This window comes from Maylandia zebra, linkage group LG10 (genome assembly GCF_041146795.1).
Source record: "Maylandia zebra isolate NMK-2024a linkage group LG10, Mzebra_GT3a, whole genome shotgun sequence".
Taxonomy (NCBI): domain Eukaryota; kingdom Metazoa; phylum Chordata; class Actinopteri; order Cichliformes; family Cichlidae; genus Maylandia; species Maylandia zebra.
The window spans coordinates 3,861,219-3,933,146 of record NC_135176.1 but is presented as its reverse complement, the minus strand read 5'-3'; the positions used below and the strand labels follow the sequence as shown (position 1 = coordinate 3,933,146).

At 41.6% G+C, this 71,928-nt stretch overlaps 3 protein-coding genes across 4 annotated transcripts; 2 read left to right on the top strand and 1 right to left on the bottom strand.

The window, feature by feature from the left end:
* Nucleotides 1-591: 591 nt before the first annotated feature.
* crx (cone-rod homeobox) lies at nucleotides 592-4,141 on the bottom strand. Its single transcript, XM_004561580.5, has 3 exons — nucleotides 3,616-4,141; nucleotides 2,576-2,727; nucleotides 592-2,374 (listed from the first exon to the last, which is right to left on the bottom strand). Exons 1-3 carry the CDS (start codon nucleotides 3,710-3,712, stop codon nucleotides 1,736-1,738), a joined length of 888 nt encoding a protein of 295 aa, XP_004561637.3. The 5' UTR covers nucleotides 3,713-4,141; the 3' UTR covers nucleotides 592-1,735.
* A 13,213-nt stretch (nucleotides 4,142-17,354) lies between these two features.
* kptn (kaptin (actin binding protein)) lies at nucleotides 17,355-31,318 on the top strand. Its single transcript, XM_004561581.6, has 12 exons — nucleotides 17,355-17,884; nucleotides 23,507-23,589; nucleotides 23,666-23,750; nucleotides 23,826-23,880; nucleotides 25,270-25,348; nucleotides 26,269-26,342; nucleotides 28,025-28,131; nucleotides 29,215-29,298; nucleotides 29,389-29,452; nucleotides 29,545-29,680; nucleotides 30,350-30,523; nucleotides 30,912-31,318. Exons 1-12 carry the CDS (start codon nucleotides 17,683-17,685, stop codon nucleotides 31,074-31,076), a joined length of 1,308 nt encoding a protein of 435 aa, XP_004561638.1. The 5' UTR covers nucleotides 17,355-17,682; the 3' UTR covers nucleotides 31,077-31,318.
* Nucleotides 31,319-38,990: 7,672 nt separating this feature from the next.
* Nucleotides 38,991-66,696, top strand: nova1 (NOVA alternative splicing regulator 1). Of its 2 annotated transcripts, none has more exons than XM_004561582.5 (4): nucleotides 38,991-39,710; nucleotides 46,522-46,665; nucleotides 58,276-58,442; nucleotides 58,815-66,696. In XM_004561582.5, exons 1-4 carry the CDS (start codon nucleotides 39,530-39,532, stop codon nucleotides 59,832-59,834), a joined length of 1,512 nt encoding a protein of 503 aa, XP_004561639.1. In that variant the 5' UTR covers nucleotides 38,991-39,529; the 3' UTR covers nucleotides 59,835-66,696. The 2 variants fall into 2 exon arrangements, with proteins under 2 accessions (XP_004561639.1, XP_004561640.1); XM_004561583.4 differs by lacking the exon at nucleotides 38,991-39,710 and adding an exon at nucleotides 43,536-44,129.
* Nucleotides 66,697-71,928: the final 5,232 nt, after the last annotated feature.

Below are 71,928 nucleotides of genomic sequence, written 5' to 3'. Positions count from 1 at the left end.
CAAATGTCTGTCTGAAACACTCTGTGCTGAGGGGGGAGATTACAAGTGCACTGCTCCATCCAAGAGAGGTTAACCAATCAGGGCATACAGATGCAGGGATTAACCAATTGCACCACAGAGAGGGAGGGCAGAGGGATTAAGCAGAGCACAGAGTGGGATTAGGTCAGTGTCGAGTGCAGAAAAATGCTTTGAAATGTCCATTGCTACCCGCTCACTACTCTCGCTGCGCTACATTTTCATAGTCAAGGGCTGTGATCAGACCATTTGCATGGCAACAAAAACTGGTATTACTTATTACTGTAAATATCAGAATGGCATCAGAAATGTGTCATCAAACCTTTTATGCTAGTGTGGCTGACATGAACAGTTTTTGTGATACTCAGCTTAAATGGCAAACTGTTCCATTTTTGGGTAAAAACGTGGAATTTATTTAAAACATTTGACCAAACCTACTGCAACACACAAACTGCTCCTATGTGATGTCAGCAGTAAGTTGGTGTTGCAGTAATCATGTTGGGACTGTCAGAGGAGCGGTGAAATAAGTGGAACCGCTCAGCTGATAGTGAGCTAACACAATTAATGAAACAACTGTAAGCAAAAAGCACTTTATTAAACTGCACTGTGGTCAGTGAGACAGCTGTTTTTGGGAGATGTGCATGACAACAGAGATGCAGCTAAACTGAAAAGGCTTTAAGAGCCAGAGGTGGAGGAAAAAGTAATACTGCAAAGCTGATGGGAGAGAATAGACAGAAAAGATGGAGGGAAACAGGAGAAAGAGGGGAATGGAAGTGGAAGAAGAGGCTGAGGTAGGTGACAGACAGAGGGAGGTAGGGCAATAATCCTAACTAATTCACTTAGGGCATTGCTGAAGGGATTCTAAGAGGATTGGAACACTCCCAGAATCAGATAAGCTAAAATAACCAAGATGGAACAGTGAGAGCCATGCAGGCCTTATGACAAACATGGCGGCTCCAGAGCCCACTGCTACAACATGGCCACTTTACATCCAACGTCCACTTCACACTGACCCCTAACTGTGACTTCCAAATCCGCTAAAGCTACACTTTCAAACTGGAACTCATCCCAAAGATCATCAGTGTGCAAACATGTAAAGAATAGATCACTTTAATGTGTCACATTTAAAACAGAAAATCTATTTTTTTCTCCATCAAACAGATCAGGATGATGACACTAAAGGTGAACACTGTAATACTTAACACGAAAGCTAAAAAAGATCTAAATGCAGTCAAATTAGATATTCAAATGGAACTTCAAATAATAATATTAATAACAATAAATAGCTCAAAATAACGTAACCCTGAAGGAGGACCTACAGGAGCTCCTCCAGGACAAAAAGCTCTCCTTTCACTCTATGCAAATGGAACACAAAGTGTGTGTGTGTGTGTGTGTGTGTGTGTGTGTGTGTGTGTGTGTGTGTGTGTGTGAGAAAGAGATAGCTTGTGTTGTTTCTCCAGTCTTTTCCTTCAAACTGTTTAAAGGCGTTTGTTCTCTTATTTAAGATAACACGAAGAAGAAAACAGACATGATTTGCAGTCAGGCAGCATCGATGACACTCATTCATTTGTTCATCTCCAAACCTTTTAAATCAAATGCATTTCCTACAGAAAATCTTACAAATGACAAACTGAGAAATCAATGTTAAGTCCTCTGGGAGAACTGCTTTGCCCTATCTTACATGGGATTCACTGATGCACGTGGCATGTTGACACCCTTTCTAGAGAACCTGGAACTTCCAGGAGTTTTGGTCCTTGTGATCCAGGCAATCCATTGTGGTGAAGCCCAGCTTCCAGGCCTGCTGGTCCTTGTAGTCCAGGCAGTCGACAGAGGTGAAGCCCAGGGAAGAGGCAGTGCTGTAGCCCTGTGAAGACAGAGATGCTGGGGACTGGCTTAAGGAGCCCCCCATAGAGGGCACAGCAATGGGGCTGAGAGCACCTCCGGTGCCTGACAACTGTGAATGCATGGGGGACAGATAGGCGCTGCAGTCCAGGCCAGTGAAGTAGGAGGTTGTGCTAGCATAGCCCTGGGTGTAGGCTGACGGCTGGCCATAGCTCATAGGGTAAGGTGAGGGCCGCTGCATGCAGGGCGCCGAGGAGGAGGCCAAGGGGTCTGGCAGGGGTGAGATGGCTGGGCTCCAAATGGACACGGCAGTGTTTCCGGTGCTGGAGCTCGGGGCCAGGCTGGGGCCAGAATGGGCTGAGGAGGGGCTGAATGAGCCAGATGGGTTAGGAACGGGATCAGGAGCGCTAGGCTCCTGCGCTGGCGAGGCCTTCTTTTTGGGAGGCCGGGGCTTGGACTGGCCACTGCTCTGCTGCTGCTGCTGGCGGCACTTGGCACGGCGGTTTTTAAACCAAACCTGAGGTCACCAAAACAAAATAGATTCAACATGTTACCAGTCATGCAGACATGTCATAACGTATTAATAATCAGAGGTTTGGGTTACAGAGGCATAGACATAGACTTCTATGCAGAAGTTCATAACACAGCACACTATGAGGAACGCACAAGGCCTGAACACAGTGGCCTCCATCTTGGCAGTAGCCTACTTCTCCAGTACCTGGACACGTGACTCAGGCAGGTTGATCTTGAGGGCCACCTCCTCCCTCATGAAGATGTCTGGGTAGCGGGTCTTTGAGAAGAGCGCCTCCAGGATGTCCAGCTGTGTGCGGGTGAAGGTGGTGCGCTCCCTGCGCTGCTTCCTGGGAGTGGCTGAAAGAAATGACATAGAGAGGGGATTATCGTGCTAACATCAACAGAGGGGCGGCATGAATTATGAGTTTTTATGTGAGTGATTTGAATCATCTTTGTAGAAAAAGAACACAACAAGCGCTCAAGTGATTCTTTGGACAGTTTTATTTTCCAGCTATGTGCGTGGATGACAACAAATACTAAAAAGTATTAATAGAAATATCTCAGTATTATGCCATGCCAGTTGTTAATATGTTTTCCCCACGAAAAAGACAAAAAATAAATAGAATAAGTCTCAAAATGAAGTATCATAGTCAGAGGTTGTTAGAGGAGTTCCCTTTACTTTGAAAAGCAGAAACGGCGACTTTTTATTTCATAAAATAGGATTTCCATTAAAAGTACTGTGAGTCTACCCTTCATGGTGCATAGAGCCAACTGCCTTGTTGTATTTGCAGAAGAACAAGAATTATTACAAATATTTTATATATTAGAATTTCTAATATATAAAATACCAATCTGAGCGTTAATGAAGCCGCTAAGAAAAGTTAACAAAACGGTAACAACAACAATCTATGTTCATCTGAATTCAGAACTAATAGTTTTCCATTTAATTAAAAAATAAATCTCACGTATAAATTTATCCACAGAGCCGCAAAATGTGGAAGTTTAAAGACCGACGGACAAAATATCTCTTACTACAGAGTTCTTCCGAAATATTCAATTTTATTCAGTCCAGCGTAATAATTAGAGACTATATTCAGCATCGGTCACTAACAGAAAAGAATGTTTTCGTTTGCTAAAGCATCGAAACCTGCGCGTTTTACGCACCATTCTGACAAACGTGATTCTAGAAACTGTGAGGACAGAAATGCGTATTTTTTGTTTTTTCCTATAAAAGTTCAAACTTACGTGGATAAGCGACGGTTGTATGAAGCACATCCATTCCAGGGGCAGGCACGTTTAACCCGTTCATGGTGTAATGGGGTTGCTTTATGTAGGACATCATCCTTACAGCAGCCTTTTAAGTCCTCTCGCTGACTTGTAGGTCGGACACGCAACGCAGCAGCCGTGGCCCCCTCAGAGCTCAGCCGGGGCAACAAGTCGGTGCGTCCGAGGCCAGGCGCTGAACGGATAAGCGGGGCGCGCAGGAGTTCACAAGACAAGCGTCAAAGTGCTTTTTTCTTCTTTCTCTTTCCTTTTTTCTTAAACTGCTCTTTCAGCTGTAACCGACTGTCAGCTAAGCTGGGCAGCACACCGCAGAGCAGCGAGCATCCGGACCGCCTCTCTGTCCAACTTCACACAGTCAAAGTCACACAGGTGAAGTGGCCTTCGGATGCCTTTGCGCCTTGGTGAGGTCGCTCTACTGAGTTTCTTTACCGGCGCAGACTGCTAATTAGAGGGAGCAAGTGTCTCCAACAAACCCCTCCCACACACACACACACGCACGCACAGAGGCAGGCACGCGCAATACTTTGCCTGAACAATTTATTCTAACCTGAATACATACAAAGAAAGTCCTCCAAGTATAAATAATATAGATATCTCCCCCAAACTTCTAATCTACCATATTAAATATATAATTTTCAGTCTGATTGTATATTTTAAACATACAGTCCACAATCCTAACCTGTGTAGTTTATCAAAATAAAAAATAATTTCTAGAATAAAAACTATGATGCCTACAAGAAGTTAGTTCCCACAGATCATGCTCAGTCATTTTCCCTCCCTGATCAGTGAACCTGGGGCACATCTGCAACACTTCATGGATTCACAGATTATATCTATCTGCAAAGCAGCTGTATTAACACACACACACACACACACACACACGCACACGCACACACACAAACACCCAGATGCACAAAAGCGATAAAGCTCATTTGATTTATCATAATATGCTTTATCTCAAAAGTAAGTATCTTATCTCCAGATAAAGAGAGGAAAGACAGAGCAATCCGTTCAGTGGCGGTGCGGGATGGAACAACAGCAGCAGCACTGCAGGGGTGTGAATTGGATGGGTCAGCAGGTAAACTTAACCAAAAAAGGTAAGAGAAGAAGATGCACTGGAAGGAGAGGAGAGAGCGCACAACAGAGAACTCAGAGCTGCTGCACCTGAAGGAGGCACCTTGGGTTTACATGGGAATGGATTAAAAACACACAGTTGGGGTCGCGTTAGTCCCAAACTGTTCTTGTGGAGCAGGTTGTTGCCAGTGATGAAAGAATCATCCTCAGGAGTGAGTGTATCATACTGTACATGTGTGACTGACAGGCACCTTTACAGGCTTATAGGGTTCTGGCCTCGACGAGCTTTGTTGTTGTTTTATTAGATTGTTAAATCATGACTTATTAAAGAGTAATGTTTTACTTTTAGCTATGTAATCGTTCTGTTTTCTTTTCTTTTAGGGTGTTGGTGTTGTTGAATAGTGATGTTCTTTTTATTAAACACTGCTAATCTTTTCGGACTGATTTATGTTTGTTTAAAATAGAAGTGGTGTTCAAACACTGCCCGCTTGATGATTGCAATGTGCTCTCTGTTCATCAGTGGGACAGCTCTTCCTACGGCTGCAACAACAAATAGGGAAATAGGGAAGAGGACTGAGCTGGTTTAATCCCTACCCTTCCCCCCAAGACAGGACTTACAGAGACATTTTCAGAGTGAATCAAGTGAGCCAACGTCTATATATGAAACTGAACATTTTCTGATTTGTGTGCTGAACGAGGCCTTAAAGCTCAGAAAGATGGTAAAGAAGACAGAGACCAGGTATCCAGGTGGATGGAAGGCGGGGAGAAAAGACCCACATACAGATGGATGGGTGGATGGAGGGGAAGTGAGAGGAAAAGCAGGTGAAGGGGCAGGGGGTGGGGGAGGCTCCGGTCCTCGTCCCAACTGACACACTGCTGCAGTTAATCCAGATTAGAGTGTCTAAAACAGGTCGGCTAAATCTGCAGGCCAGCCAGCAATACAGAGACTGCTGTCAGGACCAATCACTCACCCTGCACACACACACACACACACACACACACACACACACACACACACACACACACACACACACACACACACACACACACACACATTTTAGTAATCTCCTCTGTGCAAACCAGGTGCCACCAGCAGCTCCACACAGAACGCCATTAAACAGCCCACCAGCCCCCGCCCCCAACTACCAGCCAAGTTGGGACTCACACCCGTTGGAGCACTGTACTGTCAGAGACATTTGTCTCACCCAGTTCTTTCGTGGTTGCACATTAATTTAATTCTGTTTAATTTTAATTATATATTGCAACTATGAAAGTAAATATCTAAAGATAAGATGAGACCTTGCAGCAAGAAAAAAATATTACACATAAAAACCCAATGATAGAGATTTTAATCCTGATAATAGGGGATTACACTTATCTAAGAGTTGGAAGTTAGAAATCATCATCCTGACATGGGATGTGTTTTAAACTCAACAAGAACAGGTGACTCAAAAATGCAGAATGACGAGATTAAGGTCAATTTCCCCTGATTTTATTAATAAGAGATGTGTCCCTATAGGATGTGGTGACACGACGCAACAGACAGTCAGAGATGGTAGTTTACAAAGATGGGGTTTTTAGGCAAGGCTACTTGTGCCCAAGAGGAAGGGGAGGCACAAGTGAGTACTGGGAATGACTACAAGTGAGTGAATTTGAATGTCCTACCATGAATATAGTTTAACTGATTTGTGCCATCTGGCTTCAGTATAACTCATCTGCATACCAGGGGAAATGTCTTCTGTGTGTTCTAGTTATAAAACGTTCTACTAACTGCCTAAGAGAAACATGTACAGTAAGAAAGATGTTGGTCCCAGCACAGAACCCTGTGGAACTCCATGACTCACTGCTAAGACTAATTAATTAAAATTTGAATTTAAATAAATAAATAAATACTAAAGGTAAAGGTGTGAGCTTTAACCTTTTTAATTTATATTAAAAACACTATCCCTTATCTCATCATATCATATCTTAACTGTGTTAATAATTGAACAAAAAAATCCTTCTGTCATTATTAGATGTTGTCACCTATATTATAATTTCTTGGCACTATCCCATAGATGTTGAAGAAAATGGATTTATGTTCTTTACAGGGAGAATTTGGCTCTTGACTTCCAGCTGTTTTCCTCTTTTGTCTGTTAGTCTTTTTCATATCAACTTTGATTTTTTTTTTTTTTACTTGAGCCACAGTGTTTGCTGTTTTTTATTTTTTCTATTTATTTTTAATCACTCTGACTTTGGAAAGCTGTGCCTCTTATTGCGTCTTCTGACGACCTCAGAACTTATTATTTAATTTTCTGCAGTCACACTTTGTTGCCTTAAACGTTCAGGCCTGTCTCTTACAACATGGTTACCTGAATGTAAACATGCTAGCATATAGGGGGATATTAGATTATATGGAAACTGCAGAAAGACTGTTGGTTCCAAATGATTCTGATTTATTGATATATGCTATTTTGGGGTTTAAAACAATGATGAGATGCTTTGGTATAACCTAAAATAGTCCAACAGACCATTCATGTGCAAAAAGTGTCCAGTTTAGCTGAATCAAATCAGTACTGTAAATTCCAAAAGATGGTACAATGGGCTGTGAGGTTAGGTCCTTGATCAATAACATGCAAATTGTCATAACCACTGATCAACAACCACTGATCAAGGTAAACTGATCATTGATTAATGGCCATGAGTCCCATTCACAGAGAGTTGGGGAATGGCTGCAATCACAGCATTGTCAGATGGTGATAGATGTACCCTTAGGCCCCCTCCTCGATTCAGAGATGGTCTTTCCCTTTTCACGTAAATGGCCTCCTTGACTCAAACCAGCGTTCCTCCCTGTCCAGGATGTGTACATCCTCATCATTGAAAGAGTGTCATGTGGCCTGTAGGTGTACATAAACTGCGGAGTCCTGGCCTGACGAGGTAGCTCTTTTGTGTTGTGCCATCCGCTTCACCAGAGATTGTTTGGTTTCCCCAATGTATAAATCCTGGCAATCCTTCTGGCACTTAACAGCGTACACTATGTTACTATGTTTGTGTCGGGGGACCCGATCCTTGGGGTGGAGCCCCAAGTGTAAGTGTCACAGAAATGGCTTATGTATAAAGAAGTTTAAGAGATGGTTCCAGCAGTTAAAATGTTCTTGCTTGTACGTTTCTGTGGCCAATATTGTAAGGGTGTGTTTATCTTGTCAGAAAGAACAAGTTTTGTTACACCGCTATTATCGCGAGGTTTGGGCATGATAGTATAGGCTGTGAGCCCACGTTTAATAATCACGCTAAGGAGTCCAGCGAGCTATCTGCAAAGGCCTGGTTAGTCTACCAGCGGTACAAGGTATTTGTCATTTGCCATAACTGTATTGTGATATTGTAAAAATTTGTAATGTATGGTGTTCTAATTATTTTATGTTTTAATTTAGAATGCACAAGACTGTAAAGTTATTCTTCTAGGACCTCCGAAGTGGCAGGCGGCCACGAGGTAATTTTCGTTGTTAAAGCACAAGTGTTAATTTTGATAGACTGAAGCGCTTAAAGTCTTTGTGTTTTATGTTTGTAGTTTTCACGGCGTTCAATAAATGCAGCGAAGCGCCCGTCTTGAAGAAGCCGTGCCTGTGTTGTCATTTCGGAGTTACACCAAGGATTTGGGGTTTAAAAGCCACGGAGATGCGGTGTTTAGAAAAAAATGTGTCTCAACTGTTCCAATATTCCTGACACGTACAGGTTCACTACTAGTTTTCGCAGCGGTTGTCCTTCTCCCCTGGATCGGCTGGAGCTTTCTTTAGGCACCTTCCCAGCTTTGACAAATGTCCAGCTGGGATAACCACATTTACTCAGGGCCTTCTTGATGTGATGTTCTTCTGGTGTTCGCTCTGTGTTGTAGCGTCCTGATGACACCCAGTTTATGCTCCAGTGGATGATGAGAGTCAAACCTTAAATACTGATCCGTATGCGTAGGTTTACGGTACACATCAATTTTTAAATGTCCCCAATTTCTGCTTCTATGGAAGCCAACCTGCCACTTTTCATATCCTCCCTGGTGAATTTGAGGTGTTGGTCCACTGAGCTGAGCTGGTTTCAGTCATGTAAATGTCCTGTTTATATGATTGGGGAAACCTGCAGTTAGCTGAGACTGAAGAAGTCGAAACGTTTCTCCCACTGAAAACACTACGGCCAGATGAACACAATCAACCTTTTGGGATTTACTTACCTGGATGATTGAGCACGTATCAAGACAAAGCAATACTGTAAAGAATTATTTTAGTTCGTTTTATTATTTCTGTCTAGTATTAAAATTTATTTGAAAATCTGAATCATGTAAGTGTGACAAATATGCAAGAAAACAAAGAAAGAAATCAGAAAGGGTTTTTTTCACAACGCAGTATATGCAGGATTGAAACATTGACTTCATTTGCTGATTTGCTATCTGTGTATAGATTATATTCAAAGTAGAAAGAATCAAGCTTGAGTCAGTAGTTAGCTACACAAGCTGTTTTATTTTATTTGTACACAGTCACAGTTTGTCCAATTTGGCAACACTATCAAAGTTAAGTGTGTTTAACTCACAAAACACAGCTGACATGCAGTCCCATGCTTCTGCAGAAAATTGTGTTGTATGTCATCCTGTCAAGCTGAAGTTTGCATCCACATTTCTATAGATTAATATATTTACTGAAGACTCTGAAGGAATTTATGTAGATGTTATCAGTTTATTTTTGTTGTTTTTGAGGCCTCTGACTATCAACACTGACATCTAATCTGTTCAAATCTGGGATGAGGTTATGATTCAAGTCAGATTTGTAGAAATTCACTTATAGGACTGAAATGATAAAAAACAGACAAAGAGAAATCTAGCATATTCATATATCAGTGAGAGCGCTGTCCTTACATACAGTTACAACAGCTTAAATTTTAGTCGCTGTCTCTTTCTCCTTTTCTACACCTAAACTGAGGAATACTCACCCTCTGAAACAAGAAACTGCAGTGCAAGGTCATTTAACCAGCTAAAATTTCCAATGAAATAATGAACAAATACTTCAAATGGAGTAAAATGTCATGTTTCGGCTGTGTACAGGCAGGAGAAGGACCCAAACGCAAAACTCACGACAACGAAATTAAACTCAAAAAGCTGCTTTATTGCAGAATGGCATGGGGAAAACTAAACTGGGACATGGCTAACTGACACACAGGGAAACACAGCCATGAGGGAGACTACAACACTGACAAAGAGAAACACCGGGCTCAAATACACAGAGGGATAACGAGGGAACAAGACACAGAAGGAGAGCACAGCTGGGAGTAATCAGGCTGGACGAGACAAGGGAAGCAAAACTAGAAACACTGACATGAGACACGGACCTTCAAAGTAAAACAGGAAACACACTGACTGAACTCTAGACATGTAAACTTAACAGCAACTGGGGAGACAGAACATAGGAACCTGAAACATGGTACAAAAACGTCACAGTAGACACAACATGGAACACAGGGAAGCCATATTACAAAGCCAAAGAACTAAACCTATGATAACCATAACTGAGACCTAGGGAAACAAGAAACAGTACAACAAAGGACTCAAAACATAATCCATAATATAAAAACACGAGATCTCTTCAAAATAAAATTGGAAACATAATGAGAAGCAGACATGACAACCAGAACTTGACAACGTAAGACACAGACATGAAACACACGAAGGGCAAGGGAGACTTAACATGGGTTGGAAACACAAGGGGGAACTAATAAGCAAATGAACATAGGAGACCTAATGAGCTTAAACATACTATAAACATCAAAATGAACTAAAACTCAAAACACTGGGTCATAAGACCCAGGATCGTGACATAAAATCCCAGCCTGAAGAATCGAGCACAGTGAAGTCAGCATATATCATACTGGACAAAGCTGTGGTAGGAACAAAACTCAAAAATACACCTCGGACAAAAGGTTTCTGACTGTACATCATGTTACTGGACTAATTAGTTATTATCATATGTGTTATGTTTCATATTATTCACTGCACACTTGGTTTAAGGTAAGACAGGTAACATGATAACCAGGTGTTGGCATAATGATAAGATTGGCAATATAATTAGTAATCTTAATGATGCGATCACTAAATATCAAACTCTATTCTAAAAGATTTTCTTTTGCAGTCTCAGCCCATTCATCATTTAGTAAAGTTTCCATCCCACTAATATACATTTTGTTTCCTCAAATCCCACCAAAGACCTTTTAAGGGGATTGACATCTAGAGACTGAAACAACCCATCAAACTGTTCCTGGATTGGAACACATATTCTATATCATACTGTAGTATATAATTATATACAGTGGGGCAAAAAAGTATTTAGTCAGCCACCGATTGTGCAAGTTCCCCCACTTAAAATGATGACAGAGGTCAGTAATTTGCACCAGAGGTACACTTCAACTGTGAGAGACAGAATGTGAAAAAAAAAATCCATGAATCCACATGGTAGGATTTGTAAAGAATTTATTTGTAAATCAGGGTGGAAAATAAGTATTTGGTCACCTCAAACAAGGAAAATCTCTGGCTCTCACAGACCTGTAACGTCTTCTGTAAGAAGCTTTTCTGTCCCCCACTCGTTACCTGTATGAATGGCACCTGTTTGAACTCATCATCTGTATAAAAGACACCTGTCCACAGCCTCAAACAGTCAGACTCCAAACTCCGCCATGGCCAAGACCAAAGAGCTTTCGAAGGACACCAGGAAAAGTATTGTAGACCTGCACCAGACTGGGAAGAGTGAATCTACAATAGGCAAGCAGCTTGGTGTGAAAAAATCAACTGTGGGAGCAATCATCAGAAAATGGAAGACATACAAGACCACTGATAATCTCCCTCGATCTGGGGCTCCACGCAAGATCTCATCCCGTGGGGTCAAAATGATCATGAGAACGGTGAGCAAAGATCCCAGAACCACACGGGGGGACCTGGCGAATGACCTGCAGAGAGCTGGGACCAAAGTAACAAAGGTCACCATCAGTAACACACTACAACGGCAGGGAATCAAATCCCGCAGTGCCAGACGTGTTCCGCTGCTGAAGCCAGTGCATGTCCAGGCCCGTCTGAAGTTTGCCAGAGAGCACATGGATGATACAGCAGAGGATTGGGAGAATGTCATGTGGTCAGATGAAACCAAAGTAGAACTTTTTGGTATAAACTCAACTCGTCGTGTTTGGAGAAAGAAGAATACTGAGTTGCATCCCAAGAACACCATACCTACTGTGAAGCATGGGGGTGGAAACATCATGCTATGGGGCTGTTTTTCTGCCAAGGGGACAGGACGACTGATCCGTGTTAAGGACAGAATGAATGGGGCCATGTATCGTGAGATTTTGAGCCAAAACCTCCTTCCATCAGTGAGAACTTTGAAGATGAAACGAGGCTGGGTCTTCCAACATGACAATGATCCAAAACACACCGCCCGGGCAACAAAGGAGTGGCTCCGTAAGAAGCATTTGAAAGTCCTGGAGTGGCCTAGCCAGTCTCCAGACCTCAACCCCATAGAAAATCTGTGGCGGGAGTTGAGAGGCCGTGTTGCTCGGCGACAGCCCCAAAACATCACTGCTCTCGAGAAGATCTGCATGGAGGAATGGGCCAAAATACCAGCTACTGTGTGTGCAAACCTGGTAAAGACCTATAGTAAACGTTTGACCTCTGTTATTGCCAACAAAGGTTATGTTACAAAGTATTGAGTTGTATTTTTGTTATTGACCAAATACTTATTTTCCACCCTGATTTACCAATAAATTCTTTACAAATCCTACCATGTGGATTCATGGATTTTTTTTTTCACATTCTGTCTCTCACAGTTGAAGTGTACCTCTGGTGCAAATTACTGACCTCTGTCATCATTTTAGGTGGGGGAACTTGCACAATCGGTGGCTGACTAAATACTTTTTTGCCCCACTGTAATAAGCTCAAGTTATTCATGTCCAGTTGTTTACAAATCCACACCTACTATCCATCGCCTGCTCTGATCACTCTGTTTACATGACTTTGGTCATTTAGTTTAAGCTCAGTCAGTACATTGCTGTGCTAATATGGCACAAAGCAATTTAACATTCATTGTACATTTTCAGTTTTTTAATTTAAAATTTCCATTTTTTTATTTAAAGTGACTTGTTGTTTTTAATGTTTTGCACAGTCAAGGAGCAGATTTCACTGTGTGTTGTATGACTATGCATGTGACAAGTAAAGAATCTTGGAATCCCACATAATGTTGGTGGGTCAAAGTAACATCTGTCACGCTAATCTTATCTGATTTTTACTGCACTAAAACTTCTTAAATTATGTTTAAAAAGATCAAAGTAAACAAAATGAAAACACGATACTGTCCCCTTAAAAGTACATACAGTACTGCCCATAGAGTGAGCTGCCTTGGAGAGGTTTGTGCTCTCAGAGTGCTTCTTGTTCCTTCATGTTTTTATTGTTAATCTCTTCTGGTTTTTGCTTTGTCTGTATATCTAACACAAATGGTTTGTTAATTTATATTTATATTGGCGATGCTTATTAATAGTTTGTCCAGGTACTGTGCATGAAAGTCACTATTATAACCAAATCCAATAAGTGATAAATCACACAGTGATGGTAAACCTGATTAACACGTTTTACATTCCATATAAAACTACAGCCATAAGAAACATCCTAAGCAAGGTACACGTCTCCCTCTGTGTGTGTGTGTGTGTGTGTGTGTGTGTGTGTGTGTGTGTGTGTGTGTGTGTGTGTGTGTGTGTGTGTGTGTGTTTTTAATGACTCAGGAGTTGCACTGTGAGGTGAGGTGTGTCACAGTGAAGGATGAGTGATTACAGTGGACAGTAATCCTGCAGGTGGATTAGCAGGTGGCATTAGGAGAAGTGGGGGTGTAGCACATTGCCACCTCTGAACCATCACAACATAGAGCAGCAGCATGAGGGACCTCACCTCCATCTGCTTCACCTCAACACAACATGCACAGGACACTGTAGCACACACTGTCCAAGGATCTGACAACAAAGACAAAGGTCACTGAGGATTCTTTTTTCTGGGTTTCTCCATTTAGATTGAAATCAAACTGAGCAACCAAACTTAGAACTGAAACAAAACCAATATAAGTCAGTAAGGCATTCATCTATAGATGCAGTGATTCTACTCTCCCATATGACACTTTAACAGTGTATTGATGTCAGTTACCCACAGATATACTTCTGTTGTGAACTATTACTTTCCAAGCATTTCTAAGTCCTACAGTAAGTGCTTGTGATCCATATTAGAAAGTTTAAAGTTGTCCACAGCTTGGAAACGACACATTTCTCTGCATGTTGTACTCTGTATGATTGTGTATGTAACCAATAAAGCTTGTTTCTTCTTCTTCCTTGTCTTCTTCTTAAAGATTGTTCATCGTTGTAATGATATGAAGACTTTCAAAGGAATTTTAGATGTTACAACAAAGCGTCCTCAGGTAACCCTTTGTATTTGTTCTAGCCAGTGAGGTAAAGTTGGTGAGCGCAACAAAGCATTTCATAAAATGTTGAATTTGCAGTGTAATACCTTTTCTGAACTTTCCGTTTCTCCTCAAATAATGATTTAAGGAGAAACAAATAAATAAAAATAATACTGAAACTCATGAAAGGGATCATTGCTAAGCACCAAACAACAAAATGAACAAATTCACTGTGAAAAAAGCTAATGCCAAACTGAACTGAAATCTAAACTTAAAAACAAAATAAAGATTCAAACTAATTAAATATGAAGCTTTAATAAAGTGGGTTTGTGCAAAGCAGTTTGTTATTGATGCTGCTGCACAGACGCAGCTTATAACCTCTGGATAGTCTGCTTTCTTATGGATAAGGTGAAAAATCGCCCGAGAAGTCAGTGCCTTAAAACAGACGGTCTGATGTTTTGGTTGGTCTAATCGAATATTTCAAGAAATAATTGAAGAAATAGTTTTCAGTTGAATCAGTGACTTCTCATCCTTCAGTCGCTCAAACAAATGTGATTACAGATCAGGCAAGAACAAACTAATCTGCGCTTCATCTTCATCTAAGCTAACTGATTAAAAGTAATAATTAATAAATGAATTATTGATTAATAATTCTCATGTGTGTCTACTATATACACAGCCTTCTTCTTCCACTCAATTCTCAGTGAAATGCTTTGACCTACCTGGGTTGGTTTCTTAAAATTTCTACATTAGAAAAGCACAATGCTGGTTGGAGGACTTTATATGGTTTGAACAAATAACAATTTTGCTTTAAATAACATAAACTCAGGAGACTTTCACCTGCCGTTTAGTCTTCTCTACATTCTTCAGGAGTAAATCAGATTGGGAGGAGGACGATAGATAGATACCCCATTGTTCTTGTTTTTTTAAATAAATACATTTTTATTTATATAGCACCTTTCAAGACAGAATCACAAAGTGCTGCACATAAGATTACAAGTCATAAAAAGATTTAAAAAGAGAAAATAAAACAGGCAAAAAATTAACCAAAAGCAGTTTTAAAAAGGTGAGTTTTGAGTTGTTTTTTAAAAACAGCTACTGAGTCCACAGTTCTTAATGTTTGGGGGAGAGAGTTCCACAGTCTAGGGGCCACAGTGGCAAAAGCTCTGTCACCCTCAGTCCTCCTCTTAGTATTTTTTATAGCAAGTAAGCCCTGATCAGATGACCTCAAAGACCTGCTAGGGACATCGGGCTGTAGCAGATCAAAGATGTAGGCAGTCCGTGCACAGCTCTGTAGGTCAAGACCAGGATCTTAAAATCGACTCTAAATTTAACAGGAAGCCAGTGTAACTGAGATAATAACGGTGTCACATGTGAGTACTTGGAGGATTTTGTCAAAAGTCGAGCTGCAGCGTTTTGCACAACCTGCAGACGATCCAGAGAACCTTTGCTTAGACACATAAACAGCGAATTACAATAATCCAAGCGTGGCGAAATAAATCTCGAGTTCAGAGCGAGATAGAACCGGGCTTAGCCTAGCCACATTTCTCAAATGATAAAAACAACGCCGAACCAGAGATTTCACATGCCCATCCAATGTGAGACTCGAGTCAAAGGTGACACCTAAATTCCTGATAGAGAATTTAACATAAAGTGAGAGAGGACCAAGAGCTTTCACTATCTGCGATAGAAACCTCAGGGGCGCATACGAGGACTTCGGTTTTCCCCTCGTTGAGTTGGAGGAAATTTGCAGCCATCCAACGTTTGATCAAATCTAAGCAATCATTCAGACGCTGAAGCTTAGATAAATCCTCGGGCATAAAAGAAACGTTAAATCATTGTGCTAACCTTTACTGAACACATAACCTGATCTGCAGCAGGTTCCGAGTTAGGATTTAAAGTCTGCTGGAAGTCCCCTTTTCACTTATTCTGTTATTTACAGCATGTTTTAGGTGCATTATTGAGTCTCTGATGGGGAATACGAGTTATATGCACGAATTGTATAGCTTTCTAATGTCTAACTTGACTGGGTGAAGTGCGGAAATGTGCATGCATAAAATATCGGCATGATTCTAATCTGCTGTTGAGTATATTTTAGACTGCTTGAACAGCAGCTCACAGCGCACAGGTCACACTAAAAATACATGTTCTGTCCATCAATCAAATCATTTTCACTTTGATCTGCAGGTAAACTAAGGCGGTTCCCTCATCTCATTTATTATGCTGTGAGACAATATCCTTAAATGTTTAGAGCTCTAATGTTCACCCTCCGCCGTAGAAATGATCAGAAAGCCTGTTTTAGCAGAGCAAGTTGTTCCATCGTTGTGTGACCCTTGGGACAGACCCAAGCCGCACGCCTGGATAACACACAGACAACCATTCACGCCTAGAGCCAATTCAGAATCACAAGTTAACCTAAACCCACGCGTGTTTTTGGACTGTAGGAGGAAGCAGAACCCACTGCCTGGACTTGAGCAGAGGTCAGTGCTAATCACCGCACTACGCGTCTCTGGAATTTCTTCATCTGCATGAGTGGGTTAGCTCTGACCTCTGGTGGTTGAGCATCAATGTATTCATGCAACTAATTGTTTTGTTGCAGCAAATATTAATTAAACACACATGCATATAATAATACTGAATCAGGAATTGTCAAAGGTGTACGTGGAAAAAGACATTTTTAGAACTGAAATAAATGCAACCAGAAAATTAAAATCCCAGACAAAAAAACTTCAGCACATGCTTTCTTGTTTAAAAAGGAGGGATTTAGTGCCACTAGATGGCAGCACGATACAAGCGATGCACTGAATCTGTCACCCGTTTACTACACGAAGAAAAAAAGCCACGCGCTGCCTTTCATGGCGTAGTAAAGTGGAGGAATTAAACCAAACTGGGAGAAGGCTTATATTAAATTACAACCAATTTAAGCGTTTTTGTACCTCAAAAAGAATGGCTGATTTTACTCTGTAAAGGATGTGTGACATTTTAAATGCACGTAAAATGTCAGCTGGCAGCTGTGTTTTGACCACAGAATGAAGAAATTTCACGGGAACAACGACAAATCTACCTTAAAATTACTTTCTAAAATATAGCAATATTTTCAATTATTCCGATAGCGGTTTTGTCCACAGTGGCCCGGGTTTTCTCTCCCCTGAGTCCCTTATAGATATTAAAACCCATATTTCCAATGAAAGTGAACGCAGCTCGGGTCAAACCCGGATATTTTTCTTCATGCGTACTGTCTATGGCTATTCAAGTTGTTTATTATATCTTAGAGACACTCGTTAGAGGATATGTGATATCAGAATAAAATAATATTAACTGAGTTATTTTAGCGTCGATATGCAATTTGTGGAGAGTGTTAGCTGAATTTCAAAATGAACGAGCGGGAACATTTTTAATCCAACTCATTGTTGTGGAGTTTGAGGGCTCTGCAGCCACTACACAAGCACGAACGGGGAAAAGTCTAAATGTTTAATACAAATCTTAATATAAACCAGTGATTGTGCTTGTATCCTGCAAGATGCTCCGAGAATCGTATCCCTTCGTGGAGGACAGTTTCAGCCGCTTCCCGTCACAGAGCAACATTTACGGGCTGTGTCAGGCCGGGGAGCAGGAGCTGTTAGCGGCCACTCTCAAGGGGAAGGTGGTGTGTTTCAGATACCAAGAGCTGCAGCAGAAGATCCGACCGGTGGCCAAGGAGGTTCAGTTCACTTACATCCCAGGTACGCAGGGGAAAGACGGGTCAAGTGCTCAAGAACTCAAGTTTCAGTACTGAAGAAATTATGTTTATTTCTACTATTTCCTACACATTAAACATTAGACCTAGACCTCCTTTCCTGTTTCCTGGATCTTCTATCAAATAAAATAAAAATTAAAAAAAAAAAATAAATCTTAAAAGCAATTATAGAAGACAGCATCCGTCAAAGTAGATTTTTGGATCAGAACAACTTATACCTTCTCCTGTCGTCTATAAACTCCTTACATTTGTGTGACTCTTTGAAGAGACCTGACTGTATATTAACATCTCTGTGTTAACAGTCTTTTTCTTATGGACTGACCCCTGGGTTTGGAAAATAGACTGTACATAACAGATAGGATGTAACTGCTGTCACCCATTGGTTCTGAACTGTAAGACACAATCCAGGCAATACTGTGCAGTAAACAGCAGACCTGTTCAAAGTACAGAAGTCTGCTGCAGTTAAGTCAGGGCTCCAGCATGTGATGAGATGGTCCTTGTGGAGTAAGAGTGAATGGAAGTAAGTGGCTAAAAAGTAATTTGCATGACAAAAAAGCCACATAGAAACAGACAGGTTCAATGATTGGGGCCCCTGGTTTTTGAGGTCTGACAGACTTTATCCCCTCCCCCCCTTAACAACCAATAGACGACTTAAAATGAAGCTATAGGGGCCCCAGTGAGTGGGGACTGGAAAGAACTCTTGTTTTACTCCTTTGTTGTGCAAGTACTCAGATATGTGCACATAGATGTTGCTACAGAGCTTGTCCTTAAGGTAAGGAAGCTACACAACACAATAGAAAGACTGTGTTTCAACGTAAACTGCATGCACTGAATATTTTACTCACGTAAAATTACAGAAGTTTAACACTTCAAGCAACAACTAAACAATTGTACAGATTGTATATTTCAGAATGACCTATAGGAATGCACAAATATGGTCTGATATTAGTCTTTTTGACTCATGTCATGTTTATTACTCATGTCATGACTCATGTCATGTTTATTATTTCAGCTCACCCGTGGTTTTCTGTTGAGATTAGATGTCACAGATAGTAGGATGAAGACTTGAAACAGTTATTGTAATGAAGATTTTTTGTTTCCTTCGCCCAATCAGTGCATCCCTTCTATATTATTATAAAATGATAAGGTTGTTGATTTATGCTGAAGACTGGAATTTATTGTGTCACAGAAGCCAAAACTTTAAAACCAGCCTTCAACAAAACAGATTAAATAAAGGAGAATATACATATTCTCCTGCTGTATGCGGTTTGAGACAACATACAGCAGCGGTCCCCAACCCCTGGGCCACGCACCAGTACAAGTCCGGTCCGGTCCGTGGTCGTTTGGTACCAGGCTGCGAGAGTTGAGGCCCGGGTGTAAAATTGATGGTTTTCAGGGTTTTTATCGGTTTTTATCATTATTTTTTTAACGTTATTATCGTAAACTTGGTTTCCCTGGGTCTTTTCCAGTGTGTTATTAATAAATCTTTTCTTTTGGTTTTATTTTGTTGTATTTTTCCGCGACACCTTAAATGCCATCCATCCATCCATCCATCCATCCATCCATCTTCATCCGCTTTGTCCGGGGCCGGGTCGCGGGGGCAGCAGCCTAAGCAAAGAGGCCCAGACCTCCCTCTCCCCAGCCACCTCCTCCAGCTTATCCGGGGGAATACCAAGGCGTTCCCAGGCCAGCCGAGAGATATAATCTCTCCAGCGTGTCCTGGGTCTGCCCCGGGGCCTCCTCCCGGTGGGACATGCCTGGAACACCTCACCCAGGAGGCGCCCAGGGGGCATCCTTGTCAGATGCCCGAACCACCTCAGCTGGCTCCTTTCGATGTGGAGCAGCAGCTGCTCTACTCTGAGCCCCTCCCGGATGGCCGAACTTCTCACCCTATCTCTAAGGGAGAGGCCAGCCACCCTTCGGAGGAAGCTCATTTCTGCCGCTTGTATCCGCGATCTCGTTCTTTCGGTCACTACCCACAGCTCGTGGCCATAGGTGAGGGTAGGGACGTAGATCGACCGGTAAATTGAGAGCTTCGCTTTTACACTCAGCTCCCTCTTCACCACGACGGACCGGTGCAGCGTCCGCATTACTGCAGCTGCAGCCCCAATCCGTCTGTCGATCTCCGGCTCCCTTCTCCCATCACTCGCGAACAAGACCCCGAGATACTTGAACTCCTCCACTTGGGGCAGGAACTCATCCCCGACCCGGAGTGGGCACTCCACCCTTTTCCGGCTGAGAACCATGGCCTCAGATTTGGAGGTGCTGATCCTCATTCCTGCTGCTTCACACTCGGCTGCGAACCGCTCCAGTGCGAGCTGGAGGCCCTCACCCGATGAAGCCAACAGAACCACATCGTCTGCAAAAATCAGAGATGAGATTCTGAGGCCACCAAAGCGAAAGCCCTCCGCCACTTGGCTGCGCCTAGAAATCCTGTCCATAAAAATGATGAACAGAACCGGAGACAAAGGGCAGCCCTGGCGGAGCCCATCACCCACCGGGAACGAGTCCGACTTATTGCCGGCAATGCGAACCAAGCTCTTGCAACGGTTGTATAGGGATCGAATGGCCCGTAGCAATGGGCCAGACACCCCATATTCCCGCAACACCTCCCACAGGACACCCCGAGGGACACGGTCGAATGCCTTCTCCAAGTCCACAAAACACATGTAGACTGGTTGGGCAAACTCCCATGCACCCTCAAGTATCCTGGAAAGGATAAAGAGCTGGTCCAGTGTTCCGCGACCAGGACGAAAACCGCATTGTTCCTCCTGTATCCGAGGTTCGACTAACGGACGAACTCTCCTTTCCAGCACCCTGGCATAGACTTTCCCAGGGAGGCTGAGGAGTGTGATCCCCCTGTAGTTGGAACACACCCTCCGGTCCCCTTTCTTGAAGATGGGGACCACCACCCCGGTCTGCCAGTCCACAGGTACTGCCCCTGATCTCCACGCAACATTGCAGAGGCGTGTCAACCAGGACAGCCCTACAACGTCCAGAGCCTTCAGGAACTCGGGGCGGACCTCATCAACACCAGGGGCTCTGCCACCAAGGAGTTGTTTAACTGCCTCAGTGACCTCGCCCCCGGAAATTGGCGGGTCATTCCCCTCATCCCCAGACTCTGCTTCCTCCTCGGAAGACGTGTCAGTGGGATTAAGGAGGTCCTCGAAGTATTCCTTCCACCGCCTGACAATTTTCTCAGTCGACGTCAGCAGCGCTCCGCCAGCACTATACACAGTGCAGGTAGAGCACCGCTTTCCCCTCCTGAGACGACGGTTTGCCAGAATCTCTTCGAGGCAGTCCGAAAGTCTTTTTCCATGGCCTCTCCGAACTCCTCCCACACCCGAGTTTTTGCTTCAGCCACTGCCCGAGCCGCATTCTGCTTGGCCTGTCGATACCTGTCGGCTGCCTCCGGAGTCCCACAGGCTAACCAAGCCCGATAGGACTCCTTCTTCAGCCTGGTGGCTCCCTTCACCTCTGGTGTCCACCATTAGGTTCGGGGATTACCACCACGGCAGGCACCAACCACCTTGCGGCCGCAGCTCAATGCAGCAGCTTCGGCAATGGAGACGCTGAACATGGTCCATTCGGACTCAATGTCCCCAGTCTCCCTCGGAATGCTGTTGAAGCTCTGCCGGAGGTGTGCGTTGAAGATCTCGCGGACTGGGGCCTCTGCTAGACGTTCCCAGCACACCCTCACTACGCGTTTAGGTGCACCAGGTCTGTCCAGCGTCTTACCCCGCCACCTGATCCAACTCACCACCAGGTGGTGATCAGTTGACAGCTCAGCCCCTCTCTTTACCTGAGTGTCCAGAACATATGGTCGCAGGTCTGCTGATACGATTACAAAATCGATCATCGACCTACGGCCTAGAGCATCCTGGTGCCACGTGCACTTATGGACACTCTTATGTTCGAACAGGGTGTTCGTTATGGCCAAACTGTGATTAGCACAGAAGTCGAATAACAGAGCACCGCTCGGGTTCAGATCAGGGAGGCCGTTCCTACCAATCACGCCCCTCCAGGTCTCGCTGTCGTTACCCACGTGAGCATTGAAGTCTCCCAGCAGGACAACAGAGTCTTCAGGTGGAGCACCCTCCAGCACCCCCCCCCCCCCCCCCCCCCCCCCCCCAGGGACTCTAAGAAGGCTGGGTACTCTGAACTGCCACTCGGCGCATAAGCGCAGATGACTGTCAGGACCCGTTCCCCGACCCTAAGGCGCAGGGAACAAACCCTCTCGTCCACCGGGAAAAACCCCAACGTACCGGCAGCAAGCCGAGGGGATATTAGGATACCCACCCCAGCCCGCCGCCTCTCACCAGGGGCAACTCCAGACTGAGACAGAGTCCAGCCCCTCTCCAGGAGACTGGTTCCAGAGCCCAAGCCATGTGTAGAGGTGAGCCCGACTATATCTAGCCGGTACCTCTCAACCTCACGCACTAACTCAGGCTCCTTCCCCACCAGAGAGGTGACCCTTATGAAAAGGACATCGAGGGAACAGTTTACCCTGCCCGGGATAGGGTTACCGGGGCCCCGCCCTGGAGCCAGGCCCGGGGAGGGTGCCCGAGGGCGAGCGTCTGGTGGCCGGGCCTTAGTCCATGGGGCCCGGCCGGGCACAGCCCGAAGAGGAGACATGGGCCCATCCTCCCGCAGGCCCACCACCCGCAGGAGGCGCCATAGGGGTCGGGTGCATTGTGTGCCGGGTGGCGGCCAGGAGCGGAGGCCCTGGCGGACTGACCCCCGGCTGCCAAGACTGGCAATAGGGACCTTAAATGCCGGTCCGTGAAAATATTGTCGGACATAAACCGGTCTGTGATGCAAAAAAGGCTGGGGACCGCTGGGATACAGTATGAATAAATACAATGTAACAGCACTAAAAAGATACAAATGACAGAAAATCAAACAAAACAGAAAAAAGCAAAATAAAAACAATAATCAGTGGCCATAGTGATCAAACTTAAATACAGTGGTACAGGGAGCTTAATAAGTGAATCGGGTAATAAATGAAGGCATTGTGATATGATCAATGAAATACTTTCACAACAGAAGAGAAAGTGTTGCTGCGTTTCATATAAATGGTGTGAAGGGTGGTGAAGAACTATTCAGAACTGATACATGAATGTGTTCTTTATTTTAATGGTGATGTTGAATATTTACTGCTTTAATATACATTTTATATTTCTTCTTCTAGTCTGTAGAGTTTGCGTAGGGCATACATTTTTGTTTTCGTTTTAAATGACATCACAGTGTATCTGCTGAATATATTTTGTATTCTAAAAAAAGTTTTCAAATAAACATAAAGGGTCTGAGCAATATACTGTAGATGATATTGGTGGAGGTTAACAATATAGATCTCACTTCATGAAGGAGAGCATCTCTCTCTCATTAGCGCAGAGCAACAAAACAGATTTTCTGCCTTATAATGAAACATTTTCTCTGAATATTTATCCTGTTATTTCAGAAAAAACAAACAAGATAAATCATTCTGTAAGTCTGAAATGAATGATGAAGCTGTCGGTGTACGGTCGTATGTTAATTCTGTTATGATGCACGTTGTTGTTTGTAGTCGCTCAGTGCTGAAAAGGTTTGACTCTGTTTTCTTATCTAGTTGATGCAGAGATCGTATCAATCGATGCTTTCATCAAGTCTCCACCCAAGAGAGGTCTGGTGGTGGGCATCACCTTCATTAAGGTATTGTAACTTTAAAATCAGAGTATGAACTGTGCCATGGTAGAAGCATACTGATTCATGGCTGATCTCCTCGCAGGACTCTGGGGACAAAGCCACTCCATTCCTAAATATCTACTGTGACTATGAACCTGGCTCAGAGTTCAACCTGGACTCTATTGCACGTGAGCGATGCATTGTCTGCGTATGTGTTGTGCTCTCGCTGACATGTCCTGATCATGTCGTGTTTCTCTGAACAGAGAGCTGCCTGAATCTGGAGCTGCAGTTCACGCCCTTCCAGCTTTACCACACAGAGTAAGTTTGCTGCTGTACAAAGATAGTTCTTGCTGACTATAGTCACCATGGTAACTAACCTTGCAGATTTTGCCACATAGTTTTAACCAAGAATTAAAAGAGAAAACCGAGCTCTTCCTGATCTCCTGCTGCAGGTTATGACGATCTCCTTTGGGCTGTAGCGTCAATCAGAAATTACTAAGAAACAAACAGGCACAATACAGGTGGTGGCTGTAAGGGCTTCACACTGAAGCTGGATATGCAAAATGTGATTTTTGGCAGTTTAACGTGAAAGATGACTCATGTAAAAGATATTCGTGACGTCTTTGCTCATGCTGTTTTTGCTTACATAGTGAAAGAGTTCAGAGTTCTAATGGCCAAAACTCTGACAGTGTCTGAGTGTACGCGCTGCTGCAGCGTACTCCTACTAATCAAGCAGCATGAAATGACACGCTGATCAATATGATGCTGGCACCTGTGTTTGGGATTCCAGCAAGGAAGAAAATCCACTTCAGTTGAGGGAGCAGAAGCTTGTTTGTGTGCTTCCCCTGCTGTTATCATAGAAACAGACAGCAGAGGAATAACACACATACATCCTGGCTCACATTCAGGAGGTGAGCTGATGTCCTGCCCAAGTCTATTAGATTCATGTTGGACAGTTTAGCTTAAAAATAGCTCAGAAAATTGCTAAAAAATCACACATTTTGTAGACATTTTAAAACAAGAATACATGGAAAACAATTAAAAGTAAATAAAAAATACATGCACAATAATCATTCTGCAGAACTGTGGACCGTTTATATGATTATCAATCATTACAAAATACAGAAACACAACTCCAGGCTGGTAGCATTACAACTTTAGCTACTTGACAACTGAGATTTCAGTGCTGTTAAATATTTAATGTTTTTCTCAAGTACTGATAAATCTATTGTTACCACATTTTATATCCTATTGCTGTGCTGAATCATCGTGTTTCTGCAGGCTGACTCAGTTTCTCAGCTGGAGTCCATCATTTTTCATGAGCTGGTACAGGAATATTCATGAATGGGCTTTAGTGTCTTTATGGCTGTGCTCAGTCACTGAGCAGTTTAAGTACAGACTGTGTGTGTGTGTGTCTGGATAGTAAATGTAATGTTTTTCTCAGGTAGAGCAGGTCGTCTACCAGTCAGGGTGTCGGTAGCTTGACTCCTGGCTCCTTCTGTCTGTGTTAAAGTACCAGTACAAATAAAATGCTTAGGTATAGATAGAAGCTGTATGAATGTGTGATTGGGTGAGTGAGACTCGAAGTAGAAAGCATTTAGTGCTCAAATTAAGTAGAAATATATCGAAGTAGCAGTATAATGTATATAAGTACCAGTCCATTTACCATTTATCATGTGAGTGAGCTTGTCTCCCTCTGTCTGTCAGAGTGCAGTGTGCTGAAGGAGGGAGTGAGACGGTGTTTCTGCTAAGCGGTCATGACCAGAGGATCCACCTTTACAAGGAGGTCAGAGACAATACCAGATCAGTGCATTCTAATGACAACTTAAAATATTTGTCTCCTTCTCATCTGTGTATCAATGTATTCTCTAGTAAGTCCCTTTATCCATTATGTGGAGTCACGGTAGCAGCAGACTAAGTAGGGGATTGCAGACATTAGAGTTGGGAATCACCTCTCATGTCTAACCATCAGAAAGTAAACGGTTGGATGGCTTCTCTTTGTGTTCCCAGTGGAAGCTGTGGGGAAAAAATCTTCAAACATCTTTCTTTAAAAATATTGTTGAACATAAAGTAAAATCTGGCTTCAGCCTTTCAGAAGAGCCAAAAATAAAAATGTCTTCCACAGTGAGAGCCTGTTTACTGTGAAACCCACTCTATGTGTTGTCTAAGCTCCACTGCAGCTCAGCAGGGACACCATCCCTGGAAATTCCAGAGGGAGTGTTGGACCAAACAGCCATTGGATTTGTCTCAGTCATACTTCTGAAGCCTCATACTAGCAGAAAACAAGAACTGTGCTTTGTTCTTCCTCGTCACCTCCACTGGAAGCACATAATAAAGGGATTTTGTTATGGCTAGCATGAACAGGAGGAAAGATCACAGCAAGTAAACCCTGCTTTAGTGTTCACTTAGGAACCTGAATATAATCAGACAGGAAAAATCATTAAAAAAATTCTTTTTAAAAGAATTTTATGAAAAAAAGTCAGAATTCTGATTTTTGTTCCAAAACTGTGAAAAAAAAAAAATCCTAATCGTCTTCCAAAATTTAAAATGAAACCATATAGATGCATGCAACAGAACTAATACTACAGGAAGCATTGGAGATAAAATATGATTGTAATCTGTTGTAACTTTGTATATCTGAAGATGTTTACTTTGATCATGCAAACATCAGCGTTGCATTCAGCCTGACTCTCTTGTGTCTAACAGAACGCCTCCTTGCATCAGTTTGAAGAGCAGCCAGTGGAGAGACTCTTCCCCGAGCTGCAGCAGCTTCCCAGCAAGTGAGTCCCTTCAGCTCTCATCTCTCTGGATGTGGCCGCTGGGCTGATTGGGTTTGATGAGGGATGAGCATTATGTGTTTCTCTGTTAATCAGATTCATGATTTCCCACATTATCCAGCTTACTGTTCTGATCACTGTTTGTACAGTTTGTTTGTACTCAGTTAGCAGGTCTATTACTATACACAAGAACGATAATGTCATTATAGTGTCATTTACTGAAGTTTGAGTAACGAAGGAAGCATGGAAATGTGGAAAGAATGTTTTAAGATACGAAGTTACGAAGAGGATGGTGCATATAATAACAGTCAGCAACACTGAGAGTTGAACAATGAGACCAAGACAAGTCCCACATGTTTCAGATCTATCATCCATTCTTTTTCCACTTATCCGATTAAGGGTCACGACGAGGCTTGAGGCAGCTCCCATAGGGCAAGATGCGGCTACACGCTAGACTGGTTGCCAACCTGCAGCAGGGCTAACACAGAGAGACAGACAAGCATTCACACCCTCAGTGTGGGGAAAGTCTTCAGTTTTTGGTCTTGTTCTTTGCTCAGTGCCTTTAAAAAATGTTGGATTTGTTGTGTAATACCTGCCGACACCTCCCATACAATAATGATTTAACGAGAAACAAATAAATACAGATAATACTAAAACTCATAAAGTGATCATTGTTATACACCAGGCAACAAAATGAAATGAATAGATTTACTGTGAAAAAGAGCTCTAAAAGAAAAAGCAGCACATCATGTCAGGACCTAAAGAAACTCAGCAAGAGATGAAAAACAAAGTCACTGATATCTGTCAGTCTGGGAAGTGTAAAAAAGAAATTTCCAAAGATGTGGGACTTCAGCAAATCACAGTGAGAGCCATTATTAACAAATAGAAAAAACCTGCAATAGCAGGAACCTTCCTACCCAGCCAGCCTACCCAAATTACTCCGAGAGTGCCAGACGCTTTCCTTTCTTTCTCCGACAGGTCAGGTAGGCTTGAATAGTTTTTTTTCTTCATAAAATAAATTAAATTCATAATTTAAAAACTGAGTTTTGCATTTCCTCGGGTTATCTTTGAATATAAAAATTCCTTTGATGATTTGAAACATTTAAGTATGATAGATTTACGCAAAGCTAAGTAATCAGGAAGAGGCCAAATAATTATTCCCAGTACTGTAGCTCTTTGGGAATCACCTCGTTGGCACAAAAATATAATTTTATGCCCATCAAACTGTCAGGCACATCTCTGGAAATTTTCCAAAGATTAAACTAATGAACTGGGAGCAATTTGTATTTTTTGTGATGGGCCGCTAGTAACGAACTGTCTAATGATACAAGTTAAAATTAGTTTTTTACTAAGTTGTCTATTATGTGTAGAAAGCAAAGATTCGTCCCTTGAGTTAGGTGCCTTTTTTAATCAAGCTGTTGTTTATTTAGCATCATAATAATAACGGCTTAACAAACAAAAAGCATTTCTCTGAAAAAAGGGAAAAAGTAGCCAGTGTCCAAAGAAAAAGTTTGAATGACTTCCAGAAAGCCTGAACAAGTGTGTCTACTTTAACAATGACAAGAACGTTTGGCTTCTTGGAAGCAAACTATGATAGTTGGGTAAATACTTTCATTGTTATCGATACGAGAAAAAAACACACGTATCATCTGTAAACACGTTTTTGTTTCCTTGTCTCTGTGCAGTGTGTTATGGATGGATATACAGAGCATAGCTGGAGGCCGGCGGCTCTCGGTGTTTGGCTGTCAGAATGGCTGTGTTGGGCTAGCTGTGGTCAGCCAGACTGAGCTAGGTGAGGCGAGTGGAACGTACTTGAACGTTCCTCTTAGAGTCGCTCCATCACACGACTGTCTCATGATTCCTTAACCACCACTGACTTAGTCAAACTGAACTCCCGGCTTCTCTGCAGGAATGCTGAACATACAGTGCATCCGAAAAGTATTCACAACTTCACTTGTTACACATTTTGTTACATTACAGCCTTATTCCAAAAATAAATGAAATTCATTTTTCACCTCAAAATTGTGCACACAATGCTCCATTATCACAAGGTGAAAAACCAAAAATATGACATGGATGTACATGTAAGTATTCACAGCCTTTGTTCAGTACTTTGTTGAAGCACCTTTGGCAGCAATTGCAGTCTCAAGTCTTTTTCAGTATGAAGCTACAAGCTAGCACACCTATTTTTGAGAAGTTTCTCCCATTCTTCTTACAGAATCGCTCAAGCTCCAACAGGTTGGAGTGTCGGTTCACTTTCAAATCTCTCCATTCTCTTTCAATCGGATTAAAGTCTGGGCTCTGGCTGGGCCACTCACCCAAAGCTACTCCTTTGTTATGTAGGCTGTGTTTAGGGTTGTTGTCCTGCTGGAAGATGAATCTACTCCCACCCTGAGGTCCAGACCACTCTGGCTATCATCAGGAATGGCTCTGTATATTGATATATTCATCTTTCCCTCGACTGGTCTCCCAGTTCCTGCTGCATAGCGTGATGCAGCCACCACCATGCTTCACTGTAGCGATGGTATTGGCAAGGTGGTGAGAGGTGTCTGGTTTTCCCCAGACATGACACTTGGCATCAAGACCAGAGTGCGAGTTCTTGACTATAAATCTTTAAAATGTTAAATGAGATTCTTTCCCACACGTAGCATAACATAGGTTACATTCCACCATACAATGCTCTCTACAATAAAAAGTTGTCTAGTTCGATTAAAGATTTGTTGAAGTATGTTAAAAGAAGCCAAAGCCTAATTACGTCCATGCAATATTAAGTTTATAGGTGTGTCTATCCATCATTTTGGCTTTATCATTGATGTCCCCAAGTGTGTTTCTGTATTTGTGTTTTCAGTATTGTGTCTGTGTGTGTTTATGTCAGAGGTTTTGCAGAGCTGGCGGGTCCAGTTTGACAGTCCAATCTCTACCGTGCTGCTGTTCCCTCTGAGCTTCCACACAGAGGCCGGTACGATTCTCCTCTGTTACATCTGATCTCTGCTTCACTTTGTGAATCTGCAGCGCACTTCAAGATTGTCCATTTCTTCTTCTTTTCCAGGTGTGGAAATGGAAAGCTATAACCTACTAGTGGCCAGTACCATAGAGATGGCAGTTGTGTACAGGTCAGAGACAAATGAATGGTTTTGTGCAGTTTTGCTTTCTCTCTGAAGACGAAGAAATTGTAGGTTTTTTTGTTGCATGTCTTTTATTGCAGAGATGTCCAGAAGGACGGTTTGTCCCAGGCCACATGCCTCTTGGAAAGTGACCAGTGGGACGCAGTAGTTTGTGCTCTGGTCATCGATCTGGATTTTGATGGGCAGAAGGAGGTGCTGTTGGGCACATATGGACAGGTAAGACCTTTACTAATGGATAGGCTGTATTTTATTTATTTATTTTACTTTTTTAATAAAAGTCAATGTATTTATCCATCTCTTAATACTTAAACCCTTGGCCTGAAGCCCTTAGCTCCATGATTGATGGTTGCCATTGAACACAAATCTTTTTCACTGCTTGCCACTTAAGATAAAGGCTCAGTCATTTCATGGAAATGCTACTTATTGTAGGTCTTAACTGGGAAAAAAGGAGTGCATTTATTACTACTTGTAGCTGTAGAAAAATAATTTCTACTCTGGTGATTAGTTTCACCAGCAGGATGCTGTGGATGTGTGGGATTGACTCAAAACAAACTGCACTGTTTGTTCACAGCAAAGAAGGAAGATATGAGCCGGTGCATTGTTGTGACTTCTTGATCTGTTTTTAATAGTTTTTGAATATAAATGGACCTCGCTGGCTCAGAGGAATAAATGAAACATAGGCACCGTATCGTTAGCAGGATACACTAACAGCTTTCTGTCTTCATGGGATTTTCTGATTGTAAGAATATAGAAGATCTGCTCATGAATAAAGTGGCAAAGTAGGTACGGAGGAAGTGAGTATGATTGAAAGGGAAAGATTATAGGTTTTGTTTTTTGATTTAAAATGATAGATTTATATATAAATCCTCTTTTTCTATAATGCAGGAATTGCTGTGTTATAAATTCCAGCCCATGGGAAGTGGACAAAATGGACAGTTTCAGCTGCAGTGGAGACGGAGCTTCAAAAGTCCTTTGCTGTCCCTCATATACTTGGATTTAACTGCAGATGGTTTGAGAGAGCTGGCTGTTCTCACACTGAAGGGACTGCACATCTTACAGGTTTGTAGCTGAAACCTGTGTGACAGTCATGGTACTGTGTAGCGTCCTCATGGTCACTGCCTGCTGAACTCAAGCTAAGAAGAAGTATTTGAGCTGACATCGAGTTGCCAGCTGCAAAACTTTAAACGGAAAATGATTTCATGTGGTTTTTAGCCCACGTTTATGACTTCATTAATGATTTTAGTTGGATTTCGCCTTCAGAATGAGCTTTTGTGATTCAAGTGCTATTCTTCATCACTGAGCAGCTGGAATGAGAAAGCATCCATATTAAGCTCCAAAGAAAAAGAATCACCATGATCTGCTTGTGGAAAAATAAATATCTTAATCCACACGTTAGCGTTGTCACCCCTGCAGACACTCATTATTTCACTCCCCTTTGTCTTTGCAGCACAGTCTCTCCAGCACCGCTGATTTGGTCCTTGAGCGGCTCACACAGAGGGAGTCGGCGCTAATGGCCAGCTCGGAGGTGGAGTCAGCGAGAGCACAACACACTGAAGACAATGAGGCTCCAGCTCAGAAACTGGAGTGTATAATGCAGACACCCTCAGATTAACAAATGTATTGCATTTTTCTCCCCACGTGTAAATCCTGGTGGTTCAGAATGAAATCTCTTAAAGGTGCAACGTGAAGATTTTTCTCAGGGGTTCATCTTCCTGGAGGCTGATGAGAGACACTGGTTTCAGAAGTCATATGTAACTGCTCAGGTCTGCTTCATGGTATAGTTGTAAAAAAGGCTGAATTGTGACATGATGACAGTGTACAGTTATTTGCAGGTAATAAAGGACATCATATTTATATCCTGTTTTTGTCTGATTTGATCTTTCCCTGTGTCAAGGAGGTTAGCTGATTGGTTTGTTTGTTTGTATGGCTTAGCAGATTCAGTAGAGTGATAAAGTTAAATATTTTCTGACATTTTATTTATAATAAAACACATTGTTACTTCTGTAACATGCCACAGGTTGCCATCTTAAGTATGCTGCTTACACTTAAAGCCTAGCTCAGTGCAGAACAGTCACCAAGCGTTCGCTCCTCCAGAAGGTGATTATTTTGATTAATAATGCTACAGCTTTACTGCTCATGACACTGGTTACTGTGGCTCCTCAAGATGAAAACAACAAATCACATCATTCAAAAATGCAGAAAATGTGCAAAGCTGGACAAAAAATGCTTTTCTACCAATATAGATGACCTGATCTGGCTTTCATTTGTTAAGCTTTGTATTCTTTTAGGCATAAGTAGTAATGGCTTCACTCTGACAAGATACCACTCTTTCAAAATTATTCTTTAACAATATAAACATTGCAAACTTATACCCCAGCAAACATGCTCCTTTGCAGCCCAAATGAGGACAAGGTGGGCAGACCCAGCCCACACAAACCAGAGCAGAATGTGGGCGGCAATACCAGTGTCCAAGGTGGAGCTCGAGGCCCAGATTAAGTGGCCAACCAGACCCCGTGGTTTGGGGCCCAGATATGCCCCAAATTTCACACTCATGGGACTGAGACCACCATGATGAATTACTGCCAGTGTGGAAACTGGACCAGAATGTTATAAGATACTTGCAGCCACTTTTTTATTCACAAAGGATTTTTACAGTTTTTATTCATTTATTGTTTTTTTAAACACACTGGATGCATTTGCTGACACAACCGAGAAGGCATTTATGTCCCCTCCATAGTGCAAACCAGGGAGATTTTGCTTGAAAGTCACACGTAAAAAAAAAAAAAATCAAACTACAAAACTCTAGCACCACTTGGCCTCAAAGAGAAAATAAGAACTCAAATCCTATCAACAGCTTAGTCTCTTAGAAAATGGAATATGGCTACTTAGTTCAATTTTATTTATATAGCGCAACAACATCACAACAGTTGCCTCAAGGTACTTTATAATGCAAGGTAGAGACTCTTCAATAATACAGAGAAAACCCCAGAAATCAGATGAGCCCCTATGAGCAAGCGCCTTGGGAGAGTGGGAAGGAAAAACCCATTTTCAACAGGAAGAACCGGACAAGATGCTGAGAGTAAATAATGATTAAATGCAGAGTGGTGAAAAAGCTGAGTAAAGAACAAACAGTGCATCATGGGAATCCCTAGACCTATTGCAGTGTAACTAAGGGAGGATTCTGGATAACCTGATCCAACCTTTATACTTTTTAAAAAAGGAAAGTTTGAAGCCTAATCTTAAAAGTAGAGATAGTGTCTGTCACCTGAATCCAAACTGGAGCTGGTTCTACAGAAGTGGGGCCTGGAAGCTGAAGGCTCTGCCTCCCATTCTGCTTTTAAATACTCCAGGAACCACATTATTTATTTAAAAGCACCTTTCAAGACACCCAAGGACACTTAATATAGAATAAGACACATAATAGAACAATGATAATGAAGAACAATAAAAAAACAAAAAGCACAAGATAAAATAATTAGTTTACAGTGAATATGCAGATTTGAACAGATGGGTTTTGAGTTGGGATTTAAACTGAGGGAGAGAACCAATGTTTCTTATATCTGGGGGTAGAGAGCTCCACAGGCTGGGAGCAGAGCAGCTGAAGGCTCTGCTTCCCATGGTGAGGCCGAAAGAAGGCAGAGCAAGTTGGATAGAAGAAGATCGAAGTGAGCGGGCAGAAGAAGTAATGCTTAACAGATCAGAAAGGTAAGGAGGTGCTCCTCCTATTATGAAGACTAGAGGGCCTAAGACCGAGCCTTGGGGAACACCAGAAGTGACTGGGAATAGACGAGAGCACGCATGTAAGTCAGCAGTCCTGCATATTCATTTAATATGCACACTGAAGGACATATTCTGGTCAAAAACGACTCCTAGATTCTTCAGTGTTACTGGAGGCCAATGTAATGCCATCCAGGTTAAAGAATCTGGTCAGAATCAGACAGTGTAATAAAACAATGGTTTCATCTTCTCCACAGTAGTCACCTGTTGTTATTCTCCATGGGCAGGGGAGTATGTATGAGCGTGGTTGTGGTGCTGGTCTCTTGATACTCTACAATGAGGGGAAAGTAGAAAAATATCTAAAACTATGCCTCATTTGAGTCCAGTGTTTTACAATAGACTCCCACTATACTTGATAAGTCTACCAAAGTTGAACAAGAACTTCTTAAGTGAATTTTCTGAGTTTGCTAATTCAGTCTGTTCCATGTCCTGAAATGTTTTTCTGCTGGGTGATTTTAATGTACGTATGGACTATCACTAATAATCTTACAGGGGATTTCACATCATCTCGATAGTTTTGGCCTGGAGCAATTAGATTTTTCCCATCCACTCTTAAGTTCATATTTTTAGCCTTATCTGCTGTTCTGTTATTCCTCAGAACTGAGTAACATCTGACCTCTATATCAGTCCATAAGCTGTTTTTTAATGTTATTATCTAAACAAACTCTTTTCACTCTATTTCATATTGCAACATTAAAAACATTGATACCACTGCCTTTTCCAATGGAATTGACAGCATGCATAATAGACCCAGTTTATCTATTTCTGATGAACAGGTATCCTTTAACAATAGACTACACAGTCTTCTGCTCCTTTGAAATTTTGAACTGTTTTTTACATCCAGTCCACTCCCTGCTTCACCCCGAAATTGCCTCAGCTTAAAGTTAAAGGCTGCCACTTGGAACACCTCCACACAAAGACCTGTCTCGTTGTTCTTAAGAATATGCTCTTTAAGGATGCTCTGTCTACAGCTAAATCTGAATATTATGCAACACTAATCAGGTGTGCTGAATACTAGGGCTCTTTCTGCTGCTGTAAAAACACCACTCTTTAACCACTTGAGCCCCTCTTTTCTTTCTAGCACCGAACTCCTGACTTTAGAGGAAATATCTGGATTTGTTAAGAAAATTAAACCTACCTCTCATTTTTACCCACTTCAATTCATGTGGTTAAATTCCATTTGTCCTGTTCTTCTACTTTAATAATTGTCATTATATTGTCTTCCCTAATCTACATCTCAAAACAGCTGGGATAATTCCACTTCTTAAGAAACCCATTGCAAACCAAAATAGTTATTGTCCAGTTACAAATATACTTTTTTTTTTTACGCTCACCTCACTAACAATCGTCTGAACAATTTCAGTCTGATAAAAACAAAAGCTATAAATCCAAGCAGGAATCATATAAGCAACATGCAGGATGGGAAACAACAGTATGACACAACAAAGACCTGAGGAAAACTGTGCTTAAATATACATAAGAGGCGGTCAGGGAGAGACAACAGAGCTGGGGAAAACAAGGAGCAGGTGAACTGAATAAAACTAATGAGACATGGTAAGTAACACTAAATACAAGGTACAAGGCTGACACTGGGCTTTTAACCATATTCTTGCAATAATTCTGTCTCTATATGCTGACAATTCTCTAATCTCTTGAGTAGCCCTCATCTTTGAAACTCACTCCTGCACTGTTCATGGGATTTATTTCTCCCTTCCTTTCTTGTATATTTGTCACACTTATTTGTTTCAGATCATCAGATAAATTTTAATGTTAGACAAAAATTAACCTAAGTGAATATAAAATGCAGTTTTTTAAATTGTTACATTTATTACAGGAAAAAAGCTATCCAAACATGGATGTATGTGGAAATGATGTAATAATAAATTAACTGTGATTAACCACATTTAGTGGCCAAGCCAAGCTGACTAGCATCACCAAAGCCTGATTACTGTCAAACCTGTTGAAATGAGAAAACACATAAATAAAATCTTGTCTGACAAAGTGAAGTAGGCCAAAACATCCCAAAAAGCAACACATGATGTGTCATGTATGTCCTAAACCACAGGTGTCGAACTCCAGGCCTCGAGGGCTGGTGTCCTGCAGGTTTTAGATGTGTCCTTGATCCAACACAGCTGATTTAAATCGCTAAATGACCTCCTCAACATGTCTTGAAGTTCTCCAGAGGCCTGGTAATGAACTAATCATTTGTTTCAGGTGTGTTGACCCAGGGTTAGATTTAAAACCTGCAGGACACCGGCCCTCGAGGCCTGGAGTTTGCCACCCCTGTTCTAAACAAACTCATGAACAGCTGAGAAACAACATCACTGAGGTCCTTTATTGTAAAAAGGGTTACAAAGCCATTTCTAAGACTGTGACACTCTTTAACCACAATGAAAAAAAAGACTATAATACTTATTCAGGAACATTGTACATATATTGAAGCTGATATGTTTTAAATGGATATCGCTGTAATGTTTCAGTATTGTACAAAACAAAGTAAAATAATGAAATAATAAATAGTAAAATAATGTGATATTTAGAACTGCCACATATTATTGACCATATGCCAATAGATTGTCAGTAGAAACAATGGTAGTAGTTTTAAATAGCTTTATGTGGTGTGGATATGCTGACAATACACACCACACACAAGAATCCTAGTTTCTATGTTATAAAGTCAATTTTCAACCAACAAATCATTAGGTTGACCTGGAAGACCTTGGTGTGTGTGTGTCTGTGTGCATGCGTGTTCCAGTTCTTGCTATCTTGGTGGGGACCAAAATCTGAAATTTACTATACTGGTGGGGACCAAAATCCAGGTCCCCACGGGGTTGAAGGCATTTTTCACACTCAAAATGTGGTTTTAGTTTCAGGATTACAGTTGGGTTATGGTTAGGTTTAGGGTAAGGGTTAGGCATTCATTTTTGATGGTTAGGGTTAGGGGAAAAGGCTAGGAAAAGCATTATGTCAATGAGATGTCCCCACTAGGATAGCAACACCTGATGTGTGTGTGTGTGTGTGTGTGTGTGTGTGTGTGTGTGTGTGTGTGTGTGTGTGTGTGTGTAAAGCTGTAGTATAGTAACAGGGGTATATGAGTTTCTTGATTTTTGTAGAACTTAAATGTTTTCTGTTCCACGGGAACACATCTTTCCCAATGATGTATCCATTATAAACTTTTTTTGAAATGTCCAATTTAAAGGACCTTCTTAGCAATTGTGCCGTGAAGAGAATACTAGAAGTGAGTGGAGCTCACAAACTGAGTGAGGAAAGATTTGCTGCAGCTTTCCTTGTGGTAGTGGAGATGAATCAGTCTCTTAGAGGAAGTTTTCTGCTGCTTGTCCAGTAAGTGACACAGAGGGTGGTTAGAAGTACCCAATATCCACAACAGTTTGTTCAGTCACTTCTGTCTAACATAGCTTTAAAAGTCTCCAGTTTGTCACAGAGCCTGTCGTCCTCATCAGTTTAGTTAGTCTGTTGGTGTCACCAGCTCTGATGCTGCACATGTTTGCCACAGCAGACTAGAATAGTGTTTTGAAGAATTAGAACCTGCTCACTCTCTTTTTGTATACAGCGTCTGTGTTGGTCTTCCACTTTAGTCTGCTGTCAGCGTAGATGCTGAAGTACTTCCTTCACCACATTAAACATCCTGTCCCAGAACACACAGGGAAGAGCCCTTTATCTATAATAAAGTGCTCAGAAATGAAACCCACTACCGTTCTCTGCACCAAGAGGTTGGGCAAAATTCTGTACTGATAAAGAGTAGTGATACATATCATATTTAAATAGGATAGAGATCAATTAAATCAATTAAATCTTGATCCAGCAGCAAGAATATTTGTAATGTAGCCACAAAGAACTAATTAAATAAAGATATTCAAATTTGTATTTCTAAAACTAACATTTTCAGTCTTGTTTCATCTGCTTTGATTATCTTTATCTGACACTAAAAGCCAAAATTGATGGATACAATATTCTGCCAACAATGATGTAAAACAGAGCAAAGCAGTATTTAAAAATGGGATTTTAAATTTATGACAAAAGCTGCCAATCAATTTGTCTGGGGGCTAAATATTAAGCCCAAAACGGTCCTTCCCTCTATAACCACTTAACAGTGGCTCCAACAGTCAGTCAAAATGACAGAGTCCTGTGTTAAAGAGCCAATTCTAGAGCGGAAAAGAAAAAGTGCCAGCCTAGTACAATTTGGTCTTTATGAGTTTCTCTTTACATGATTTTGGGGATTATTTATTTCTAGATGAAGCTTATACATAAGTTCAATAAGGAATATCTGTAATCATTCATCTGCCGGCTTTTCTGGGTTTTTGCTTCCTGTTCTTTACATGACTACCACTTTCCCGCACTGTAAATATCAATAGTGTCATTACTGCTTTAGTCCAATCATCTTCTTACCCGTCTCCTGTGAGCCAATCAGCCTCCACGTTGTATGGTTTAAATCTGTGCTCTCCTGCCTTTCAGACTCTCATTTGTGGAACCCACCTCCTCCTCATCTCCACCTCAAAGACACCTCAGTCAGAGCTCCAGCCGTGCCTCAGTTTTCATCTTCACCACCCCCAGCATCTGGACTCTGGGGGTCCTGTCCTAAATCCTATCACCGATGGGATTCCATTTTGCCGTGATGGATCATCACAGTCTAATTGCCAAATACATTAAATCCTATATCTCAATAAACAATGATCACCTTTTCCAAGTGACCTCCCCTTATTGAACTGGACACTGGAGTCAGAGGTGTCACTGTTTTGAGTGACAGATGTCCTAAACATAGTTTGTTAGCCAGGCCTCAACTCAGCCAGCTGGAGTCAGTGTTGGTTCCTTTTGGAGCATTTCTGATGGAATTTCTTCCACATGTCGTTTATTTCGTCTTTCTCCCTTCACAGCAGATGGCCGTCCCTCCCTGAGCTGGTTTGAAACCTGAGAGGTTTCTTCCTGTTAAAAGGAAGTTTTTCCTTCCCACTGTCGCCAAAGTGCTTGCTCATATGGGGTCATATAATTGTTGGGGTTTTCTCTGTATGTGTTATTGTAGGGTCTACCTTTTATATGAAGAGCCTTGAGGCGACTGCTGTTGTAATTTGGCGCTGTATAAAAAACACTGAATTGAATTGGAATTACCTTTAGAGTGATACTATGTGATAGAGAGGTTTTTGATCAGATTAGTAGGAAAAAGATTTTATAAGTCAGCTTATTATGCAAATATTTGGGTTTTATGGTCGTAGCTTGTTAACTAAACTTTAGTTAAGCATTAGGCTTAACTTAGCATATCCACCCTCTCACCCAAATATGGCCACTTTTGGCTACAGAACTGAGGAAGTCTGTCCTCAGTGAAAATCATTATAACTTGTTTAATTTAAAAAGAATGAACAAAATCAAACAAAAATGGTTTAGCGTATTTCATTCTGATATGTTTACCTTTTTTTCCCCCATGAACTCTTTCATTTAAAACATCCTGGAAACAATTCTTTCAAAAGTTACCTTCATTTCCATGTTTATTCCCCCCCCCCCCCCCCCCCCTTTTTTTTCTTTTTTTTTAAATGTTTCACTTTGTATGAATGTCTTATTGCAAAGATAGATTTCCAAATCGGCTTAAGCTTCACTCAAAAGAAAACCAACCAACCAAACAAACCAAAAACAAAACCGGCAAACTGACCATAAGAAACCTGGACTAAATAAATAACTTCAGTGTTCACACAGATGGTGAAAGAAAAAAAAAAGGAATGCAGCAAATTCACATCAGTCTTAGCTGATCTGGTCCCGTGTCTTTTGGCCGGTCTGTGGCACTGTAGTCCTCTCTGGAGCCCTCAAACTATATTTCTCCCCTCTTGCACTACAAAGGCAACAATAACAACAGCTGCACTCATCGCACTGGACTTAAAACAGAAGTATGGCGTTAAGAGAAGTTAAGAAAGACGTTTTCCACCTCTGCGAAGCTGTTGCACTTGTCTTCTCTCGGAGTGTGGGGTTGCTTTTTTTATTTTAAGGCGCGGGTTGTTTTGCGCGTCAACAATAAGGAGCATGCTGTTGGAGCGACGGAGAGCGCATTAAAAGAGCGCATTTCACTCAATGGAATTCTTATATTTAGCTCCGTGAGGGACCAGCCAGACGAGCAGAGGAAAGAGGAAACCCTGATCCTGGTGTTTATCGTTTTGAGACCGCTTCGAGCCCCCCAAACTTGTCGTTCATATCACGGTGCACGGCTATGTGGTGATGAGGGCGCTGTGAGTGTGTGAGAAAGACGAGGGAATAGCGCAATTTTATCTACAGCTCCGGAGAGGAAAGATGATGATGGCCGGTGGTGGTGGTGGCGGAGCAGCCGTTGACCACAACGGGATATTCACAAATCCAAATCTCCACAGCCTGCAGCAGACCCATATGGACGCCGATAACCCAGACTCCCGCAAACGGCCGCTGGAAACTCCGGCTGAGGAGGCCGGCTGTACCAAACGCACCAACACTGGAGGTAAGAGAAAAGCAATAACCAGCAGCCCATCCACCTCTTCTTCTCCACATTAACTCTGAGCCTTTGTTGTGCGCAACGGCAAAGCACAGCCTTCAGTGTGATACCGAAGCCCCATATGAGCAGTTCTGGGCGGCATGTTGGCTTTAACATGCAGCACCTGTGCACTTGGCACTTTGAGATACTGAGTGTGTTTATGGCTGTTACTTCATACGCTGCATGCTCGAGCAGCCCGACTGAGTGAGCGGCCTCCTCATCTTAGGTCAGCTCAGAATTTGAACTCGGCAACCTTTCTACTCCACATCTGGAGCTTTTGCTGGCAAGTTGTCATTCAGTAGACAGCTGATGATTTGTGTGCACCTTATTTAACATAAAAGTTCTCCGAAGTCTCTGTTCATCAGAGTTTGTGTCTGTTGGAACATTAGGCACGGGTTTCCTGCAGAGGCTATAGACAAATCTGAGGAGGAGTGACAGAAATGTCATCACAGTCTTCAAACGTTACCCTGAATGTGAATCAGTACTGATGCCTGGGCCCTGAGTCATAGGATCTGCAAAGCACTCACCTTTACCTTTGACCAGTACAAATATGACAAGTATGTGAGCCAAACTTTTAGCAGCGCACTGGAAAGGAAGCTGCTCTTTGATCTTGGACACTTTAGTGTTGATTTGTGAGCCTTTTAAAACAAGTGGAGAAACAACAGAGCCTATTATTGTGTTGGTGATTTGTGAGATTGGAGCATCATAATCCTGATTTATGCTGAGTTGGAGTTTTCTGCTTTTTTTATTTTCTTTTTTGTGCTTTTAAGGTGAAATGAGCAAAAAAGCCAACAGATGAAACTCATACCACCCTGTAGGGTTTGTGCTCATCAGCACTTGCAGGCCCAATTCCTAGTAAACCCAGGTTATTTATAGGGTGTGCGCTGAGCCAGAACTCAGCATCTGTTTGGAATTGTTTTAGCCTCATGATGTCTGACATACCACCTTCTAGCTTGCCTCTGTATAATGATAAAAGAACAACTGTAAAACACTAGAACACTAATTGAAAGCATGTAAGTGCTTGAGAAGCAGAGCTGGGTGCTGTAGTCCAGAATCGTGCATGAGAATCTATGCATTAAATTGAAGGCAAACGTCATTTTAAATGGGGGAATGGTGAGGTGCAGGAGAAGGGTACTACAGAAATACTGCAGTGCTATTTGAACAAATTGATCCTGATTTGTTTTTGTGGAGGAGTGTGGAGCGCTCATGCTTTATTATTTGTCAGTAAGATGCTGGAGTGCAGCAGTGAGGATGGTTGATTCCAGCTCCTGTACATCTTATTCCAGCTCGTGATTGTTCTGGTCTGCAACTCACAGGGACCACTTATTCGAGAACTTGTTGTTAATTAGACGTCTGCAGAGAACGAGCAGTTTCTTCGCCATATGTCACTGAAATTCTTTTTGTCTTTGTGTCCCTGACAGCCCAGCACTCAGTGATGGCAGCATTATATCCCATTTCCAACAGTACAAGTGCATCTTTGCTGCACTTCACTGAACCCCAGAAATGTAATTTCAGCAAGATACGCAAGGACCATCGAGCTACCAGACAGTATTTTAGAACACATCCAACCACCATATGTCATCCATTAGCACCCCTAAAACCACTGTAGAAAAGAGAAGTCACGCAGCGTTCCTGCTTCTAGGAGAGTTTTCACCATTTAGCTGCGGCACAGAGACATTGCCGCATTGTTCCCATCCTGGTGGTGTGAATTGAAATTTTGAACATTTGGGTAGATTCTAAAAAAAATATATATAAATCACTACACCGACAGCTCAGGTTTTTTAGTGCTGGGTTTTGTATGATGGCATCAGACAGCGTTTTACCAGCCCCACTCTGTGTTCATTTCTGCATCACGCCTCCATCGTATTTTCAGAAAACGCAGCCGCACAATTAATCGTGTGCTGATGAACGTCTAACTCTGAAGAGGCTGTCTTGTTGTCTCAGGGGTGATTCAGATGACTTCCTGAAAGAGATTGTATCAGTGTGGAGAATACCTGATTGCTTTATCAAGGAAAACAAAGTGAAAATCCCATTTGTAATCATTAGCGTCTCATCCCCAAACCTCCTCTTATTTTGAAAAAAACGGTGGACAGATAATTCACATAGCAAATTATAATGAGTGTGCATAAATAAATGTGAAGATTGAAGAACTTTATGAGCTTACTGTAGCATGTCCAGCTTTGAAGAAAAGATGTATGTTTGGTCTGTGGTCAGCGATGAAATGGTGTTTCCCTTTAAAATCTAAAGGATGCGCTGCTATGCATGCTAAAAAGCCCCTGGCAACTTAAGGCTAATTCAATTTACAACCAGTGTAGTAACATTTGCAGTTTAGTTAGCTAACCTGAGTATAGTCAAGCAGCACCTCTATATGGCCGCCTTGCAGCATATACTGCCTTTATACTGAAATCCCAGCAAACGTGTGAACTGTGTTTTATAATAATAAAAGCATCCAAAGCAATAAGGCAGAGTTTAACAGTTTCACTGAAACATAGTCGCGTATCCTTGCTTACCTGAAATGCACATTCAGATGTTTGTAACGGCCTATACAAAACAGCTGTTTCATAAATATCCCCTCTGCTTTATGTAACATTTTTTGATGTCACCTCCTGTTTCATCTCATATGATCTGCATGCATCGCATGTAACAATGCAAACCCCCAGCCTTTCTGTTAGCAGTAGGGCTAGACAGCCTGATAATCTTCAATCATGCTTGTAATCACCAAGCCCTTGACTACGTCTGATATTGATCATGCTATTCCTACCGAACCGATCATTAACATGACTGGCAGTTACAACAAAGAGAAGGAAGCCGTGCTCTTTCAAAGCCGATCCCCTGGTTGTGCATTAAGAGTTGTGGACACTGAATGAGGAAAAACACTGCTCCTCTTTTATCAGCGTTGCTCTTCTGTCCTTAAAGTGAACATCTTTTATTCGTTCCTCTTTCTAATTACCCACACTCTGAGCCCATGTTGCTGCCAAGCATGTGCCTTCCAAAAAGGTTGTGTGGCTCAGGGATTAGGTATGATCTCGTAATGTTGCTAATGGAAAGGTTGGCAGTGGAATGTGAGCTATTTTTCTTTTTTTAATTTTTTGGTGGGAAGGACACAGGTGCCCTTGCAGAGCGATGTGACGTGAGCGGACTGTGAATTTGCCAGGTGGCAGTTAAAGAGAGAATGAGAGAGCGATAGAAATGAAGACAGAGAAAAGCAGAGAGAGATAGACCATTAGGAGGGAGTGGAGTCTACAGGGGAACTGTGTCTATATACCAGAGCATCTCTCAGTGAATGAGACTGCTAGAATTTTCTGGAAGGCATTCCCTCCAAAGCCAAATGGGCCACGATGCTCAGGTTTGATTTGTGGATGAAAGTCATCAGAAAGCCAGGAAAAAGGCTGCTTTTTTAACAGTTTCCCTGGAAATCACCATAAAATGAACCTGCCACCCTCAGGTCCACACACAGACACTGACATGCTCACGCTGCAGTTTTTACACACATTTACGCTCGCTTGAGATACCTCTCGGTGTAAGATTTATAGTCGTAGTGATTGGCTTCATCACCCCCCTCCACCATTCTGCGGCACTGCCATTTGCAATGGTTGATGAGCCCCTCCGCCCTCTCAAACATGGCCGTCTAAGGGATTGGGGGTGGGGAAAAGGAGAGGAGGAGGGTGGGTGGCGTAAGGCACGCCGTCTCAGATCACTCCTCCTCCACCTCCTTCATCATCTGCTTATGTTCTCCATACACCTCTTCAGCCACTATTGAAGGTCACTCCACATGCTTCTGTGCTCAGCGCTGAAACCCGCTCCCTCCGCCACTTCACCTTTGTCACTTTCCACTAAAAAAAGTGAGTGAATGGACTGCCATACTTTATAGTGCTGCGTCAAAAGAGGCGGAGTAGGGGAGAAAATTCAATTTTTTGGGACCGGCATCAGGGGGTGGGGATATGACGTGCTGGAGGAAGCAGGCTACCCATTGGCCGAGCGAGGCGTCAGTCCTGCGTGCTGCTGCAGACAGACAGGCCACTCGATGAATATGGATGAGAGCAGTGAAAAGGGTGATGCGGCAGGGAAGACCCCCCCCTTCAAACCGATGCAGGCTTGAACAATGCGTGCCGTCTTTCACTGAAAACACCGAGAGCCTGCATTAGCATTTTCTTGGACAATTGAGGCTCTGGCCAGCTGCAAGCATGGCTCGGATGCTGCGGTGAAATCTCTTTTTCTGCACCCACTGATGAATTAGACCTCGGTGAAAAAGGTCGACTGGCCGCATTCCTCAACACTACCATTGCACCTATGCCTAGGCTAATGTTAAGATCCCATTTAGAGATTGTGTCCCGGCATTGATGGCGATCTGACAGAGGACTTGAGAAGCAGCAGATCTCAGAATGGGTAAGCCTCAAACTCTTTTTGTCTGACTTGTTGAATTGATCCATCGTGCTAGACTACATGCAATTTTACACACCGAGAGCTCGTTTGTTCATTATTGCTCATTTGAGTTCCGTCGTCCTTGCTGGCTGTCAGGAGCAGGTTAGTCCATTGAAATGCAGAATGGGTACTTGGAGGGGTAGTGAGAAGGAGGGAGTACGGTCACAAGGCATTTCCTTCTGACCCACCCCCCTCCAGTGACTTAACTAAACACATTTGGCTCAAAGTCCACGTCTCCAAGCCATCCTTCCAGCACTGGAAGCAGGGGTCTGAACTAACACCCCACTGGCTCAGCTTCCCAATGTGCCCCACTGCTCCCGTTCCCTGGCGGATTGCAGCAACAGATTGCCATGTTTACTCTACCACATGACGCCATTAAAACCTGTTACTGTGATCTCAGACACTAGGACAGAATTAATTATTGACTAATGACAGCAAACGTGGCTGTAAGGGCGATGGAGGGAATCTTAGTGGCTTCCTCCCCTGCTGGGTTTACTCTGGCTGAAGATGAGCAGAAAGTTACGCAGTGGGTTTGGGCTTGTCTGTCAACAACAGGTCGTTGGATGTTTAGATCCTGCAATCAGCATCACTCAAATGAATTTCTTTGTGTGGCTACGGTAGCCAATATTCGTGATAGGGTGATGGAGGGCTGAAAAGCTTTACAGCGACCATGTCAGTCATGAATCACGCTTATTTGTTCTCCAAGGTCATTTTATTGTTGCTCATTGTGAGAGAAGCAGGGGTGATTAGAGTGAGTTTTGCAAATCGTCCTTTTGTTCTGAGAAGACCAACGTATTGACCAGCACCACGAGCTGTTCATCACGTTCATATGTGTCATTTCATATTAATGTAGCAGTCCTGTGAATTTGGACAGCTCACACGAGTATGGACAATTAGGTGAAATTAACCATCATGGCATGGCAATCATGTGCATTTGTCAGAGCTGTTGGTTTTGGGTGATGTGCACCACAACAAGCCTGTGTCTGAATGAAACATGAGGGGCATATTAATGCAATAAGAAGAAGTAACGTGTAGGCTGTGAAATCCCTTCATGTCACAGTGCCATGTTCATTCACATCTGATTCTAATGAGGGCATGACTGAGGCAACAGGTTGGTCCACCTCAATCCATCCATCCACCAAGCTCCAACATTCGATACCCTCGGCTTGACACGGGACGCAGCGATGTGGTGACAGACGCCGTGGCTTTGCCGTCAAAAAGCGATCTTGTCTCTGTGCTTGAAAATGCATCAGAAATTTCTTCAGACAAACGTGGACAGTGCCTTTTTACATCTCTGCCCGCTCCAGTGACGTCACCCTTGAGGCAGCTGAAAAAGGATCGAACATGACGTCATTGCATCCAGATCAGCGTGCAAGGCAGATTATGTATCAGTGCTTTGGTATACTAAGTACGCACCTGTATCAAGTGTTTACTATGACGTCATTGGTATAATATCAGTAATTCAGTGGGTAAACCCAGCTGCCACGCATCTATAAATACAGCATATTTGATGCATTGTTGGCAGGTTCTTTTATTACATTTGGGCTCAATATGTGGCTGATTTGCTTTTTACTAGATTACACACTCAATATGATCGGGGCTTTCTTGGAAGGACACTTTGCCCACTTTGGGGTTGATTAATTCTTAATTGCCACTGTAGGAAAATGAAGTTCCCAAGCTAAAAGGCAAACGCGGGTTTGAAATTCTTCGAACTGACGTTCTGTCACTCACTGACTGCTACAAGCAAATGTAAGCCACAGAAGCCCCTTCCAAAATGGAGGAGATTTAGACCATCTTGGCAGTATACCCTTTGAGCAAATCTGTGGGATTGGTTCCCATATGTTCTCCACGCGTCTTCTAATTACAAAGGCTCACTCTGTACTGGCATCCATGAACTGTATGGATAATGAGTTTGTGTTTTTTACAAGATACATTTTCAGATTCAGACTGAACTGCTCCTTCTACTTTCCTGTTGTTCACGTGTGAGAAATGATTAGTAACACTGGGTTTGGCTTTGAATTCAGTCAGAGGTTGCAAAAACTCCTTGAAAATAGATAAATTTAGACCTCTGCAAACTGGAAAGGAGGTCATCATTTACTCTACAAGAAATCTGGGACAGGACACAGAACATGATCTCTGATAGAATGTGAATGTACTGAAAGCTACAAAGACTCAAAAGACAAAATCTACTTCTAGATCTTTCCAGAGTAATACAGGAACTTGGTTATAATTTTTATGTGAAAGCTATTTTTTCTTACTCTAGTCTTTTTTTTATGGTAACAGTTTGGTGTATACAAAAATTGCAGAGATGCTTTATAAGATGTGACCCTTTCCCGTTTTGTGTCTCTCTCCCCAGAGGAGGGTGAGTACTTCCTGAAGGTGCTGATCCCCAGCTATGCAGCCGGCTCTATAATTGGCAAGGGCGGCCAGACCATCGTACAACTGCAGAAAGAGACGGGTGCCACCATTAAGCTGTCCAAATCCAAAGACTTCTACCCAGGTAAGAATGAGCACTCTGTAATTAAGATTGATGATCACAAAGGCTCATATACACGAGTCGTCTGACTCATCACCCGGCCAAAGGAGCGACGTCGTAATGGAAGACTGATTTTGATATTTCCTCTTCATTTGGCTTTGCAGGAATAATTGCACTACATTTTAATCACGCAGTAATCATGAACTCTTTGAACTTATTATCCTTTTGTCCTTGAGAGACTAAACATGCATGGAGATGTTACAGTGGCAGACAATTCCAGACTTTCTTTGAATTTATAAAATTACTTTTTCACATTTTCCTGCTGACAGCGATGTTGGAAATAAAAACAAGAAATGTGTGCTGGCAGTGACGGGGCTATGACACAGGGCTGAGCGATACGGGGGAAAAAATACATCTCGTTATCTTTAGGACTGAATGGCGATACATGATATGCGTTTGATATATGGTACAAGTGCAAATATGCGTGCTCTGTTAACAACAACAAAAAAGAAATTGTAAAAGTCATTTTTAATACTTTTGTTTTTCCACCAATGCTGCTGCAATTTTTAAGAAACCGTTTTGTAAAATCATTTTCCATATTTCTTCTTGATATTCAAAATCTACCAGGTCACCAGCAGCTCATATGATTAGGGTTTGTTGAATGCTGACTCCTTTCTATAGATAATCTGCTTATTTGAACACCCAAGAGGAAAAAGATTTTAACAAACAACCCGCAGTGCCAAAATGATTTTATAAGACTTTGTTAACGTCTGCAAATATTGGAATATTTGCTTATTTAGCATGTGGCAAAAACACAAATCAAACATAACCCTAGCTTGATTGCAGGTGACTTAATGGATGTTTAGAGGATATATTTTTAATTGTCTAAACTGTTTTCACTCAGTCAGGCACGGCTCTGTTTCTTTTAAGTGGGGCTGTATGAGATTCTGGTGCACAGTCAGTGTGTCGATGGCAGGGGCATGGACTCGAACAGGAGCTAAATCTTTGCTACAGATACTGCTTTAGTCTATTAATAGAATCAATAACAGTTTCAGTGTATGTCTAGAAAAGCTTCACAGTTTTACCTACTGTCAGCTGCTTTCCATGAAGAGGTTAAGGTTAGATGCATAAAACATGGGAGTTGATTGTTTGCTGTTGTCTCACCTTGTGTGACTTCGGTGTTTTAAATGGTTCGTTTGTATCCAAATGCATGAAAAACACAAGTCACACCAGCAGCCCCTGTTTTCTGTGAGGTAAGAATAGTTATTTATTCTTCAGCGATGTCCACTGGCTACTAGCTTCTTGTTTTTGTTCACATTAACCCACGGCATCAAACTTTGAGTTATTTCTTATTGTCGGAGCGGCGCTGTGTGTGTGTCCCTGATTGCTACAAGAGAACTTTGTCAGTGAAGTTAAAGCAAAGAGATACTGAAGAGGGCAGTGAGACGAGAGCTTTACTGTAGAAAACGTTTTATGTAATGTAACATAAAATCTCTAATATTGTCCCATACAGGCAGATTTTAAAAGTCTCGGGTGTCCCCAGAATAAAATTCAAATATCAGCCCAACATACTACACAGATGGTCGTTTTTTTTTTTAGTCTTTTTTTTTAAAATAGCTGTTTCAGTTTCTGTAGACTCAAATTGTACTGGAACAGCTGCTGCACCTGTCCGTTTCAGGAAGATGTCTGTGAATGACAGAGAGGAGCAGACAATAGGAGCAGTGCAGTCGGTTAGTAGACGACATGGCTGCCGATACAATCCTGAATAAAAACTGTCCACGGCTTCTTTCTCTCTGAACGATAACTTAACATGTAAATAGAGCCACATTCTTAGCGCAGTCTTTTTCTTGTATGTGAATAAGTAGCTTGTCAGATAGTGTTACAGTTACAAAAATCCAGATTTTAGCAGTGCAGAGCAGCACGTCTGTGTCTTGAGTGTGTTAGGTTCCGGGCCACATTTGATTCAATATTTCATAGTAGTTAAGAAAAAAAATGTGGCCATGAAAGTAGACTTTGAAAGTAGACTGACGCACATAAAGTACCATCACAGATAGTAACACACACTCACTAGTTCACTATTTGTTGTAAATTGTTCCTTAAACTTTGTACAGGTCAGGGTCTTCCTTCATCATTTCATTTTCCCTAGAGCGCTAACCTGTGTGCATACAGTCAAAGCTAATAATTACATTAAACACGCAAGCCACATTAGACCCATGAATCAACAACGGGATTGTCGTGGTCCACTGGAGACAGGTGTTCAGGTGATGGGAAAACATGAAAGTGTCTACTTATTGGCTATTTTAATTTTCATTACTTTATTTGCTGTCACAGATCCTCAAATCTCGGGGTCAAGCCCCAGATGCCACACATGACTCTGTGGCTTATCTCATGCTATACTTAAAAATGTATCAGAAATCTTTTCATATAAACACGGACAGTATTGCATGTAGGGCCTTTGGGTTTGTGCTACGTAAGTAAAATTTTGCTTTCAGCAGCATCTGGTTGCTTTAACCAGCTAGAATGGCTTCAGGTCCTGGTATAACAAAAACACAAGCCCCCAAAACACTGTAAGTACACCCTACAGTTAAACTGATAGTGATCTTTGTTGATAAAAATTTGCTTTGTTGCATATCTAGCCAATCCCTGTTAGCAGCAGGCTATGATCCTCCACTTTCACTGACCTCAGAAAAAGTAAAGAGTGAGTGGGCAGGACTATGAACGAATTTTAGCTCAGCTGCTATTGGTTACTTAATCTCTTTATAGAAAAAAAGAGAAGATTCTTATTGGCTTGTAACACTGGAAGGTGGTTTGTTGCCAGGGTCCCAGACGAATGCTGACATTAGATGATTTTAAACTTCAGAAATCTTATAACACCATAAAAACTCATTCTCATGACATTTAACCTTTTTAAAATATCGATATCTCGCCCAGCTCTATTATTGCAGGGAACAAAAGTCCCGTTGCTGGGAGGTGAACCAGGTTCAAGAAATGCCAAGCTTTCTCGTATTCAGCGCGGTTACATAGCTAGCAGGTTGCGCATTTATTTGTTATATGTATTTATATCATTGCAATACATCAACTGTCTCACACTTCTGGAAAAATTATGCAGGGCTGCCATCTTGTTCGCCTCCTCTGAAATGCAAGTGCAAATGCTGTGCTGCAGAGGAGATGCATCCAAAGCATTAGCTGTGTTGGAGGGTGTCACTCAGACCAGGAGACGGATGTCCGTGCAGCTCACTGACCCCTATCATACGGAGGTCAAAGCTGAACCATCTTATCCTCCAAACACAAAACGCCTGAGTTGTAGAGGAGTCTGGCTGTTTGTCCTTCATACCTCAGAGGACACTTCAACCTGCTGAAAAATAACAGGTGCTTAGCGTCTTGCTGCTCATTAGGTCCAGATGTTTTCTGTGATATCTGATGCAAGCAAATAATCCCTGTGTAGGAGTGTACTTTTAGTTTAGATGTATTGAAGAGCAAATTACCTCTTTTGATGGGAAATGTAGGTGTGTAGATTTGTGAGAAAGTCTCCAGATGTGTTCACATTGGACTTACAGACAGTTCTCAAATTGCTTTTAGCAGCTGCTACATGCTATCCTCAAATTTTTTTTTGGAAGTTTTGAACACTGAACACTTTGTATTAGGTTATTTGCTTGGTGACAGCAGGATCATCCCAAGGTTCCTTTAATTTAACTACACGGTATCGTTTGAATGTGGCCTGTTCCTTTGGGACCTGGATGTGATATACAGACCCTGTGCACGAGAAAATGCTAACTTCCTGGTTTGAGACCGGATGTGGGGTTGTACATTTCCGGTAGCTTTACTTTGTGGTCAATCGCTACTGCGAAGATATACTCCAAAATCATGTCCAAAACTCGGAAACGGAAAGATCGCGTTAAGTTACAAAGAGCAGAAGGTGGGAACACTCACCACTGTTGTGTGATAAAAAAATCTAATGATCAATTTTGACATTTAAAGAGTTTAGATCGATCAGTTGTTTACATCACTCAACACAAGCAGAACTGCATTACTGCAGCAGAAGACACATCGTCCACATTCAGAAGCACATCTCTGTATAGTGACTGGTCTGATGATTTAAACAGGCAAATGTTCAGCATTCAAACTACAGGTGAAGAATAGTCAAACCAGATGTTTCCCCGTTATGTCGATATCAGCTAGTCAAGTACACACCTACACAGCATGTTAACAAACTGTGAAAAAAAGCCACACAAAAAATGAACGAATGCTGGTAACGGTTTCTATACATTAGTATGTACGAAGGGTATGTTGTGATTTGCCTTCAAAATTACAGTGGTCCCGCGCTATAACGCGGTTCACCTTTCACCTCGCTGTTTCGCGGATTTTTTAGTGCAAGTTTGCATGCTTATTTTCACGTCACATTGTGTCCTGCGTCCTGATCGCTGCAGACGATCTCCTCCGTGACGTCTCTCCTGTACAGTACAGAATCGCTGCATCAATCGTTAGCAGTGTGACTCTGAAGTGCAGTGCTGTATGTCCACGATGTCCACGAAACGTTTTGCACCGTCAAAAAATAAAGTTGTCTACTTGATTTCACCTATCGCTGGTTATTTTTAGAACACAACACCCGCGATAAACGAGGGACCGCTGTTTACAGATACTGAGAAATATAACATTTGAATCCATTTTCTCTTTTGCTCTGAGGCGCGGGGGAAAAAAATATCGACAAGTCGATGAACATCATTTACAGATATATTGGGTAAATGCCCAAGACATCTATAGAAATGTAAATCGCCGCTTGATTTATTCATTTGCTTAACTTGTTTTGGACCGTAAACAAGGCGCGAATAGGACACCGGAAACAAAGCTCCCCACAGGAGTTTCCGCACCGGAAGTAGCATATGCTAACGTGCACATAGTCTATTGGATGTACTGGACTGCGGCAAAGAATTACTGAACGCTGGGGGAGAGGAGAATGAGGATGTGTTGGGAAATATTTTTCCACCGTGTTTCTGTTAACCACGGTGAGAGGATACATGTTTGGAGGGCATGGCTTGAAATTCTCAACAAAGGAGGCCAGCCATTTTGAGGGAATGGATTACAGCTACTACTCAAGCACTGGAACAAATGAAAGGAGTGATATGTATATCCTTATTTCCCGCTTGGTCTCTGGATGTGCTCATAGGCCACCACCTGCTCTGCCCATCCCCCTACTCATCATCGTGTTGAGTGAGAAGAAGAGTTCAGGGAGAGGGAGCTGGCAAGAATTTGATTGGGTGGTTGTTCTGGCCCACACAAGTCAAATTAGGACTGCTACTGTACAACAGTTGAGAGCGCTGCTTTATGAAGTAGCCTGTGGAGACTAAACGATGCTGATTTAATTCTTCTGGATTCCTAAACTTACGTGCCACATCTGTGTGACCTTCAGTGATGAATCTGCTGCATTTTGGGTTAGCGTAGCATGCTAATGCCATTGCACACAGTTCACACCATCGTTGCTCACCCACCAGCAGACTGAGCTCGCTCACAACGCTCAAAATTGCATCCTAAAGAAACCAGTGCAGCCATTTTCTTTTGCAGTTTTCTCTGTAGTGGTTCTCACCCTCCCCACATCACCCACCCATCAGTGGACAGCTTCAAACTGTGAATTCAGTAGTCTTGGAGGGGATCTGTACAACCGGGCCCTGCTGCGGCCGACTGTGATGGATGACCGGAGATAGTGAAGGGTGTGGATGATGCATGATTGTATGTGAGCGTGGGGACAGCAGGGCAGGCCCAGAAATAGCCTATTTCAATCTCTCTCTGTGGACTTGACCCCTCCCAGCTGCACCCGAGCTTCTCCAGCACGCGCCAAGTTTCCCCTTCCCTCCTCTCCACACACTGTTTTGTTCAGATTTGGTTCCTGGTAGTCAGGAGAGTTCGGGCCAGATACCATGACATAATTCTTTAGCTAAACTTTAGTTTGCGTGCTCACTTTTTAACACATGAATGCTGACTCTTTAATGACCTGCCAGCCTCATCTGAGATGTTCCTTGATTGTATTACTGAAGCCTGTATAAATGCTGTACACTATGCATTAAGCACATATACATCTCTGCTTGCACCTTCTTTTACACACACACACACACACACACACACACACACACACACACAAGCAGCTGCAAAGAGACCCGTGGGAGTTTGGGATTTGAACATAAACTTAGAGCCAGATTTCAACCCTTTACTTTGTGCAGTTGGCCTTCAGCCAGCATCTTAATTTGTACAGCACAGAACAGATGAGGTTGTCGTGACGTCGCTGAAGTATGTTTTTCATTGTCTAATCATAAAGAAATCATGACATCATGCTGGAAACCACCACTATTCCACAGAGTATAAGATGAGGTCTTTTCTTCAAAGAAGAGCAGACAAAGAAACTGTGTTAAAGTAAACTTTCTGTTTTACTATCTATGTGCATCACATACTCATGCACCCATATGGACAGTGTCACTATAGGTGAGGATTTCAAACTGATTAAAACTGGAACTTTTCCCAGGTTTATGGCTGTGCCTCCAGTGACTCATAATTGTGTGCTATTGTGTCTGTGCTGTTCTACTTTCTGGTGCTAATATGATGCAGAGAGCAAGGTGACCTGAGCTGCACGTACAATACAGGATGTATCATTGCATTAAAAAAAACAACACAATCACTGCTGTTCTTGGTGATTGACAAAGGTCAGCTGATTAAAAGGATACCAGTTTTACACTCAGAGGTCAGTTTACTACAGACCCCCACCCCCCTGTTGGGTTTTGTCGAGGGAAAAAGAGCTGTGTGTAAATTTGCACACATGGCTTAATAAACCGTGAATAGAAATTTCCATGCACAGAGTTGCAGTCTGCACACAGATTTACAAATGACGTTGTCCTTCACAGGACTTCTGTGCAAGCCTCAAACTGAAAGGTTGGTTTTGGAATGAAGAGTAAAGTAAATATAATGTTACACCATGAAAGCTGTGAAATGCCCCGTGCAAAACTAATACTAAATGTTATAACTTAGTATTAAACCCAACGAAATAGACATTTTTAATCAATGTCAGTCAGTGCAGCGCTGGTTCCAAACTGGTTCTGTCTTTTGAGTAACACCCTACATTACAGCAGTGGTTTAACAATTAAAAATTATGTAGCGCTACAAGCAGCAGTTAAGGTAATGGATGCATACAATCTGCCTCTCTATGTCAACCACTGCAGAATTTATTTTTTGTTGTAGCCCCTCCCATACCCACTAGTCACTGGTTCGAAGCTTGGGCCCTCCAGGTTTTTTGGCACCAGTCTTTTTTTTTTCCTGGGTGGAAGTATGTGGAACTGGCCGTGGATTGGAGACTGGTACAACTGAAGGATCTTGTTATATTGTAAGGTCAGGTATTGTTAGACCTCGACTTGGCTGTAACACACTACCTTTTGTGCTACATTAGCAGTTGGTCTAGTCACTTGTTAGTGACCTTATTTATTTGACAGTACGCTGAAAGGTAATTTCTTTTTGAACCTCCATCTGAGGTTCTGCTACCTGCAAATACTTTATTTCTTAACTTTTGTACTTTTATTTTTTGAGTCATAAATGTCATGTAGCATAAAACTATTATTCTCATTTTCAGCTTGGATTCTATTAGAATAATTTGCATAATGTACAGTTTGAACAAAAAACATGAAAACATTAAACTCTCCCTTTAAGGTAGTGGTTCATAAACAGTGTGGGCACCACTGGTTTGGTGGGGAACTGCTGGAGATATGCAGTAAAACTAAGGCAAATGAATGTGATCTGTTTAGGGAACAAGAGTTTTCTGTTGTTATCTACTAACCTCAATTTCAGTAAAAGACAACTTGATCCTTTTTAAATAATTGAGAAGACATTTTCAGTGTTAGGTGTTTAAAAAAAATGCCACTGCTTTAAGCCAGCTTCCTCCTGATTAGCTTTCCATTGCAAACAAAAGGGTGGGGCAGCAGGTGTGTGGGGTTCCTGTTCTCACAGCTAGTGTTGATATGACCATATTTGGAATAGCTGCTCTTCATGAAATCAGACAGAATCTTTTTCTTACAGAAATCCCATTAGTGCCGAAAGTGAGAAAGAGGGACTACTTGTCTCATAGTGTCCTAGAACCCAGTGCATTGGTGTCTAATTTAGTGGCTTATTTTGTTGTGCTGGATGTGTTTACTGTGTTTTTTAAAAGATTGACAGTGGGATTGGCTGAAACTTTTGGTCAGGCAAAAATGGAATATTTGTGGATATCAATGGCGGATTACAAAAAGATCCCCGCATTTAAAATCAGTGTTTACATTTTGGAGAGGCATGCCATGTTGCAACAACATGGCATGAATATATTCAGAATGGAGCTTTCCAACAAAGAATTTTCGGCTCAATTTGTAGTGTGAATAATTACTTGGAAAATCTGCTGATGTGATGACAGTAATTATGGGTGATATTTTTTGTGTGGCAGGCAAAGAGTCTAAATAAATCAGGCAAACGATTTGGACTAATGCAGATGTGTATTTTCTGTCAACTAGAGAGAAACTTTGAAACTTTCTTACTTTAGGATGGAGATAGAAGACCTAAGTCACTGGTCTCGTGGGGAAAGCTGAAGACTGAGATGTTTGATCTCAGGGGCACTGACACATTTCTCTCTGTTGCTGCCGGTCTTACTCTGTGACTCGAGTGGAGCTTTTCTTACAACACTGTCATCTGATGCACACAATCGAGGATGTGAAAAGGGTGGGGGGGAAAATTCAGACAGTTTCACATCCTCTGTATAGTGACTCATTAGTGACAAAAGTTATAGTAACACATCATGAGATGTGCTCTTAGCAAAAACAACCGTATTGATACGGGAGCAGAATTGTCAGTCTGTGAAAACCTTTGCAGAAGCAGAGACGTTTAACTGATAACTACTGTAGCAAGCAAAGCAGAAGGACCTCTTCAGCATTTAATGCAGAAACAACAAAGACTCGGGGCAACGTATCTTCTAAGGATGCGTTACATCACTTAAGATGGCCTAGTTTATGGGGCTTTTTCAAGGAATGAGGTTGCTCAGTCTAAAAAATTATAGTAAGTCAGGCTAAGGTGAATTTATTGAAGTCGCAGTTCTGTGTGGGTGTGATTCAATTTTGCAAACAGACTGGTTCCTGGGATTTTGTCCTTGTTGTTCGTATCCTGACTGCATATTAAAGTTCAATTCATACACAAGAATTAATCTTTTTACCATTTCCTCCAGCATACTTGCTATTAATAAACGTGATAGAGAAATGGAAGCAATTAGGCTTAATAGGGAATAACACCCACTGTTCAGTCACAGATTCATTTTCTAATGGCTGGGCTTTTCCCCCAATGCAGCATATATCTAGAAAGTATTGTGTGTTTTATATAATGAATGATATCCATTATCATTATGAAATATTGCTAATAGTGTTCTGTGATACATGTGCTGACATAAGAGTCTGCAGCCAGTGAAGCACTTGCACGCACAAGCTGCAGTCTGTCACTTTGTTATTTCATGAAGGACAGGCAGGTGCAGCAAAACACTAAGAGATGCCAAATGAGCTTTTGTTGCCACTGGTGCTAATATACTATAACTGTGTGAAAAAGTATGGTGGGAGTTAAAAGAGTAAGAGTACAATGATTGTGAAATTTAGCTTATTCCTGTTTTTGTGTGTGGAGAACAAAAACAACAAAAATCTTCATTAGACATAAGTAGGGCTGCAGGGTGCAATTTATGTGACGAGTGTGTGCGTTACCGCTAGGTTAACACTGTACTTATTAGCATCTTGAGCTTAATTCTTGCTGTTTTAAACAGAAAGTGTAACATATTCTGATTTTTCTCCACTTACATGAGTGAGCAGGCTTGTTTTAGGTTTAGCTGCTGTTGCTGACAGATGCAGATGGCAGTGAAGTTGTAAAAAGCATCTGCTTGTTATAAAACTTTTATTCAACCCAAAATGTTTAAATATACTAGTTTTGATATGTTCAGAATGGAAGCTTAAAGCTTGGAAGATTACATTTGGTGGGATATGATAAATGGAGTTGTACTTGCATAGTGCTTTTCTACTCCAATTGAGCCCTCATATTTTTCTTTACCACTTTTCCCTCCAGTGACACAGTACCTTTATTCTATGCTTAAGTGCTTTGCCTAACTGTCAAACACACATTCATGATCTGTTAGACGTGTCGGGGGAAACTCGGAGTTCAACATGTTGCCCAAGTGTACTTTGACGTGCAGACTGGAGGATCCAAGGATCAAATCACCAATCTTCTGATTAGCAGACAACCTGCTCTACCTTCTGAGCAACAGTCGCCTCATTTGACAGACATGGTAACTTAATATTTTTAGATATGACTTGTTGGTTGATGAGCTGTGATATGGAAACTGCTGCACACTTTATCTGCCTTTTGGACTTCTGTCAAAATCCAGACACACCTGTGATTTCATTGACATGGTGTCAGTTAGTTTGGAGCTGACTCAAGAGTATAATTTCAGTCAATCTCTGGATGGGTTAAGTGATTGCCTTTCTCCTGATGAGAATAACACTGTCAACTGTCTGACCAATAAGAATTTAGTTGGATGAGATGATATCAACAATCCAGTCGATTCTGAGACGTAAATTAACTCTGATGTGACGTGGGCTGATATAGGTGGTTGATCGATGTATACACACCTAATAAAATGTAAAAGGACCAGTCTCCAGCCGTTTCATTTATTGTTCTGCTTACATGATGCAATACTGAATGTCTGTTATCAGGAACCCAAAAGAAACAAAGGAAATAAAGTCTAGTGCAGTACATGTGAACTTTTGTCCAATTAGATTTTCTTGATATGCTTGGACTGACCTATTGACTGTCTAAATACATTATTTGACATGTCTGTGGCATGAAGCTGATAACATGTGACATATTTTCACTAAGTATTTCCTAAATTGCTGGAGGACAGATGCAGATATATGTATAAAATATTGAAATTTAATTAAAGATGGAAATGCCAACAATGAGGCTCTTCAGCTGTTCTTATCATTGGTCATGTTGCTTTCATTGTTTACTCAAATGTAATCCGTGTGTCACGCCGGCAAAGGAAATCGAGAGACACTTCAATTTCAGCCAGAAAACAGAAAAGCAGAGCAGGAAGCTTGTTAAAAAAGGAAGAGTGTTTTAAAAATCGTGCAAGCGAGTATAAAGGACTCACTGTTGCATCACCTGTTTCCATGGCTCAGCCCCTTTACCATGGCAACAGAATGCCGGTTGGGTCATCAATGTGGGTGTAGAAAAAAGTCCAGAGGAAGGACAACTGTGTGTTTAGTCTATTAGAGCTGCAAGGCAAGGACAAGCTGAGTGTTACAGCACTGAAAGTATTACATCATTCAAGAGGAATCCTTCTCCCCCCCCATGGCTTGCTAACCAAGCATGGCTCAGTCTTTCAGCTGTTTCTCTATTGATTGGATAAATGGAGGAAGCGAGCAATAGCTTAGTAATTGGGTGTCTTTGTGATATGTCAAAGAGCAGTCTTCATTGCCAAGACATCTTAACATAAATGTAGATTTTAGTTCAGTCCAAATCCCTTAAATCTGCTTGCCAAGTACCCGCTCAGAGCACGTTAGAGTAACCATTCTGCTGTGTTTGTCCTATCCTGCTCTCTCGTAACAGGAACAACAGAACGAGTCTGTCTGATACAGGGTACGGTCGAAGCCCTCAATGGTGTCCACAACTTCATTGCGGAGAAAGTTCGCGAGATGCCCCAGAGCGCCCAGAAACCAGAACCAGTCAGCATACTGCAGCCACAGACCACAGTCAACCCTGACCGAGTCAAACAGGTGAGATCCTAGGCAGTTAGTGGGGTCATCAGGGTGTGCATTCACTGTGTGATAGTAACACTTCATTTCCACAACACCTCGTTTATTAGTTGTGAGTAATAGTTGTGCTCTGGGCCATGACCCACAGTCTGGTAGGGTCAGGAAAATGTGAGGGTATATGGTTATTTTTACCTCCAGTTTTTCATAGCTAGACAGAGCCGTGTGGCAGCTGCAGCTTAAACCCCTGGGATTAACAAATCGCTGAGTAAAGCGGGGGCTGGTATAGTACTCTGACTCACTGAGAGACATCCCTCTTTCTGTCAGCCATTTGAGGCATGGTATATTCCTCATGTTATCTTTTATTGCTACCAAAGTGTTTCTGTTTCTCTACAGGCTAAATTGATTGTGCCCAATAGCACAGCTGGGCTGATCATTGGCAAGGGTGGAGCCACAGTGAAAGCGGTGATGGAGCAGTCAGGGGCTTGGGTGCAGCTCTCACAGAAACCAGAAGGCATCAACCTGCAGGAGCGAGTAGTAACCATCAGCGGGGAGCCCGAACAGAACCGAAAGGCCGTGGAAATCATAGTGCAGAAAATTCAGGAGGACCCTCAGAGCAGCAGCTGCCTCAACATAAGTTACTCCAATGTTTCAGGCCCAGTTGCCAATTCCAACCCCACTGGCTCCCCCTATGCTAATACAGGCGAAGTGCTGCCCAATGCAGCTGCAGCGGCTGCCACTGCCTCTAGCCTTCTGGGTCAGGCCGGATTGACAGGAATGGGCGCCTTCCCTGCCGCCATGTCCAGCTTATCCGGTAATGATCTGCTGGCCATCACCTCAGCTCTCAACACACTGGCCAGCTACGGCTACAACACTAACACCCTCGGCCTGGGCCTCAACCCAGCAGCTGCTTCAGGGGTCCTTGCTGCAGTAGCAGCTAGTGCTAACCCGGCTGCTGCTGCTGCAGCTAACCTTCTGGCCTCCTATGCTAGCGATGCCTCCAGCAGTGCGGGCCACCCTGCTACAGGTCTCGGTGGGTTTTCCTTGGGGTCTCTAGCAGCTGCTACTGGGGCTTCCAACGGTTACCTAAATGCTTCATCCCCACTGATGGCCTCCTCCCTATTGGCAACAGAGAAGCTGGCAGATGGTGCCAAGGACGTGGTTGAGATTGCTGTGCCCGAGAATCTGGTGGGTGCCATCTTAGGGAAAGGAGGGAAAACGCTGGTAGAGTACCAGGAGCTAACGGGAGCCCGCATCCAGATCTCCAAAAAAGGAGAGTTCATTCCTGGTACTCGGAACCGTAAAGTTACCATAACAGGGTCGCCAGCCGCTACGCAAGCAGCACAGTATCTGATCAGCCAGCGGATCACCTACGAGCAGGGCGTGCGCGCTACCAACCCACAAAAAGTGGGCTAAAAGGAAAAAGAAGAGGAAAGAAGGAAAGGATGAAGACAGAGATAGAAGGGAATTGAGAGAGAGTCATAATGGATAAGGAAGAAAAGAAACGTCCAAATATCTGTTCAATATTTCAGTATCAAATGAGAGAATCACAAAGGAGGAGGTGGGGGAGACAACCAAGATAAGTGTGTGTGATATGTGAATGTGTTTTTAGGACTGACGTCCTGATGTTTTTTAAAAGTTTGTGTCGAGTCCTTTTGATGATGGTGATCAGAGTAAGCTGAACTGGTCCACTGCCAAGCTGCAGATTCAAGGGTGAGGCCAAAGGGTTTCACCCTCCTCCAAAACCTCATAGCTTTTATTTTATTTCTTGTGTTTGGTTTTGTTGGTTTTAATTTCATTGCAAACCTCGGCTCCCGGTGAGTTGAGTGTGTCAGATGAAGTTCCAGCCAGCTAATAGAGCTGTTTTACAAACCTTGCTTGTTGTATACAATGCAGAAGGCATTGTGAACAGGGGTGTGGTTTTATGACACGCACCTGAGGTCATCTCAGTTTATGGGGAAGCAATCTGAGAATAATTTCTAAAAAAAAAACAAAAAAAACATCTTTGTTGACATATGTTCAATTCTGGCTCATATCATAATTGAAGTTTCTAAATCTGGGTATTTTATATTTTCATCCTTTATTTATTGACATGGTCTCATTCAAACACAAATAGATTATTTAAACCTGTGACTGCAGGTTGATCTGAATGTAAAAACATTATTAGACTATTGCTATTTTTTATTTACAGGGATCAAATATTGTGTTGCAGTGAAAGAAATGTATAACTCAAACCCAGTCTGAACTTCACTGTTGCTGTTCGCAAGTATAGTTCAGGGGTTAAATAATCAATGTGAGAGGATAGAGGAGACACACAGGAATGTATAAATATATTTTACACGAACACACATAGACGATGCTCCCACAAACGCACAAACACTGAAACATAGTTGCATATTCAGTCACAAAACATGCAGAAATATGTCATTTAACCCATTTTTGGTGCTATAGAATTAAGTTGATATCTCCTTTACCATGGAATCAGAATCTCTCTGTGGCGACTAACCTTGCGACTTATTTTAAAAAGAGCTGCTGTCTCGTCCAGCCATTAGTAGCCCATTGGATCTGACGCAGCCTCTCACGTAATGACAAACGATCGATTTCAGGATGTAAGATGAAGAAAGCAATCCAGTCTTAATAATTAAATCCATTCAATGCAAATCTTTTGTTCTACCTTAGACATTTGTAACTCCCTAGATTTAACTGAAAGCTCAGACTACCTTCAAGCAGTGTGTCTAACCAGTTCAGTTCGCAAAAGGAACAAAGCACTACAAAAGCATTTTGATAAGTAAAGCTGTATGAACCAATGTCTGTGAACAAAGAAACTATTGCCTTTACATTAAGGGTACCAAATAGTCAAGAGACATACACTAATGAAAGGGAAGTAAAACGACACTTGAAATAAAAAAAAAAAAAGAGGCTTGGATTCACTTTTTGTGTGAGCCGTCCTTGCCAATTTGCATTAAGACAAAAAAGGGAAAAAAGGATGATTCTGCAGTTCATCCAGGCAGCCTTTTATTGTTCCCAAAACATGTTAACGCTCACTAACCTCAAGTGAAGCACATATTACAACTTAAAATGTTTTGGCATTGTTGTCTTTTATGGGCAATTGTTTGTCTGAGGCAGGCAGGCTAATTGTCTTGAGTATTTCCAAGCACTCGAAGATTACCTTGGCTTCCTTCTGTGCTGCTATCCATAGTGTTCATCCTGAGTACACTGGGTCTCTGAAGACTGCACTGTGAGACATTAAGAACACAATGTAAGGTGTGTCTATCCCTGCTTGGGACATAAGTATATTTTAATGTGCACATGTATGTCACATACACAAAAACTACCAATACTGACAGAAGGGATATTGCCACAAGAGCATTTATACTCAAGCATCTTGTGACGTTTCTGTTTACCAATGCACTGCACTTAAATTAGCAGACATTTTTTCCCAACGACAAATTATTCCCATCGCATTTTCTTGCACAGTCCTGTTATGTCCACACCCCCCCACCACCCAGCTCTAAAGGCATCTTTCAATTGTTGTCCCCATCAACCCAAGCTCTATGATCAGCTTTCTGAATACACAGCTGTGAGGGTTGGTGCTGAGTTATGTCCAAGAAAACCAGAACCACACCCATGTTTTGGAAAAATTTAATGAAGAGCCTTTTCATTATCACGAATCATGTTTGAAAGTCAAATGGCTATGAAAGCATTCGAAATAACTCTTTGTGTCTGAACATTGTGCGTGACAACTGCAACAGCTGTGAGCCTTCTTAAATCTTTCCTTTCACTATGTGTCTGGAGGGCTTCGCAGTCATCCATTAATCCAATCTGGCCACCAGTGAATTCACAGCATAGGCTAACCTTTTACTGCCCAAAATTTTAGCATGTAATAAGATACAAGCACAAAACAAGGATATGTTCTATCAATGCAACTGGACTGCTTGACTGCAGAGAGCTGTCCTTCGACGGCTCTCTGATCGATACATCGTGCCAAACGCTATTTCTCTCTGCCCCTCATTAACTTTCCTCTTTCTCTCAACATTTTATTCCCCTGCATGCTGTCGTTTCTCACTGTTCTGAGATTCCTCCTGTGTCCTACTCCCTGTCCGTGCTTCTTCCTATACTGTGCTCTCCCCCTCTTTCTCCTTCCTCCTGTCTTGTCTTCTCATGGGTGGTGTGTTGGATGTGCTGCTGGTGGGCAAGTTATGCACTGTAGGTCATGAGGGTATGAAAATATTTCTGCGGGCCGCAAAGTTCACAAGGCTAACATGCATAGAAAACACCTGCCTCCAAAAACTGTGACACCCACCAAGACCAACCAGCAGCGTCAGCTCAAAGTATCAGATTTCCTCTCTAAGAAGAACAAGCAGACAGGTTTAGATAGTGAACTATGGCCTTTCAAGGGAAGAGGAAGCGTTGTTTTTTTCCCAAAAGAAAGCGAGTCAAGGTCGAATAAATATTCATACACTGGCTGAGCTCAAGTTACAGCCTCCAAAAGAAAGCATAGTACGGACAGAGCGCATAGGTTAGCGAGAATAAGGTGGGAACTCGTTTGTGACCTCAAGCCGAAACAATGACATCCTTTATGCATATCCTCTTATCTGAAAATGACTAGACTTCATTTCTGTGGAATACAATATGTCATGTCATATGATCTATATGTACTTTATTGTAGCTATTCTAGTTTGTAGTCCAAATGCAGTCCAGCGTTGTCGATACAATGTGAAACTATGTTATATTTGTGTGGATGATGAGAGTGCCAACTAAGCCTGATTAAGATTAGCTTCGCGATTTGTTTGTGCATTACGATGACTCATCATCGACCGGTGGTGTCCATATTTCTGTCATTGATGATTTAGTTTGACAGTAAGAAAATGTAAAGAATATTGGAAGCAATATAGTAGCATGTTGTCCTGTTTTGTGTTTTATGTCTGTTGTATGAACCTTTGAAATTACTAAGATTTTGAATGAATAGGTTTACATGTACTTTTTGTAAGTTATGAAAATGCTGCTATTTGATAAGTAAACTATACAAAATATTTTAGTTGAAAAGATGTCTGGTCTGTTGATTAGAAACATGCTCTAAAAGGCTGGAGCATAAAACGAGGTGTATAGAATACTATACAGTATTGGTAAGATAGCAAAAGTAATAATAGACTCCATAGTACAACCTGTGCCAAACTAGACCTCTGCAGCTTCTGAAATTGTAGATGTGCGATCAAATGTTAGATATCAATAACTTGTTTAGAAGTGCTGATCAAGTGCCAATCAAACACTGTCTTTTAAGTTAAGAAAAGATAATCAAATACATGACTTAAGAAAACAAAGGACAAAGAACTTTTTGTGCGTTGTTTTATCCCATAGGTACATAGAGTAAGAGTTAAAGATTGTGATTTTTATGGATCCATGTTGTTTTACACTCCATGCATCCCTTGTGTGTTTGTTTGACCTGTGGCTTAAGTACTGCTGTTTTCTCACAAATGTCTCTATAGGCCAGCATGGACTAAGCATAACATGTTATAAGCATTCATAACATAGCCATTAACAATCAAAAATGTGTTTGTGGAGTTAGGTGTTATCTTTTTGCACGTCTTCTATTGCATGGTATCAAAGTAAATTATGGAGGAAAAAAAAACGTACAAAAGTTTGCGAGGTGTCTCGCAAACGTTCAAAGACATAACGCTGCATGCAGTCAAATGTAAAGCACTTCAGTTTTACTCGCCTCATGTTTAGAAAACAAAAAAAAGAAAGTTGTTTTTTTTTATTTTATGTTGTGAGTTGGGAGGGAGCTCATTATTGTCATGTTGGCCCGAAAAAAACAAAACAAAAAAAACCCACACACACGAAAACACATCTGAGATCAAAATTCCTCGTCAGTCGTCTTTGAACGCATCGTTAGATTTTTAGGTACAGTGAGGAGTATTACAAATGTGAAACAAGCAAACGTGAAAATGTTACTCAGTGCATTGGCTCCTTGTGTTTATAGGATATCAGGCATTCGTTTCTTTTACAAACAGGTTGAACCTCACGTCCCATAATCTCTTTATGTCACAGCTTGAAAGCCCAGATCTAATCTATGAATGTAACCATTTCCTGTTTCTTTTATTTTACGTTCTGTCAAATGGTCTTTAATGTAAATTCAGGGCAGGAATGTCAAATACATGTAGAGAATATCTATGTCAATAACAGATTTCAGCTACAGTCAGGTAGGCCTAACATGGCCACAGTCATGAATCAGATATGTTTTAACACAACTTCCGATTCGCTGTCAACATTATCTTGTTTGTTTGGTGTTGCATAAATGCACTTTACTGATCAGTGGGTCATACTGGGTGTGAAATGAAGCAAACCAGTTTAGTCGATTTGATTTGGTTTCCATTCTTTGCTGTTGCTATGATGTGACTTTATTTATTCCCTGATCCTGTCGGGTCTCATGAATGATGGAAAGGGCTGGAGTCTCAGACGAAATCGAAAAGTAGCATCTGTTTCCTCACGCGAAGGCTTCTCCTTCACATTTCCTTCAGCAGAGGTCTGTGTCAATCACTGTGTGCATTGTTTGGCACTAGAATGTGAAACCACAAAGGATCTGTATGCCTTTTTATCCCTCTTTTGCTTTGAAATTCCAAAATTTGAAAGCGGTTTTAACGCATCCAGCACACTGGCATCGAAACACTGGACTGAAGGATGCAAGCTCGAGGTCCGGCTGACACAAAGGCCGGGTCTGAGAGACTTAATCGGCACCAGCAAACACGAAGATTGCCTCTGCCACCTCAACGTAATGAAAATCAGAGGAAACGTTCGAACGGTTAAGGTCTAGTTACGCGAGTGATGTTCCTGTCTCATTCTGTGTTGCAAATCCCCTGTTGTTGCATTGACTGCTTCCCATCCGAGCGCTATCCGAGCTGCGGTATCATTCCAAAAGCTGTGATGTTTGTTTTTGATTTTCAGTCCAAATGTATTCGGGACATCCATCCAGCCCCACGGAGCCCTTTCACAAAGAAGGCTAGGACTGGTTTTAAATGTTACAAACTGGCTAAGGCTGGTCGCTCCTCTCTTTAAACCTCTTCTACTTGAGTCTCACACTCTCAGCCAACACAATATCACAATTTGTTTCATTACACGGAGCACCTGCTACCGTGTCCACCCTTTAAATGGTTTTTAGGTATTTCTGAGCCCTTTCGTCTGAGGAAAATACAGGATTCTTTGCCAACCACACATGAGGCCATTATTGTGTTTGACCCTCTGAACCTCCCATGAACTTTGTTGACCTTTTCCATCCTCGAGAACTCGTATATATGTGTTGGATATTTTACGCCACTTTAACTGTCAAACTCTGCCAGACTGTTCTTTCATTTCCAGTTATTTGGACTACTCTGCGGGGTTGACTGCTTGCTTAAGTGTAAAGCATGCCGTACCTTGCAAACATTTTCATGCCATTGTAAATTTTCTTTCTGGGGTTCGGTTTTAATGTTGTTTAACCTCTGTTCTTTACATCTCAGAAGAAAAAAAATGGACTGACAGCATAAGATCAAATATTCCAACCTAAGCAAAGTGATGTTTTGTTGATTGGGTTCTCTTTGATATTAGCGACGACAGTTCTGTCTTTCATCTGTGACGAGCGCGGAGAATCTGTGAAAGTCCACAGTGTTACCTACTTAAAGGGCTTTCTAGGACAGCATTTAAAGTCCTCTGAATATATTCAGAAAGGAAAATGCCTTCTTGTGCCATTTTAGAAAAAGTGCGAAAGCTTTTTATGGCAAATGTTTGTCAGCAAGAGTGCCAAATAATTCCATACTGAGCCAAAAGGCCGCCAGCCTACATTCTAAATGTGAGATCACTGGAATGGTTCCGTCCCATTTCCACTCCCCTTGAAAAACATCACCCTAATTGTACAATGTTTGAGCTCATGTACCATTATTGTTATGCTGCCAGTCTGTTTTCTGCTTTTGTTAAAGGAACATCTCAGAAGCAGTATATTTTCTAAATGATACACCGTTAATAAAAAGAAAACAGCTACTATGGTGAGGGAATGAGAGGATTTTAAAAGTGTCATTGATTTTATTATTTAGTTAATTTGAACATTATTCATTAATAGATTTAACGGTAATGACTATTTAATGTAACTGTAGTACTGTGTTTGTAAAAGAAAATTCAGTGAGTTGTGTTTTATGACTCGTGGACTACCAGTGAAGTCAGCATTTCAGTGTTAATAATTGAATTGTTTTTTAAAGATTATTTTTGCGACGGCAACAAAGAGTCATTATAAATGTTCATTTTAACATCACTTGTCTTCCGTTGCTTTTATTCTCCACCCCGTCCCTCTGCTCTGTCTCACTTGAGTGAAAGGTTGAGTGTTTACATAATTGCAACCAACACGTTCTATGAATAGATCGATTTCTGAAGAGCCGAATCTGAGCACGCACTAAACGTGAACAGCGAGTATGTTTACATAGACGCAGTGCTCACACGAGGAATCGGACTGGTTACGTGAGGGAAAGCGGCATCAATTTCACACCATGGATTTATCTAATAGCTGGGTTTATTTACTGAAGACAGAGTTTTAGACAGTCGATACTATATTTACATCATTATGTTGCTCGGCGTGTTGTGTTGCCTTGCATTGAGTGACTTTGATCAGACCTCACATACAAATATAAGCATTTTATTTCATTTAGTTAAGCATTCAAGGGAAACATTGAAATGTTTGACTTTTCTGTGATCACAGTCAAAACGGGGGATTTTATAGGTGGAGGCCAGTCCACAGTTTTTACCCTGGTATTTTTCTTTTACCCTACTGGGTTGATTAAAATGGGTGAATTTATGCTACGATGACCTGATCAATAACTATACTCACTGACCTGTCAGGATGACACACTATACAAAAAATAACTGCAGTGAAAACACTTTGGTAAGTGAATGTAAGCGTGACACAGTGTGAAGATAGACATCCTGCGCTAGTTTTACTAATTTTAATCAAAATGTGCTCAGTAATCACTGGTGAGGGAGGGCGGGTGCACTGTGAAAGTCCTCGATCCTGATGGTGCTTTCCTGAATAAGGTGTAATTTGAATATGGAATGTCCCCTCAACTTGGATTTTTCACTTGGAAAATTGGAGCAGCTCCTGCAACCGCAAGCTAACAATCCAAGATAGTGGCACTAAACATAAACTGTAGTAAAACTGTAAGCATTTTAATCTACTGCCACTGTTTTGTGTATTTGTGAGTCAGTAATTACGCTCTCACCAGGCTCTATCCATGAATGTAAGTGACTCTGACTTGGCAAATGATTTGTCGATCACAAACCGTTAGACAGTGAACATGCCACACATAACCCCACTTTTTAAAATGCAGCATGACCAATATTTACACAACAGACTTAAGCTTTTATTTAGCGTGACACAAAATGCACCCTGGGGCAATAAACCCATCAGGAACGTGTTTATTAAGATCAGGTCAGAAAGTCATTTTCCCATAGACTTCTTTAGGACCAGAAATCTTTTTGTAATCACAGTTTTTGCCATCTGGTGGCCTTCAGATAAAACGATGGATTCATTTCTCAGAATCAGAATTTACACCAGTGTTTTATAATGTCTGTGGTTTTTATATTATCATTTGCCAAATAAAAAATCATTAGCAGCTACTAACTGTCTGGCTAGATAGTTAATGGTGTTTGGAACAGAGTACCTGGGCTAACAATGGTTCTCAGATATTTTATTTAGCTTGTTCACGTCATGCTATAGCTGGAAAAAGTTTAGCTTCTACACTTTATAATTTCTTATTGGACATTAACAAATTAAACAACAACAGGCTTGGTCTCACCTTCTCCACCTTGTTTATGGTGTTGCTCCCTTTTTTAGAGGTACCATGTGGCAAACGCTAGCTTGCTGTTGATGCAGCCTTTCCAAGAAGGTGTGATTCTGTTTTGGTGAGTACAATGCTAGTATTTTATTAGCATGTAACCTAGGACTGTTTAGTATGTTTGTTTATCTGATGAACATGTACAGCTTTCTAAAAATGTTTGCTACTGTTGGCTGATTACTCAGCATGTCAACCTCTTATTAAAATTTAACGACTTTGGCTTGATGAACTGGCATGAATGCCAAAATAAAATGCTAAATCTTAAAAATGCAGTCTTAAACTAATAAATGACATCATTGTCACTGCTACACTGCTCAACAAAATTAAATGAACACTTTAAAAACATATCAGATCTCAATGGGAAAGAAAATCATGTGGGGTATCTATATACTGACAAGGACCGGGTAATCTGTTAGGAAAGAAAAGACAAAAAAAAAAGAAAATGATCAACCTACAGAGCACTGAATTCCAAAATACTCAGAAAATCAAAGTGAACAAAAAATGATGTGGCAGACTATTTTACTGAAATGTTATTGTAGTAACTCAAAATGGTATCAGTAGTTTGTATGGCCCCCAAGTGCTTTCAGGCATGCCTGACAACGTCCGGGCATGCTCATAATGAGACGACATCATTTCCTGGGGGATCTCATCCTAGACCTAGAGAAAAGGCATCACTGAGCTCATGGACATTCTAAGGTGCAGCCTGGTGGTGTTGGATGGACAAAAACATAATGTCCCAGAGGTGTTCTATTGGATTTGGGTCAGGTGATTTTGGGGGCCAGTGTTTAATTTAATTTAATTTATTTAGGACAGTACATGTTAATGAACATAAATGTAAAAAAATTACATGAATGTAAACATACAAGATTATAGCCAAGGGCTAATTTCCATCTGTTGTCCTTAAACATAAAAAAAATAGACAAAATAATTTATAAAAATTCATCGATCATTCATAATAAAAACTCCATCACCAAACTTACACATACACACCATTCTGTTCCCAAATAAAACATTAAAACTATACAACTTATACATGATCACACACTTGATTTGTGTGATTTGTTATCAATTACTTCATCCTCTAGGAAGAGGAAGTCAGGTCCTCATTGCACAAAGGAGCAAATACCATTCCTGCTAAAGGTTAAGGACCTTCTACGGCCTTGTCCAGCTCTCCGACAGTAACTGGCTGTTTCCTGGAATCTCTTCCATGCAAGGGGCAATGATATGCCATCATGGAGGAGTTGGACAACCTGTGCAACCTCTGTAGAATCCAGGTATTGCCTCATGCTAGTAAAAGCACAAAGTTATACCAAGACTGGCTCAATAGTGGACTGGCCTTATCAAACTAGTGACAAAGCAGTCAAAAAAGATGAGGAAGGAAAACATTGTCAGTGGCCTCCACTTGTAAAACCATGATTATTTTTAGGGTTGTCTCATTGTTTCCCTCTTGTGCACCTGTTGCTTATTTAATTAACACCAAAGCAGCTGAAACTGATTAACTCTGCTACTTAGCTAGCCGGATCATAATCTCAGAAGTTAAATTGATTTGATGCTATACTCTGATTAACAAGTGTTCCTTTTATTTATTTTTTGAGCACTGTATAATGTTTATGTTTACGCCTTACTATTTTTAACTAAAGTAATCTATTATTAGTCAAACAATCATGTAGGGTACTGTGCAAAAGTCCTGATCTAGCCCTTGCTTCTTTATATATTATTAGGAAAATGGAAAATAGGTGCAACAATACTGTACATGGAAATACAGTATATAAGGTGCTAACAGAGTTTATACAATTACAAGTGCTTTAAAAGCGTGGCGGTCCAGGCTCTGTGGAGGCCATGTTTGTGTTCCATTCTGTGTTCACCTGTCTACGTATACTTTTACTATATTGGTGTGTTTGGAATTGTCACACTGAAAACTTAAACTGTTGCCAATCAAGTGCTTTCTAGATGATTTTGCATCATAATCACACCAACTTTGACAAGCTTCCCAACAGCACTGGTTTAAATGCAGCCCCAAACCACGATAAGCTCCACTGTGTTTTACAGATAGCCACTCACTGTTGCGCCTCTCTCCTCCTGAACTCCTCCATACATATTGAGAATTTGAACCAGAGGGTTAAGATTTTGACTCATCACTCCATTTTAACTGTTGCCACTAATTTACTGTCTAGTTCTATCGTCTTTATTAAAAATGCCTTCTTGGTAGCCACCCTTCCACTCTAGTGGTGAGGCTTCAGTAAACTGAAAGACCAGCTTAAGGACATGACTGTCAGATACTGTCCATCTGCTATAGAGTTTTTTTTAGGCTTGCCACTTCTTCTTTTTCCCTCTACCCTCCCAGTTTCCTTAAGTTATTTAAAAACACATTAGACTCATTTTTCAGCTAGTTATCTCAGTTATGTGAGTTAGCTTCATGCTTGAATAATTCATAGGCCAGTGTTAAGTTTTTTTTCTTTTCTTTTTTAACAAACAAACAACCAAAAAACATTCCTCTGAAAATGGTCTGGTATAAAAACTCAACTCAAAATGAGTGAAAGAGCAGCCAGTGTCCAAAGGAAACTTTGAAAGTTTGAAAGACCTTTAAAAAGCCCAGAGAACTATTTTAAGTCTGGAAGCAAAATATAAAGAAACAAGGGATGGCTCCATACTTTTGCACAGCACTGCAGCTACTTGCATTATATGTTCTTCAGTTATTTTCAGGAATTTCAAACGCCATAAATAAATAATAAGCAATCTTCAAGCATGCCTTTTCATCAGCTCTTGAAAGTCATTCACCTCACATCAGTTTGTGCAGTGATAGGTTAAAAAATACACTTGTAAGTAATTCATTTTTTTCTAAAACTGGAAAGGGATTCTGTGGTAAGATATTGTATATCTGTCATATCAACCAATAGTCATATAAATCCAGTCCTGCTAAAAATGTGCATTTTATCTCTTTTCTCATGTGATAAAAATGATAAATGTTTATTGCTAATTTGATTTAGATGCCTTTGGGAAATCTTCCTGAATGCTTGTGGAATTCTGTGAAAAAGAAACAACAGCAGATGGGCTCTCCTTGTGAAAAGCTCTCGTGGAGCTTACATAAGAAATATCAGAATTACTGACTTGTGAATATGGCCTGACATTTACGCATGAATAAGTCAAGTGAAATGCTAAACATCATGAGGTCACTTGTATTTTGGGAAATTACATGTTGCCACTTTGAACTGATGAACTCATCTGTCCAATCCCCCTGGAGTTATCATAGTGCCACGTATAGCACGTACCCCAAAAGCTTAAAATATTTCATGTGGTATTTCTTGGAGAACAAAATCATTTCAAGTCCTTATAACCTTACCTTCTGCTGTCTGCCTTACCTGCTTTCTGTTAAGCCCTATAGAATAAACCATCTTTCAAATCCTGTAAATTTAAGAAATGGCAAATCTGATATTGCACACGGTGCAGTGATGGAGTGAAATCATAATTCTGCACATCTTAACCCATTTAATTTTTCATTTCTACCTTGAATTGAGGTGTAAAACCCTGCAGCACTATACGTTTAAGGCACATTTGATTCCTGCTGTAAGAGAAGGTAGCAATGGGCTTGAATGATAAAATTGCGTTGTCAAGGTAACAGGTTGTTCTGAAGACTGCAAATATGTCGTACTGGGGATGCT

Bases quoted from the DNA above. Each gene is read 5' to 3' on its own strand.
- crx (XM_004561580.5), bottom strand. From the start codon at position 3,712: ATGATGTCCTACATAAAGCAACCCCATTACACCATGAACGGGTTAAAC. The intron at 2,728-3,615 runs GTAAGTTTGAAC...CATTTCTTTCAG, and splicing joins TACAACCGTCGCTTATCCAC to CCACTCCCAGGAAGCAGCGC. The intron at 2,375-2,575 runs GTACTGGAGAAG...TGGTGACCTCAG, and splicing joins TGCCTGAGTCACGTGTCCAG to GTTTGGTTTAAAAACCGCCG.
- nova1 (XM_004561582.5), top strand. From the start codon at position 39,530: ATGATGATGGCCGGTGGTGGTGGTGGCGGAGCAGCCGTTGACCACAAC. The intron at 39,711-46,521 runs GTAAGAGAAAAG...CTCTCTCCCCAG, and splicing joins CAAACGCACCAACACTGGAG to AGGAGGGTGAGTACTTCCTG. The intron at 58,443-58,814 runs GTGAGATCCTAG...GTTTCTCTACAG, and splicing joins ACCCTGACCGAGTCAAACAG to GCTAAATTGATTGTGCCCAA.
- kptn (XM_004561581.6), top strand. From the start codon at position 17,683: ATGCTCCGAGAATCGTATCCCTTCGTGGAGGACAGTTTCAGCCGCTTC. The intron at 28,132-29,214 runs GTGAGGCGAGTG...TGTTTATGTCAG, and splicing joins GGTCAGCCAGACTGAGCTAG to AGGTTTTGCAGAGCTGGCGG. The intron at 29,681-30,349 runs GTAAGACCTTTA...TCTATAATGCAG, and splicing joins TGTTGGGCACATATGGACAG to GAATTGCTGTGTTATAAATT.